This window comes from Delphinapterus leucas, chromosome 16, assembly GCF_059928025.1.
Source record: "Delphinapterus leucas isolate spDelLeu-1000000601 "Yukka" chromosome 16, BTC_Dleu_Yukka2, whole genome shotgun sequence".
Lineage (NCBI taxonomy): Eukaryota > Metazoa > Chordata > Mammalia > Artiodactyla > Monodontidae > Delphinapterus > Delphinapterus leucas.
Window position 1 is genome coordinate 66,711,629 of NC_143144.1, and position 72,089 is coordinate 66,783,717.

Sequence of the window (72,089 nt, forward strand, 5' to 3'; positions counted from 1 at the left end):
TCTGATGATTTTGGACACAAACACACACCCTGATACCATCACTACAATCAAGGTAATAGATACATCCACCACCTCCTAAAGTTTCCTTGTGTCCCTTTGTTTGTATTTGTTTACTTTTTTGGTAAGAACACTTCACATGATATCTATCCTCTTAACAAATTTTGAAGTGCACACCACCTGCGTTGTAACTATAGGGACTGTGTTGTAAGCAGCTCTCAAGGACTTATTCACTGAATGTAACTGAAACTTTAAATCCATTGAACAACAGCTCCCCTTTTCTCCCACCCACTCCAGACCCTGGTAACTACTATCACATTCTCTGCTTCTATGAATTTGACTACTTTAGATTTCTCATATAAGTAGAATCATGTAGTTTTTGGCCTTCCATAACTGGCTTATTTCACTTAGCATCATGTCCTCCAGGTTTATCCATGTTGTCTCAAATGTCAGGATTAAGACTGAACAATATTCCACTGCATGTCTTCTACAATTTCTTTGTGCCTTAATCTGACAATGGACACTTGAGTTCTTTCCATATCCTGACTATTGAGAATAATATTGCAATAAAGATGAAACCTAGATATCTCTTCAAAACCCTGATTTCAATTATTTTGGATATATACCCAGAAGTGGGACTTCTGGATCATATGGTAGTTATCACCTCACTTTTTATAATGGATACTATCAAAACAAGGACGGAGGGAGGATGGGAAGAAGGGAGGGGGAGAGAGAGAGAGAGAGAGAGAGAGAGAGAGAGAGAGAGAGAGAGAGGCAAGTGTTGGTGAAAATGTGGAGAAATTGGAACCCTTGTGCTCTGTTAATGCAAATGTAAAATGGTGCAGTGGCTATTGAAAACAGTACGGAGGTGTCAGAAAAAAAACCGAAAATGCTTAACTCATTGTTTTGTCATTGACTAAAACAGCCTCAATTGATATGCTGAGGTTGTTATGAATCAAAAGCATTTCCTATCTTGCTTTTTATCATTTATTTAAAAAATACCGCATATTTGAAATTTACATTCTGTATGTAATAGTTTGTTTCATTTTAGCTCAATGCTTTTTAAATTTCCCTTGAATCGTCCCCTTGACCATGGACTATAAACCAACAATTAAAACTTGAAGTTGCCACTTAAAGAGCCTCCCAGTTTAACTCCATTGTACATCAGATTTTTTTTTTTTTTTTTTTTGTGGTACACGGGCCTCTCACTGCTGTGGCCTCTCCCGTTGCGGAGCACAGGCTCTGGACGCGCAGGCTCAGCGGCCATGGCTCACAGGCCCAGCCGCTCCGTGGCATGTGGGGTCTTCCCAGACCGGGGCACGAACCTGTGTCCCCTGCATCGGCAGGCGGACTCTCAACCACTGCGCCACCAGGGAAGCCCATACATCAGATTTTTAAAAAATTGATAACCACTCACTAATGCCTCAGCTTCGTGACTCTGCTTTCTTACAAGAATTTCCTGTAAGACTTTTGCATTTCTGATCCTTGGATGCTGAATCTCTGGGTCACTCAGTCATCATTTTACCCTCTAAAATGAAATACATAGAACCCATTTCCTAAATCCTCAGTGCTACCTGAAAAATCATAACAATTATACTTCAGATTGATTTGTGTGATGTCCAGCTTTGTCAGATCAGGTTTTATAATGGTTAACCCAGTGACCAGAGCCAAAGGCTAGAATATGAAATGGGGATACAAATAAATGCTCACAGCAATAATATTCTTTTTTCCATCAGTGAAATGAGGTTACAACATGACAACATGAAGTAAACATCTATAATGTGTTAAGTCCAGAATGAAGAATAATTTCTCCAATTAAATGAGTAGCGAGGGTAGATTTAGAAGGCTTGAAATCTTTATCTGGCTCCTTACTAATATTATTATGGAGAAAAAGATGAAGAAAGAGTAGATTTTAAAAACAGACTCTTAGAGAGGAGACCTTCAAGATGGCAGAGGAGTAACACATGGAGATCACTGTCCTCCCCACAAATATATCAGCAATACATCTACATGTGGAACAACTCCTACAGAACACCTACTAAACACTGGCAGGAGACCTCAGACTTCCAAACAGGGTCTTGGTGCTCTGGCCGGGTGTCAGGCCTGAGCCTCTGAGGTGGGAGAGCCGAGTTCAGGACATTGGTCAGCCAGAGACCTCCCAGCCCCACATAATATCAAATGGCAAAAGCTCTCCCAGAGATCTCCATCTCAACACTAAGACCCAGCTTCACTCAACGACCAGCAAGCTACAGTGACGGACACCCTATGCCAAACAACTAGCAAGACAGGAACACAACAATACCCATTAGCAGAGAGGCTGCTTAAAATCATAAAAAGTTCACAGACACCCCAAAACACACTAGTTGACGTGGTCCTGCCCACTAGAAAAACAAGATCTAAACTCATCCACCAGAACACAGGCACCAGTCCCCTCCACCAGGAAGCCTACACAACCCACTGAACCAACCTTATCCACTGGGGGCAGACACCAAAACCAACATGAACTACGAACCTGCAGCCTATGAAAAGGAGACCCCAAATGCAGTAAATTAAGCAAAATGAGAAGACAGAGAAATACACAGCAGATGAAGGAGCAAAGTAAAAACCCACCAGACCAAACAAATGAAGAGGAAATATGCAGTCTATCTGAAAAAGAATTCAGAGTAATGATACTAAAGATGATCCAAAATCTTGGAAATAGAATGGAGAAAATACAAGAAATGTTTAACAAGGACCAAGAAAAACAAAAGAGAAAACAAACAATAATGAACAACACAATAAATGAAATTAAAAATTCTCTAGAAGGAATCAGTAGCAGAATAACTGAGGCAGAAGAACGGATAAGTGACCTGGAAGATAAAATAGTGGAAATAACTACCTCAGAGAAGAATAAAGAAGAAAGAAAGAAAACAATGGAAGACAACCTCAGAGACCTCTGGGACAATATTAAACTCACCAACATTTGAATTGTAGGGGTTGCAGAAGAAGAAGAGAAAAAAAAGGGACTGAGAAAATATTTGAAGAGATTATAGTTGAAAACTTCCCTAATATGGGAAAGGAAACAGTCAATCAAGTCCAGGAAGCACAGAGAGTCCCATACAGGATAAATCCAAGGAGAAACACGCCAAGACACATATTAATCAAACTATCAAAATTAAATACAAAGAAAAAATATTAAAAGCAGTAAGGGAAAAGCAACAAATAACATAAAAGAGAATCCCCATAAGGTTAATGGCTGATCTTTCAGCAGAAACTCTGCAAGCCACAAGGGAGTGGCAGGACATATTTAAAGTGATCAAAGGGGAAAACCTACAACCAAGATTACTCTACCCAGCAAGGATCTCATTCAGATTTGACAGAGAAATTAACACCATTACACAGAAGCAAAAGCTAAGAGAATTCAGCACCATCAAACCAGCTCTACAACAAATGCTAAAGGAACTTCTCTAGGCAGGAAACACAAGAGAAGGAAAAGACTTAAAATAACAAACCCAAAACAATTAAGAAAATGGTAATGGGAACATACATATCGATAACTATCTTAAATGTGAATGAATTAAATGCTCCAACCAAAAGATACACTGGCTGAATGGATACAAAAACAAGACCCATATATATGCTGTCTAAAAGAGACCCGCTTCAGATCGAGGGACACATACAGACTGAAAGTGAAGGGATGGGAAAACATATTCCATGCAAATGGAAATCAAAAGAAACCTGGAGTAGCAATTCTCATATCAGACAAAAGAGACTTTGAAACAAACACTATTAAAGTGACAAAGAAGGACACTACATAATGATCAAGGGATCAGTCCAAGAGGAAGATAGAAGAATTGTAAATATTTCTGCACCCAACATAGGAGCACCTCAAAACATAAGGCATATGCTAACAGACATAAAATGGGAAATCGATCGTAACACAATCATAGTAGGGGACTCTAACACCACACTTTCACCAATAGACAGATAATGCAAAATGAAAATAAATAAGGAAACACAAGCTTTAAAGGACACATCAAACAAGATGCACTTAATTGATATTTATAGGACATTCCATCCAAAAACAGCAGATAACACTTTCTTCTCAAGTGCACCTAGAACATTCTCCAGGAAAGATCATATCTTGGGTCACAAAACAACCATTGATAAATTTAAGAAAATTGAAATCATATCAAGTATCTTTTCCGACCACAATGCTATGAGACTAGATATCAATTACAGGAAAAATGTGTAAAAAATGCAAACACATGGAGGTTAAACAATACACTACTAAGTAATTAAGAGGTCACTGAAGAAATCAAAAAGGAAATCAAAAAATACCTAGAAACAAATGACAATGAAAACACAACAACGTATAACCTATGGGATGCAGCAAAAGCAGTTCTAAGAGGGAAGTTTATAGCAATACAATCCTACCCCAAGAAACAAGAAACATCTCAAATAAACAACCTAAACTTACACTTAAAGCAGTTAGAGAAAAAAGAACAACAAAACCCCAAAGTCAGCAGAAGGAAAGAAATCATAAAGATCAGATCAGAAATAAACGAAAAAGAAATGAAGGAAATGATAGCACACAACAATAAAACTAAAAGCTGGTTCTTTGAGAAGATAAACAAAACCATTAGCCAGATTCATCAAGAAAAAAAGGGAGAAGTCTCAAATCAATAGAATTAGAAATGAAATAGAAGTAACAACTGACACTGCAGAAATACAAAGGATCATGAGAGATTATTAGAAGCAACTATACAGCAATAAAATGGACAACCTGGAAGAAATAGACCAATTCTTAGAAAAGCACAACCATTCGAGGCTTAACCAGGAAGAAACAGAAAATATAAACAGACCAATCATAAGCACTGAAATTGCAACTGTGATTAAAAATCTTCCAACAAACAAAAGCCCGGGACCAGATGGCTTTACAGGCTAATTGTATCAAATATTTAGAGAATAGCTAACACCTATCCCTCTCAAACTCTTCCAAAACATAGCAGAGGGAGGAACACTCCCAAACTCATTCTACGAGGTCACCATCACCCTGATACCAAAACCAGACAAAGATGTCACAAAAGAAGAAAATTACAGGCCAATATCACTGATGAACATAGATGCAAAAATCCTCAACAAAATACTAGCAAATAGAATCCAACAGCACATTAAAAGGATCATACACCATGATCAAGTCGGGTTTATGCCAGGAACTCAAGGTTTCTTCAATATATGCAAATCAATCAATGTGATACACCATATTAACAAATTGAAGAATAAAAACCATATGATCATCTCAAAAGATGCAGAAAAAGCTTTTGACAAAAATCAACACCCATTTATGAGAAAAATCCTCCAGAAACTAGGCATAGAGGGAACTTACCTCAACATAATACAGGCCATATATGACAATCTCACAGCCAACATCGTTCTCAATGGTGAAAAACAGAGACCATTTCCACTAAGATCAGGAACAAGACAAGGATGCCCACTCTCACCACTATTATTCAACATAGTTTTGGAAGTTTTAGCCACAGCAATAGAGAAGAAAAAGAAATAAAAGGAATCCAAATCAGAAAAGAAGAAGTAAAACTGTCACTGTTTGCAGATGACATGATATTATACATAGAGAATCCTAAAGATGCTACAATAAAACTACTGGAGCTAATCAATGATTTTGGTAGAGTAGCTGGATACAAAATTAATGCACAGAAGTCTCTTGCATTCCTATACACTAATGATGAAAAATCTGAAAGAGAAATTAAGGAAAAACTTCCATTTACCATTGCAACAAAAAGAATTAAATACCTAGGAATAAACCTACCTAAGGAGACAAAAGACCTATATGCAGAAAACTATAACACACTGATGAAAGAAATTAAAGATGATACCAACAGATGGAGAGATATACCATGCTCTTGGATTGGAAGAATCAACATTGTGAAAATGACTTTACTACCCAAAGCAATCTACAGATTCAATGCAATCCCTATCAAACTACCAATGGCCTTTTTCGCAGAAGTAGAACAAAAAATTTCATAATTTGTATGGAAACACAAAAGACCCTGAATAGCCAAAGCAATCCTGAGAAAGAAAAGCGGAGCTGGAGGAATCAGGCCCCAGACTTCAGACTATACTACAAAGCTACAGTAATCAAGACAGTATGTTACTGGCACAAAGCACAGAAATATAGATCAATGGAACAGGATAGAAAGCCCAGAGATAAACCCACGCACATATGGTCACCTTATCTCTGATAAAGGAGGCAAGAATATACAATGGAGCAAAGATAGCCTCTTCAATAAGTGGTGCTGTGAAAACTGGGCAGCTACATGTAAAAGAATGAAATTAGAACACTTTCTAACACTATACACAAAAATAAACTCAAAATGGATTAGAGACCTAAATGTAACGCCAGACACTTTAAAACTCTTAGAGGAAAACATAGGCAGAACACTCTATGACAGAAATCGGAGCAAGATCCTTTTTGACCCACCTCCTAGAGAAACGGAAATAGAAACAAAAATAAACAAATGGGACCTAATGAACTTAAATGCTTTTGCACAGCAAAGGGAATCCTAAACAAGAAAAAAAGGCAACCCTCAGAATGGAAGAAAATATTTTCAAACGAAGCAACGGACAAAGGATTAATCTCCAAAATATACAAGACTCTCATGCAGCTCAATATCAAAAAAACAAACAACCCAACCCAAAATTGGTCAGAAGACCTAAACAGACATTTCTCCAAAGAGGATATACAGATTGCCAACAAACACATGAAAGGATGCTCAACATCACCAATCATTAGAGAAATGCACATCAGAACTGCAATGATGTATTACCTCACACCAGTCAGAATAGCCATTATCAAAAAATCTACAAACAATAAATGCTGGAGAGGGTGTGGAGAATAGGGAACCCTCTTGCACTGTTGGTGGGAATGTAAATTGATACAGCCCCTATGGAGAATAGTATGGAGGTTCCACAAAAAACTAAAAATAGAACTACCATATGACCCAGCAATCTCACTACTGGGCATATACCCTGAGAAAACCATAATTCAAAAAAAGGCATGTGCCACAATGTTCATTGCAGCTCTATTTACAATAGCCAGGACAGGGAAGTAACCTAAGTGTCCATCGACAGATGAATGGATAAAGAAGATGTGGCACATATATACAATGGAATATATTACTCAGCCATAAAAAGAAATGGAGTTATTTGTAGTGAGCTGGATGGACCTAGATACTGTCATAAATACTGAAGTAAGTTAGAAAGAGAAAAACAAATACCATATGCTAACACATATATATGGAATCTAAAAAAAAAAAAAAAGGTTCTGGAGAACGTAAGGGCAGGACAGGAATAAAGACACAGACATAGAGAATGGACTTGAGGACACAGCGAGGGGGAAGGGTAAGCTGGGACGAAGTGAGAGAGTGGCATGGACATATATACACTACCAAATGTAAAATAGATAGCTAGTGGGAAGCAGCCGCATAGCACAGGGAGATCAGCTCGGTGCTTTGTGTCTACCTAGAGAGGTGAGATAGGGAATGTAGGAGGGAGACGCAAGAGGGAGGAGATATTGGGATATATGAATATCTATAGCTGATTCACTTTGTTATACAGCAGAAACTAACACACCATTGTAAAGCAATTATACTCAAATAAAGGTGTTAAAAAATAAATAAATAAAAATAAAAACAGACTCTTAGAAAGCATAGTCCCACTGGAATAACTAGTCCAAAGTCCACACACAGTTTCCTCATCTGTAAAATGACAGAAAACTCATAGGATTTTTGTAAGGAATCAATGAGAAATGCTAGATCAAGTTTAAGACAGAGAGAGGCAACTAGAACAATTAATTCAGTGGCTTGAGAGTGAGACACTTCTGGGTTTGAAATTTATCTCACTTGGACAAACTACTTAAATTGAGCCTCAATTTCCATATCTATAAAATGGGTAAAATACTAGGCTTGGAGGACTCCTAAAGAAGATCCCTACCCTCTCCTTCTGCAGTGGCCCTCTGATGTACATGCCAGGGCTGAGGTTCCCGTTTTCAATTTATCCCATTTTGCTTTCCATTCGCTTAGGATTCTGCACAGCTACTCATCCATTGAAGGTTATCCTTCTATGTTCAAGAATACTTATGGATTTTCTGAATATCCTTTCTAGCATTTCAAAGGATTTGGAGTAAATAATGGAGACTGTATTTTATGCTTGGTTCTCTGTATTGAATCAATTCCAAACGTGTGCTTCAAATGGACATTTATCCTCAATTCATACCCTTCTAAGAATTGGGTTTCATTTCTTGTAAGGATTTTCCTCTAATTGCACATATCCATATCCTTTAAAAAATTTGTATTGTTATCTACAGCTGCCCCTTCCTTCTGCTGGAGAGAATCTCTCATCTATATCCTGATTAACCAGCTCCTTTAGAATGAGCTTCTTAAGGAATGTGAGTAAGATTTTCATCTAACTTCTGATATTTCCATAGTACAAGACAGGCTCATATTATCACATGTTCATGAATTATTGCTCCAAATTTAGCACCAGTAAGAGCTTCACTTAGCTAATAAAGTGAAAAACAAGATTAAATTAGGGTTGATATCCCTTAAAACAAGTGTCAACTTTGGTAGAGTCAAACCTCCCTTTCGTGTGAGATGATTAAATATTGACAACCACTCACCCATCAGCCAAAGCTGTCTCAGTCACTCTTCAGTAAAGCTGAGGTTTGCTACATCTGCTGCCAAGCATGACAAGCCCAAATCAGCTCAGGTGCAGGCTACTAAACATACAAACACACTAGCACCTAGATATAACAGCAGAAGAAACTCTTCAGAAACCTCTAGCTCAGTGATTCTTGAGACAACTTCTAGAGCAAAAATTCCAGAGCCACACTGCCACTTTTCCCACTTCACTTGTTATTTTAAAAGTGTGTATATAGGGAGCTTCCCTGGTGGCGCAGTGGTTGAGAGTCCGCCTGCCGATGCAGGAGACACGGGTTCGTGCCCCGGTGCGGGAGGATACCACATGCCGCGGAGCGGCTGGGCCTGTGAGCCATGGCCACTGGGCCTGCGTGTCCAGAGCCTGTGCTCCGCAACGGGAGAGGCCACACAGTGAGAGGCCCGCGTACTGCAAAAAAAAAAGTGTGTATATATATAACATAATTTTAAACATAAACATATATATGTTATGTATACATGTATGTCATATATACACACAAAATGTTATATACATAATATATATAACATTTTATTTAACTATATAGTATACTGTATATAAACATATATAGTATCAACTCAAAAATAAGCAAAAGCCTCAAGGTCTAATTATTGAAATTAGGAGGGTAGCTTGATTTAGAATCGAACCAAGAGTTCTCAGTCCATTACTCAAGTCTCTCATGTCATCATCGTCAGGATACAAAGTTAGTAATTCAGGCTCTGAGGATTTGTGCAGAGTCTCCAAACACAGAAGAAAGGTTAACATGTGTTGTTTGGTTCCATTAAAATTAAGCTCAAATTTATGTTACCTCTCAAAATTCTGCATCCTCACTTTCAGAATTTTTGTTATATGATTTTTAAGAACCTGTAGAGCTAGGGTTCCCTGCTAACGATTTGCGATTCTTAAGTAACAGGTATCAGTAAGGTTATCTAGCGTTTAAAGGGAATTTATTTTCAGTCTCCTGAGTCAAGTGCCAAATTTACATATCCTCAGTCTATGGCATCAAGGTAGCATTCAGGAGTTTTGTGGTTTAGGGGACAGCTATTCCAGCTGGGCGTGTGGGTATGTCCACTTTTAGTGGATCCACAGTACATAGGGCACTCATTCAATTATTCATTCATGTATACATCCATTTAAAAATTTTACTGGAGAATTTCCTGGCAGTCAAGTGGTTAGGATTCTGTGCTTTCACCGCCAAGGGCGCGGGTTCAATACCTCATTGGAGAAGTAAGATTCCACAAGCCTCGTGGTGCAGCCAAAACAAAAACAAAAAAAACTAAAAATAAAATTTTTACTAACATCTACAAAGTGTGAGTGTAGGAGGTACCTGGGCTAGCCCAAGTTGTTAGAAAAGACACTGGTTAAGTGGTAGGTGAAAAATAATTGAAGCCAGACAGCTTCTCTAATTAAAAATTACTTCCACTGTCCCTCCATAACCTCTTACTGAGAATTAAAATATATAAATAATAATTCCTCTGAAATATATATATAATGCACTAGACTATACAAATAAAAAGAGTTATTTGTATAACTATGGTGTACAAAATTACCCTTGGAAGAGGCAACATGATGACTTAACCATCCTTAGTTTGCTGGAGTGAATTTGTGTTTTATTATTTTTTTTTCCTTCAGCTATTTAAGGGTTAAGCATTTCTGAGACTTTTTTCTGAGACTGAAGTTTTGAGATAGAGAGGTTACTCTTCACTTCAATGAAGAATAAAAGAGCAATAAGAGGCTATGGAGAAGGAGTGGAACAGGAAGAGGGAATATCTTCTTTTTTCCTCTCTGTTTTTATTCACTTTTATTTTGAGGTATCTGGTGGATGTTAAGAAGGCTATAGCAGGCAAACAGAGACTCAGATGTTGGAGACTCAGGTATGGAAGTTCTCAGCATATAGATGAGAGCAGCACGGTGCGTTGTGACCACCTAGAGGGGTGGCATAGGGAGGGTGGAAGGGAGACGCAAGAGGGAGGAGATATGGGGATATATGTATATGTATAACTGATTCACTTTGTTATAAAGCAGAAACTAACACACCATTGTAAAGCAATCATATTCCAATAAAGATGTTAAAAAAAAAAAAGATGAGATCAGCAACCAACCACATGGATGCATTTGCTCAGGAAGGTTTTTAAAGTGAGAAGAGTTGCTCAGAAAAGTTCAATGAGGTAGACAGTGGGTCCCCATCAAAGAGGAAAATCAGTCCAGGGGTGTATTTAATTTTGTCTTCAACACATGGTCAATGATAAAGCCAAAATCTATTTTATTTTAAATCTTTTCACTAAGCCATGCTGTGCCTCAGGTCAACAAGTATTTGTTGAGTGTCTCCTATGTGCCCAACATGCATAAGCTACTTAAAGGAAGCAAAGTAAGGATAAGGCAAAGTCTTTCACCAGTCTGTAATGGTGTTGCACATATGCTAGTTGACTAGTTGCTAGTGGATATACTAATTCCCAGGCTTGGAAGTTCCTGGTCAATTTTTTTTAACTTTTTTATTTTATATTGGAGTATAGTTGATTAACAATGTTATGATAGCTTCAGGTGTACAGCAAATTGATTCAGTTATACATGTATCTATTCTCTTTCAAATTCTTTTCCCATTTAGGTTGTTACATAATATTGAGCAGAGTTCCCTGTGCTATGCAGTAGGTCCTTGTTGGTTATCTACTTTAAATACAGCAGTGTGTACACGTCAAACCCAAACTCCCTAACTATCCCTTCCCCCCGGTAACCGTAAGTTTGTTCTCTACATGAGTCTCTTTCTGTTTTGTAAGTAGTTTCATTTGTATCATTTCTTTTTAGATTCCGCTTATAAGAGATATCATACAACATTTCTCTTTCTCTGTTCATTCACTATGACAATCTCTAGGTCCGTCCATGTTGCTGCAAATGGCATTATTTCATTCTTTTTAATGGCTGAGTAATATTCCGTTGTATATATTGCCACATCTTCTTTATCCATTCCTCTGTCAATGGACATTTAGCTTGCTTCCATGTCTTGGCTATTGTAAACAGTGCCCTTATATGCCCTCATCATTTATATCAACTCTCTTAATCATTACTTCCACCAGGAAGCCTTCTCATAGCACCACTGGTGATAATTTTAAAGACAAATTTGACACATGCAATGTTAATTATCTTCTTATGTGTCCATATCTTAACTCAACTAAATAGAAGAGTCCTCAAATGTTCTCAACTGATCTTCTCCAATACAGGTGATTAGAGAAATATTTATTGGAAGAAAAAAAGAATAATAGGCAATTTAAGTGTTATAAGTGATAAAAGTAAATAATACAATAGAAGCACTGATTAATGACTTGGCTAAGGGTAGAAATTCTGGTGTGGACTCCAGAAATCATGAGTTCTACTTCACAAACTGATTGAATAACCAAATTATAACTACCAGGAACTCCAGTTTACACTATTCATAGGACGCAAATAAAGCTACCTTTCCTGAGCTTTGAGGGGATGAAGGAAGTTAAAATAATGCTAATAGACTCTAATAACACTGTACCTTCTTAATACTCCATTCTCTGTTAGACTCATTGAAATGTTTCTAGTTTAGACCTTTATCAATTCTGCACTATACCTGGGTGACTGTAGCTTAGAGAGGTCTCTAATTTTGGCAAATATTCATTAAAATGAAAGGTCACTGGAGCCCCTGGAGGAGGGTTCTGTTCAAAAAGCCAATTAGTTTAGTTTCAACCCATGACCCTATCTGCTCAGTACTATAAGGCTACTATCTTATTCTCTTTTATATTGTCTTGATTTGAAGTTAGTTTTTATTCAGTATAATATCCATTACCACAAAGATAATTCAGCTGTAATAATCAGTATTACCTGGTCAAGAATTAATTCTAGGGAAGGAAGGAGCTGAGTGTTTAGAGAACCTCAGGAAAAAAATATCCAACTATTTGGGACATGTCACTAACTTGAGGATAAAAGTGAACTGTCCCATGATGGTGTCATATAGAACTCCCTCCACTGTACCTATGAGATCCTGCTGAAAATAGTGATGGGATCCTGAGAGAAGTGATACTGATATGATGGGTTATGAAAAGCAATATGGTTCTGGTCATGGTTCTGAATGTACACAACATTTTCCTTACCTCCAAAGAATAGAGAAGGGCAGATCAGAGCGATATTTAAGGATATAGTAGACAGAACTGGTCTTTGAAAAATAGTAGTTAGGTCCAGTTTGAACTCTCAGTTTCTGCATAATGAGTCACCCTCAAACTCTACCTCACAAACACTTAGCAATGCTCCCTCCCCATCCCCCTACTTACTCTCCAACTCTCCATTTGCTTGAAAGTGTCTATGACTATGTCACTTCTCCCTAGAGTACATCCATCAATATTCATACTCATTTATTTTGTTTCCAATATTTGGTTATCATTCTGCTGGATTCTATGGGGCATGCAGCTCTCAAGGGCTAAGTAGGCTAGCAGGAGTAAGGTGAAAACAGTATTTGTGGTTCATTGACGATTCAGCAGTCTAGGCTATGAAATCCAGTGTTTTTTATTTAACATCTATCATGATAGATGGATCATGATACAAATACCATTGTCTATAAATTTTAAGATGCAAGAGCTGAGATTCAGAGAGGTTAAATGATTGTTTCAAGGTCACAGATTTGTTACTGGTAGAGCTTTGATTTAAAAATAACTTTAAAATCCATGCTCTTTCCACTGCATTATGTTTTTAGAAGTAATGGTAAGAAAGAGTTTAAAATAATAAACTAGGGCTTCCCTGGTGGCGCAGTGGTTGAGAGTCCACCTACCGATGCAGGGGACACGGGTTCGTACCCCAGTCTGGGAAGATCCCACATGCCGTGGAGCGGCTGGGCCCGTGAGCCATGGCCGCTGGGCCTGAGCGTCCGGAGCCTGTACTCCACAATGGGAGAGGCCACGACAGTGAGAGGCCCGCATATGCAAAAAAAATAATAATAATAAAATAAATATGAACTATTGTAGATGAAAGTGGGGTAGATCAGAGGAGATGTAACTCAGCTGGTTCTTTTCTTCAAAGTCATATCCCTTATGTCTGGCACAATGTCCAGACAGAATTGAGACTTGATAGGTACTTACTGAGTATATGTTCTGGCTAATAGTGGCAGGAAGGCAGAGTTTTCAAAGACGTGTGTGTCCATGTATGCATGAAGGACTTAGAGTTTGAGACTGATTTTAAAGAAAGGGAAGGATTTGGGTATGCATACATTAGGAATTAAGTGACAGAAAATGATTTCCTGGTATGTGGGGACAGAACAAGCAAAGATACTGAGGCAGGAAACACTAAAGCATTTTTGAAATTGTGAATAGTTAAGTCTGAATTAATCAAATTCTTGAGAGAAACAAAATTCTCATATTAGAATTTCAGATCATAGCCTACCTGTATATAAATAAGGAGAGTGATACTTTTAGGATAAGAGCCATCCTATTGTAACTAGAACCTCTTCATGCATGGAGTGTCAGAGATAAATCTATCTCTAAGGATTCCCCACACCAGTGGTTCTCACTAAAGTCCTCTTGGGAGACCTCAGGTAGCCACATGAATTGGCCAAATACAAATAAGACATCTCTTTGAAGTGTGCATTCATCTTAAAAGTGCCAATGATTTTGCATTTATTCATGTTTGATTTAGTATAAAAATGTTTCTCTCTGATCATTGAGCAAAATGATCAGCCCTGGGAAAATGAGCCATATCTCCCAGTGACTTCATGTCCTCTGTGACAAACTGCCTATACAACAATGAAGACCCAATCTGCTGGATGGAGTCTGGTTGCATAGGGATTCAACTTGCTTCCCTGAGAGACATACCTTTCACTCAGGAAAACAAAACAAAATAAAGTGTGTGACCTATATTTGTTATTCATATTTAGAAAAATTAAAATACATTTTAACAACATTATTGAGATGTCTTTCACATAAAAAACTATATATGTTTAAGGTATACAACCCGATGTTTTGATATATGTATATATTGTGAAAATATCATCATAATCAAGCTGAACAACTAATCTATCACCTCTACATAGTTACTCTTTTTGGGATTTCTCTGTGTGTGTGTGTGTGTGTGTGTGTGTGTGTTGTGAGAAGACTTAATTTAATATCTATCTATCCTCTTGGCAAATTTCAAGAACACAATACAGTATTGCTAACTTTTATCATCATGCTGTACATTAGGCCTCCAAAACTCATTCATCTGACACTTTGTACCTTTTGACTAACGTCTCTTCGTTTCCCCCTAGTATCCCATGGCGACTACCATCCTAGTCTCTGCTTTTATGAGTTTGACTATTTTAGATTCTTCACAAAAGTGGGAACTCACGGTTTTGGCCTTCCTGTGTCTGGCTTATTTCACTTAGCACGGAGTCCTCCAGATTCACCCGTGTTGCCGCAAATGGCAGGACTTCCTTCTTTCATAAGGCTGAATAATGCACATATACAACATATAATCACTTTTTCTTTATTCATTTAACAGCTGATGGACATTTAGGTTGTTTCCATACCTTGGCTATTGTGAATAAACAGTAATGAACATGGATGAACAGATATCCTTTCAAGACTTCACTTCCTTTGGATATAGACCCAGAAATGAGATTTCTGGATCATAGGGTACTTCTATCTTTAATTTTTTGAGGAACCTCTAGATTGTACCAGTTTACATCCCCACCAACAATGCATAAGAGTTCCCGTTTACCACATCCTCACCAATATTGTAATCTTCTATCTTTTTGATAATAGCACTTCTAACAGGTATGAGATAATCTCTTCCTGTGGTTTTGATTAGCATTTCCCTGATGATTAGTGATGCAGAACACCTCTTCATGTACTTGTTAACCATCTGTATGCCTTCATTTGAGAAATGTCTATTCAGGCCCTTTGCCCATTTTTTAAGTGGGCTATTTGTTTTTTAGCTGTTGAGTTATTTGGGTTCCCTATGTATTTTGCATATGAACTTCTCATAAGACACATGGCTTGCAAACAATTTTTCCTATTCCATAAGTTGCCTTTTCATTTTGATGCTTGATTCCTTCACTGTGCAGAAGCTTTTTAGTTTGATGCAACCTCACTTATCTATTTTTGCTTTTAATTCCTGTGATTTTGGTGCCATGACCAAAAAATCATTGCCAAGAACAGTGTCAAGAAGCTTTTTCCCTATATTTTCTTCTAGTAGTTTTACAGTTTGGGGTCCTACATTTAATTATTTTACATTTATTCATTCATTTTTGAGTTAATTTTTGTATATGGCTTTGAGAAAAGGGTACAGTTTCATTCTTCTGCATGTGGATATCCAGTTTTCCCAACGTCATTTATTAAAGAGACTATCCTTTCCCCATTGTGTGTTCTTGGCACCCTTTTTGAAGATCTGTTGACTGTAAATGTCTGTATCTACTTCCTGACTCTCTGTTTTGTTCCAATGATCTATGTATCTGTTTCTATTCCCATACCATACTGTTTTGGTTACTATGGCTTTGTAATATATTTTGAAATCAAGAAGTGTGATGCCTTCAGGTTTATTCTTATTTCTCAAAAATTTGGGGGCTATTTGGTGTCTTGTTTTGTTCCATATGAAATTTATGATTTTTCCCTATTTTTTAAAAGCATGCCATTGGGATTTGGATAGGGATTCATTGAGTCTGTAGATTTAGGAAGTAACTCTGGTCATATTGTGGGCTTACAGAAATTGGGTATTAAAATGTCAGGTTTAAGGAAAACTTTAGTCTTTTTGCTCAGAGGAATTGATTTTTAATATCTAAATTAAGTAGTGGTATGACCAAATTCTAAAGAAAACAAATAAGCAAGCAAGCAAACAAACAAATAAACAAAATGCTACTCTACAAAGAAAAGTATAGGAGGGAGCACAATGAGAGAAAATGTCCTCTCTCTCAGGTGCTTGTTCTCTTCAAGGCACACATGGATTTTTTTCTCTCACTAGTGGAATCCTCTCCAAATCCCTGCCAAAACCAGAAGCACAGAGAGAGGGTCTATGAAGGAGCCACATCACCTATAAAGCAGCTATACTTATTTATTTTTGTCCTATCTTTCCTCAACCTATCCAGACAACCATTTGGTGGACCCCACTGCTTTAGATCCTCACACATTTTCTAAGCAAAAAGGCAGGCAAAATACTCATAGGCTACTTACCCAGGGGAAGAGCAAACATAATAATAGTCATGAAAACAAAATGTTTCAGAGCTGAAGTCAGAAGTTCAGTTTATTTTTGCCAAATGTTATAACAATATCTGACACTTTCACAGCACTTTTAAGATGAACGAATGTATGGATTGTTGATTGAATCAACAAGTATATTCTCCTTACTTTCCTTTCTCCCTCCCTCCTTAAAGCCATTTTTGAGCACCTATTATATAACAAGAACTGCTAGGAATACAGTGAATAAGACACGTACCCTGTCATCAAGGACTGTAGAATCTAATAAAGCAAAGGAGACAACAGGGAAAAAGGTGACCGATGACATGAAAGAAATGGAAGAGGATGATCTGGGAGTAGGGTTTGTTTCAGGACAGGGAGAAATCACTCCATAAAATGCTCATGGTGTCATAAAAAAAAAACTGTCAGATTATAGAATTAGGATTCTTATATTTGTTTTTAGGTGAAGAAACAGGCTTAGAGAAGTTAATGAACTTGTCCTAGATCACACACCTAAAAGGTAGTAGATTCAAGACTAAAAGCAGCAGTCTACCTTCCTTTTTAGCACTTTACACAGTCTCAAGATAGAAAAGCATCTTTTAAAGAGGCTAATTTTAAGAGTATCAGAATATAACAACAAATTATACCTGCTCACATCTAATTAAAAGATCCAAAGTTGATTGAGTCCAATTTATAAATTTTTAATCATAAGAGTTTATTAATAGAGGTATAATGTTAGATTTCAACATCAAATATTAATATTCAATGTAAGCCTCCTTTCTCTTTTCCAGATTCTACATCATGCCATTTTACTGCCAGAAGAAACAGGCATTCCATGAATAGGTCAATATTTGCCCACACTGTAGAGGATGAGATCCAGCCCTGGTGCCCCATCTGCACTTTGGCACCAAACTTGTCTCAGAAGACAAGCTTTGGGCATCTTCCTAGTTCTCCATTTCAAAGATGAGAAAACAGTTTCAGCAATATTCATCAACATGCTTAATCTCAAACAGCTGAGAAGAAGTGGATACAGGATTTGAGTAGCTCTTTCTGAGTCTGAAGTTCTTGTTCCTTCCAATTCTATCATGGTCCATTATATCTTTATATTCTAGTATTTTTGCAGTTACATTTACAGCTAAAGGTTTTAGATGCTTTACATCTGTGTATCTAGACATCCCTCTCACCATCACTTCTTTTATATAAAACCTTCTTGATTCTAAAAGAAAAAGAAACCTGAAAATGATTCCATTTTCTGCCATCTGACACTTCATCCCTAAACCCCACTATCTTCTAGATGAAGTAACAGTACAGCTATAGCTGAGCAGACCCATGGGGGATAAAAGCAAAGTTTTTGCCTTTCCAAACAGGACTTATGTGAAGATGTGCAGAAGCAGCAGGCTGTTACTCATATTTTGGCTTTATTTCCAAGATATTCTGGTTATAATAATGTCTGAACTTGAAGATTTGTTTACATGACCTGAGCCTACTTATGTGAACTATTGACAGTTTGTGTATTAGTTTTCAAGGAATGGGTTGAAAGTGGACATATAATTTTACCATGAGTGTCATTATAAAGAAGGGAGTCTTGCAAAGCAAATTTTAATAAAAATAAATCACCTTGACCAAAATTCTGCAGATAATATTTCCTTGGTGGAGAAGAGAAGTGGCTGACAAAACAAGCCCCCCCCACTACTATTATTTTAATTTTCATGTACTATTTTTAGCTCTTAGACTATAAATAATGGCAGAAGATAAATGAGATTCATAATGAATTAGAAACACTAATGAGTTCCATAAAATATTTATCTGCAGTGAAGTGGGGTTTGATGATTTCTGAATGGAAAGAAATATAAACAGGGCATTCCACTGCACACAGATTTTTCTACAATATGACTATTTTTGCATTTTTATTTAAAGGTCTAAATCATAAGTAATGAAAAACAACCTGAAAAAAGTCTGTACCTTTTTTTTCTCCTGCTCTGTTTTCCAAAAGCTAAACTTCAAAATATGGTGATGACCGGTACTTAGTACTATATAGTAATTTTGTGTTTATGCATCTAATATTCAACATTCTGATAATTTACTAATGATTCCAAGGATTGACTTTTATGAATAATCACATTTCCCATGCAGGATTGTTGTGAAGAATAAAGAAGCCAGGATATGTACAGCACCTATCCAATGGCTCTGGTAAGGACTGAGAATAATAATAATAACCATCACCACATAGTAAGTGGTTAGTAAATGTTGAGCGTTATTCCTATGATCAAGATTTGCAGTGGTCTTTGAAAGTATGTCCCAAATGTGTTCCTCATGATTTAATGCCAATATGTGACAGTAGAACTCTCCTAGTCTCCAGGCTCTATGTCATCTGATTTCTATCATAGGTTTTAAAATCTTATGTGTTCCTTGATCTATATTTTTTTGTTTTTAAGGCTTTAATTTTTAGAGCAGTTTTACGTTTACAAAAAAATGGAGAGGGAGGTACAGAGATCTCCCATATAACCATAGCCCACACACATTCATAGCCTCACCCATTATCAACATAACTTACCAGAAGGGGACATTTCTTTTTACCAAGGATGAACCCACATTGACATGCCATAATCATCCTAATCCATAATTTAGTGTTCACTCTTGGTGTTGCAAGTTCTATGAGTTTGGACAAATGTATAATAACATATATCCACCTTATAATATCATAGAGAATATTTTCACTGCCTTAACAATCTTCTGTTCTCTGTCTGTTCTTCTCCCCACACACACACCCTTTGGTAACCACTAATCTTTTTTACTACCTCCATGGTTTTGCCTTTTTTAGAATGTCATATACTTGTAATCATACAGTATGTAGCCTTTCAGATTGGCTTCTTTCATTTAATAATATGCATTTAAAGTCCCACCATGTCTTTTCAGAGCTTGACAGTTCATTTCTTTTTAGTGCTGAATAACATTCCATTGTCTGGATGTACCACAGTTTACTTATCCATTTACCTACTAAAGGACATCTTGGTTGCTTCTAAGTTTTCGCCATTATAAATAAAGCTGCTATAAACATTTGTGTGCAGGTTTTTGTGTGGACATAAGCTTTCAACCGTTGGTGTATTTTTAAATATCTATTTGGGAAATTGTATGGCTTATATTCTGTGACTCTCCTCCCCTGTGTCCATGATGGTCAGCCGTAACCAAGCCAAGAAGTTTCTGAGTCTATACAAGGTCTCATGATCCTTTTTAACACATACTCTGAACAGCTACTTATTAAACAATTCCAGTCACTACATGAGATATAACCCAATTGCCATTCCTTTCCTGGAAACACAGCCTAATAACATCATTTTAAGCTGTAGTTTGAGAAGGGAGTTAAATTGTATGAGATGGCTAAAGTTTCAGGAAAAGGACAATGACTGATGTCCCTTTTCGCATCTGCTAAGCCCATTCCTTCTCCTGAACACTTACTCTTCATTATTCTAGTGTGGTGATTTACAGGAACATAAATCAGCACATTTCACAAATTTGTCAATATGAGACTGCAATAATAAAATATTCAGATTCATGTAGGTACTCCTGTAAGCATGACAACATCATTTATTTTCCAAAGGGAAGAATACAAAGAAAGACAGCTGACATTTTCTTTTAATGTGTGGAGAAATATTACTGCAACTCTGCTTTCACTTATGGGAAGGTCAATTAAGCTTAAATGTGGAAATTACAAGGAGAAAGAAAAATGGATCAGTGTAGAATTTTTGTTGAGGTAACTGAAAATTTTCATATGATCTCAGCGTCAGACCCCTTATTTGAAGATGAAGAGTAAGTTAAAGGGAACATTCTCTCAATGTGTTTCACTAAGAAAATACATTAAGAAATCAATTTTAAGTAACTAAGAAAACAAGTTAATTTGGAGTGTTAGACTCCAAGTTAAAACCAGAATGTTTTCAAGTGTGGAATGAAAGTATGAACGAGCTGTGGAAGGGTCTGTGTTATCCTGTCATCCTGAAAGGCAGAGGAAAACAGATCTAGATTATACCTTTCCTAGGACTCTACTCAGAGCAGCATTTACTCTCCAAGGTACAGCCACCTCTCCCCACGTGAACTGAACAAAGCTGAGAAATGAGGAGAGAGAGGGAGGAGAAGGTGGTGTTGCCACCTGTCTCCAAAGCCGACTCATGCGCTAGTAGGTAATTGCTAGCTCCCAACCACGTCCCTGGCTTTAAGGAGAATAGACAAATTTGTAGGGTATATTGACTCTCAGCTTCACTGCATTCCTGACCTCAGGCTGCAGGTTTCCACTTTGTAGCATAGCTTTCTCTCATTTTCTCCTTCATACTTGTTGATGTTTGCTGTATTTCACCTGGATACGTACCTGTTCTCTTATCTTTGCGATTCTAAGTGTAATCCTCAAACTAGCAGCACTGGCATCACCAGGGAACTTGATAGAAATACAGAATATCAGCCCCAAATCAGAACTCTTTTTTTTTTTTCCAAATAAGAACTCATAAATCAGAATCTAATGTTTACCACTATCCCCTCGTAATACAAGGGAGGTTGAGGTTTTCAGACAGTGCTCGAAGTCTTACTCCTACTTACATATTTCTGCTTATCAGACCTCTCTCTTGTTCATTAATCCTTGTTCTTTCTATTTCTCCTCTCCCTCTCTCTCTTTCTCTCCTTCTATGCAGCAGAGTCAGAAGCAGGAGGAGAAATGTACCTTTATCAAAAACATTCACCTCAAATCCTGGTGTCCGCAACGAAGAGAAATCTTGTGAGGACATTGCAGAACTTCTCATCCTGGCGGAAAAAGAAAATCTCTCTTTTCCAGATCTTGATAGATGAAGCTTCAATATCTGCCCTCTGCCACTCATTCTAAAGCCTTCGTATTCACTTGTCAGAAGGTTTTCCCAGCTGCTTAATCTAACTTGTTCCAGGTGCATGGCCAAGGCATCTGTTCTTGCCTCAACCTCAGCAGCTATCAAGGACAGTGGCCTACCAGTTTATCCTCTATAAACCCCTTACCTTGAGTCATCTCTTCATTTCTATTTCCTTCTAGACTAGAAACTGATCTGACTAACTCTACTGTCTACAGTTCCTCTTAGAGATGCAGTCTGCAGTGGCTCCTTCCAACATCTCTAAAATTGTGAGGACATGTGAGGGCAGATTTGCCCATCAACAGGAAACCCCTTTCCTACTCCTATCCTTCACTCAATCTCCTCCTCTAATCCCTATGGAGATCTCCAAACAGCTGCTTACAAGAACACCTGTGTGGTCATGTTGAGCACAGTCCCTGGCTTAGCCATTACAAGGAGCAGTTACCTTACTAGAAACCTTGTTTGTGTGTATGCATGTGTGTGTTTATGAGTCCTGAAGCCCTTATTTCATGAATGCCTACACAGAGTTCGAGCTCTGTCGGGAATGATAAAGGATCATTCTCATTATAAACCCCAATTTATCTCACTTTTACCCATTACCTCGAACTTTATTAAAGTTATGATCATTAGAAACCATAGGAAAAGAGAAAAGGCTACCTCTATTTAAGCAGGAAACCTACTGCTTTCTCTTTGAGTGTGGGATCAGGAATTGAGAATGTGGCATTCAGAAAATACATAAAACCTGCATCCTATTCCTTTAAGAAGATAATCGTAAGAGTCATCCATCACGGGGTCATTTACGCAAGTTCAAGGTTAGAAGTTTCTCTCTGAAGGTTTATCTCCTTGAGATGAAATATAAAAGGGGAGGAAAGGAAAAAGGGGAGCCAGAAAGACATACTGACATTGATGGACTAACTGATAAATGGGAAAAAAAGACATGAGAAAGGAGGAAGGCAACAGTTCTCTGGAAAGCAGCCAGTGCAAATAAAACAAACGATGTTTGGGTATGGAAAAGCACATCTCTTCCCAGCTTCTCCCACTTTAATATCTCTAAATCAGTCGAAGCAGAACAGCACTGGTCTTAGATGTTTCATAATAAGTATCAGTCTTCTCCTGCCTTACCTTGTGCTTAGCTTAGTTAGAAATTTGGAAGTTCCCCTTCATGAGGCAGGAAAAAAACTTCTCAGTTGTGTTGATTTGGTGATTGACTTGGTACAGAGATTCTTCTTACCAAATGAAGAGAAAAATAAGGTCACCCTGAATAATTTCCCCAGCCCCTCTGCTGGAGGGCTCCTGAACTATACCTCAGTCTAACTTTGTCCCTTCCATTTTTCCACACTAAAATCAGGATTGTCTTGATTTTGATGACAAAAATCTAAGTTAAACTGAGTCCTGAGGCTCCTAAGCAAACACAAGCAAACAAATCAACTGGGAAAATGCCTTCAGATAAGGCTGGATCAAGAAGTTCAACAAAATCATTAGGAATCTCCCTCTTTCTAACACTTGCTTCTATGTTCCCTACTTGGAGAGTGAAACATATATATATAATATATATATATATATATATATATATATATATATATATATATATACACATATAAATGGGAAACTTAAGGATTGTGTACATTTTGTATCTATAATGTACTCTGACCACATGCAAAATTAGGATAATAATACAAGCCACATAGAGTTTGTGTGGGAGGATTAGTTAAGATAAAGTCTCTAACATACATTAAACTTAAGGATATTATACATAAGAATGTATATTTTTCCACATTAACCCCTTGATTTCCAGTCCCATCTTCCCAATATCAATGTATGATAGACAGGTATAATCGGAAAATTCACAATGTGCATTGTTTTCTCTTCTTACCTTAATGTCTTTTCTTCTTTCTTCTGTCCTGTCCAAAAATGGTACTGTGCTTGCCCAATCCTACAATAAACATCTCCTTTCACTCATCCCCTTTTGTAACAGGGAACAGCCAAATCTGACTACATGTTGGATCTGTTTCTTTTATTTTAACCTTTGCTTTCCGCTGCTTTTGTTCACTAAAAGGATACTGTCTCTACATAATGGCCTGCCTCGGGGAACCCTGCCCCTCTGCCTGAATGTTAGACCAAAGTGCCTTTGTTCAGGGAAACATCCAGACCCTGTCCACCTGTGGATGGCTGCAAGAAAGAAGAAATTAACACATCCCCTCCCTGAGGCTGGCCATTCCAGGGGACATTTGCAAATCTTACGGGCTTTTTACTTTACTTCCTCATCTCCTCCCCCTCTCTGTTCTATAAAAGAAACTGGCATCCAAACCCCGATAAGATGGTTATTTTGAGACTTTAGTCTGCCATCTTCTCAGTCTGCCGGCTTTCCAAATAAAGTCGTCTTCCTTGCCTCAACACCTCGTCTCCGATTTATTGGCCTGTTGTGCGGCGAGCAGAGCGAGCTTGGACTCGGTAACAATTTTACCCTACTATTTCAGTCTAAATGATCCAGTTTATGAATAATAATAAGCTATCAATTTTTGTTGAACTTTCCTATGTTTCTTCCTGATTCCACAATTACTGTAGGGCAAATACTTAAAGAGAAGTATCTACTTCAATGCCCTGCCACCATCCTCTACTCAGCATCCACAGGCTATACCTATTAAATACTGGGGTTGGATACTGAGGATTGCATTCATTGTACCTACTATTTTGAATAGTCATCTGTAATATGGGGAAAATTAATCCAACCTCATAGGGCTAGTGTGAGGAAAATTTAAAGCCAAGTAAACTATATATATTTTTCCATAAGGTTAGAACCCAAATTTGTTATGTTGTTGTTTTAGTTCTCACCACCATGATCTTCTAAATGCCTGACAGGCTAACAGGCACTTAATAAGGGTATATGACTAATGGGCATATAATGTAATAACCTTCATTCAGGTTGTACTTCTTTTACCATTTTCCATATGATGGCCTGTTAAAACGACTGCCACCATAAATATTCACTCGCAAAATTTCCTTCCTCAAACTGAGTGTAAATGTTAAGGTTTTAATTTTTAAATGTACAACTCAAGGTCACAGGGAAATGTTTGGGATCACATTAAATAAACATACGCAAATAGCATAAGAAATGCAAATTTTCTCAGCAGTCCTCCCTCTACTTCTGGTCTCTGAAAATCCTTAAAATTTGACTCAAAGGACAGATTAGAGTGGGGAAAAAAAGAGTCAGGGCTGTAAGCCAAGATCCCTGGATAACTGTGAGAATCTGCCTTCTTTCTCTTTGAGTGGTGATGTGGAGAAATAAACTCATTATTTGGTAAAGACATAAAACTAAGAAATTAAAATAACCGCTTCTATTGTCAAAAGTTTGGCAGGAGGAAAAAAACAGCAAATTTTCCTTGGACATTAGCACAGAGATATCTCTATATTTTAGACTTTTAATTTGACTATTACTGCGAAAAATATTTCTAAATGGTAATGAGTCACTGGACTATTCAATCCTGGAAATACATGGGAATAATTGAACATAGAAATGAGGAAATGAAGTTTTAACCATAGAAACCAAAAAACAGAGCAACAAAGTCTCATAATAAAAGACACTTAAAACAAAGGAGCACCAAAGGAAAGCATTTTGAAGTCTGAAGCCCCAGCTTTGGGAACCTTATAATGGACAAATCTGGGGCCTGTTTTCATTGGATAGAGGTAAAATTTAAGGATGGGTATTAATGTATCCTGTGAGTATATAGAGTTATAGGGGACCAATACATAAAATGGAATAATGTGTCCTTGCTCTACTGCTTAATTTGATAATGGGCCTCATAAATAGTTCAATAATTTATCTCATTAACTGTGTCCATACAGGAGTGATAAAGTAGCGGTGAAGGACATACACTTCAAAGTCAGACCAAACTGACTTCAAGAACTGGGTTCCATCATTTCCTACTTTTGCATCCTTGGGAAAACTTCCTTTTCAATTTAATTTTTCTCATATGTGAAATAGGAATAATGCTAGTACCTCTTATTGTAAGGTCACATGTGAAAATACATGTAATACCTTTAGTATTATGCCTAGGACATAAAATACACTGAAGGAATGTTGGTGATAACGTAAATGTTGATGGCGATGGTAATAGTGATAATGATGACGATGACGATACTGAATTTTGCAACTACATTATAGGCCTATCACCTTAAAGAAAATTTTTAGAGACATCGAAAATTTTAGAGATGCTCTTTAATATTTTAACATAGTGGAGACTTTATAAAAAGTCCTCTGGAATCCATCAAATCATTCATAAAAAGTTGCAGACACACAGAATTCTAGAACCAACCAATGTCAGGAACAAAAGAAGTACTAGCTAACACTACAGTAGTAATCATATTGCAATATGAAAATGTACCAAATCAATATGCTGTAAACCTTAAGCTTTCACAATGTGATATATCAATTATATCTCAATTAAAAAATGTATAAATCTCTAGGGGAAAAAAAAGAGGTAAAGCCACACATCTTCGTTTTGTAGGCGTGGAAATTGAGGGTCACAATCTGGTTAGCAGCATCTATGATTCTAGACTCTTGGTCCAATACTCTTTGAACTATAATATACTGAAACCTGCTCAACAGCCTACCATACTTCCACTGTGACAAACTCTCTAAGAGATGAATTTAGTAGAGTTAGCACCGTAAGGACACAAGTAGAAATTGTACTGATAGAAATATGGTGGAAAATGACCACTAAGGGAATTGGCAAAAAGAATTCTAGTTTGTTCTCTGTCCTATCCAAACATGAGAAGCACTCAGCTGTACACATTTGCCACAGGCCTGTAGAGCACTTAGTTTTTCTTGGTTATTTATGAAACATGACAAATATTTCATGGGATGCTTATATCAATGACAATATAAATATTTCATAATGTACGGTTTTAAAATTGACCTTCCCAAGTCAATTCTCTGCTCTAAAGGAGAACAGCAGCTTTTAAGAATGGGAATAATTGTAGTATTAGAAAATTAATATTTTATAATCACCAATGTAATAGATAATTCAGGCAAGGATCATTTAAGGATAGTAAACGGAGCTGGTGAAAATTCGAAAGGGAAAAGAGGCATCCTTTGTACTGCATCACATACCCTTTCTTTAACAATGGACACTGTGATCAAGTGACAACAGTTACAAAGGTGACTGTTGAGGATCTGAGCTACAGCCTGGAGCTATCCAGGAATTTAAACTCACCCCTATGCTCTCAGAACTGTGCACCACCCATGAAAAACTGCATCTATAATAGCATCTTTGAGATGAATTTTGCCATTCCTAAAATATGTGTCTGGGCAGAAATGCCTGTACCAGTCAAAGACACCTGAGAATTTTTGTAAGGAACAGCTGGGAAGCTGTGAAATAGACACCAAATCCTGCCTTTTCCTGAGACCCCAGCTAAAGTGCTGGCAACGGTTTTTTGTCCTCAGATAAAAATATTCAAGGCTTCATGTTCCACCAGAGAGATAAAATGTAACAATCTAACATACACATGTCAACAACTTGTCCCTTCCTTCTCACCTGAGCATCTCCTCCATTACCCTACCCGTTCTGTCCTGTTAGCCCCATGATGAAAGGAGCAGCGTGCCTGTCTAAGCATGCTCCCTGTTTACCATGAAGTTTCCCTGGTACTTGACAAAACACATCAGTGAGATTCTGCTCAACTCAATAGGCCTCCCTTCTTGCTTGAATGCACACCCACAAATCCAAACAGTTTTAAAGGATACTGATGAAGTGGATGTCTCTCCAAGAATGATGGCCCAGGAGAAAAACAGAAATCACACACAGCAGGCAATCAGGAAACGTCGGCAGACCTTAGAGAAACCCTTTAAACACACCAGAGCACTCAGACAAACATCAAAACTAATGGAGTGTTTGTAAAGAGATGTGTGTTTGCCCAGAAAAGGGAGGTAGGAAGTACAGTGAGAAGTCAAGCAAAGGACTGTCTGTGTTATTTGGAAGCTGACAGCATGCGAGGGGTAGAATACAACCGACAAGCTGGCAGTCTGACAAATAATCTGGAAAGGAAGTTGAATATCAGGGATTGAAATATCATTTAGGAATGACCAATGAGAATGTCACATACCCCTGGCCACAGTGATTGATTTAGGGTTAGTCACATGACCCAAGCCAGAGCCATCTGAATCATTGAGATATAATTCTAGATTTTTATGGCAACTCCTGGGAAATAGAACATCTCTTTCTGCTTAACTTAAGTAAAGGTTCTCTTGGGAAGCGGAGGCCCAGATTAAATAAGACATGTAAAAAAAATTGTATTAAGAGAAATAACTGGGAGGGCTTCCCTGGTGGCGCAGTGGTTGAGAGTCCGCCTGCCGATGCAGGGGACACAGGTTCGTGCCCTGGTCCGGGAAGATCCCTCATAGCGCGGAGCGGCTGGGCCCGTGAGCCATGGCTGCTGAGCCTGCGCGACCGGAGCCTGTGCTCCGCAACGGGAGAGGCCACAACAGTGAGAGGCCCGCGTACCACAAAAAAAAAAAAAAGAGAAATAACTGGGAAATCTGAGTGACAGGTCTCTCTCTACATGGGTTGTGCCCGCTGCTGTGGAGTAATGCCCCTAGGAAACTTAGGAGCCCCTTGGTTTGAGAGGAGCTACCAGGGGAACAACTTAAACCTTTCGAAGATTTTAATCAAGTGTCTTTACAGCTATACCCTTGATGTACACTTTGGTCCAAGACTCATTTCACTTGAAAAATCGTTTAATTTCTGGAATAACTAAAGAAAAGAAATACTTTACCAATTAGGCAAGCCCTATCCTTTGTATAGCCCCTAAATGTTGCTTGAAACTAAACAGTTCCTTCTTTAGTTCATTTCTATGTCCTCCTAACTTTTCATAGGGAGTAAAACAAAGCCAACTGGAATTTGTAACACTGTGCATGAAAGTTATCTTTCCAAGCTCACAAATTCATCATGTAAATTTCTTAGCTTCCAGGTTACCACAGAATATAGTTTCCCTTACACAGTTTAAGGAGCTTTTTTTCTAGCTTGATACCACCTTTTCCTCATTGCTTTTTTGACTTTATAAAACCTTTTGTTCACCATTTTTGCAGACTTCACTAACATCTTCACCAGATTTAGTTCAAATCTAGATTTCATTACTGAACAAAATGGATCATGTTTCTAGCTTGGAAAATAGAGGCTAAAAGAGGGCAATGCCAGAGAAATAAAATTAATTTGCAACATATTAATCAAGTGGAGAAATCTTAATATTCCCCTAAAAATCTAATATTCTGACCCATATTTATGTTTTTCCAAAATTACTGTTTCCCACAAGGATCACATCAATAGTAATGAAGCAGAAAAATTATGCATGTTAAGAAATTAATGTACTTCATAATGGGTTATAAACTTGCACTTCTTCATTGCTCATGCACTTTTGATAAGCTCAACAAATTTTAGACCTCTTTAAGATAGAGCAGTTTTAGTTTTTTAACTTACAGTGGAAATAATTTCCCTATCTATCATCAGAATGGTTCAATACATTCATTAATCTACAAAATATCATTCAGAAAGTGATTTTTTTAATCTACTCCAATCACTCATTTAGTCTGTTTCAGAAAGGAAAGGGGCTATTTTCTGTGGACTCCAAATCCAGACTTAAGGCCAATACTTTCATAAGCCATCATAATTATAGGGGCAAGATTTAGAGATAGAGCTGCCATTATCACTTTGTCTTCCTTGGCATGAATAGGGCTATTGCCAAGGGAGAAACCACATACAGAGAAATCAGAAACACTGGGAACTGCAGTAGGATATGCAATGCTGCCTCTAGGGAACAAAGAAGCAGCGTTTGTTCATTTCTCATCAACTCAGTGGGGGTTTGTGGAATTGCTCATCTGCCTCTGTTCCTTCTCTCAGTGGCACCTTCAGTATTTGCCAAGCAAGTGGGACAAGCTTGAAAATATTCAAATGAAGAACCAGCAGAGGAAGTTGTACCCACTGTTTCTCATGTGTGCCTCCCATGGTCCTGTTTTGTTAAGTGATCATTCATTAAGACTGTTCTCTATTTCCCCGACAGGGCACTTGGATTTATATTCAAAATATACCAAAGGTAAGAGGCATTTGCAATGATATTGTATTAAATTTGTCAGTCCACAGGTTAATGGGGTCCAGTGGACACTCATCATGGATGATTTTCTAATAGTGGCATATTATACAGGAGACAGTAACATGGCACTGCCAGGCTGACAGACAGTCAAAATTCCAAACTGTCAGGCTCAGAAAACAGAGACACAGGGGGGGGACCTTGAAGATGGCGGAAGAGTAAGACGCGGAGATCGCCTTCCTCCCCACGGATACACCAGAAATACATCTACACGTGGAACAACTCCTACAGAACACCTACTGAAGGCTGGCAGAAGACCTCAGACCTCCCAAAAGGCAAGAAACTCCCCACGTACCTGGGTAGGGCAAAAGAAAAAAAAGAAAAAACAGAGACAAAAGAATAAGGACGGCACCTGCGCCAGTGGGAGGGAGCTGTGAAGGAGGAAAAGTTTCCACACACTAGGAAGCCCCTCCGCGGGCGGAGACTGCGGGAGGCGGAGGGGGGGGCTTCGGGACCGAGGAGTAGTGCACAGCGACGGGTGCGGAGGGCAAAGCGGGGAGATTCCCGCACAGAGGATCGGTGCCGACCGGCACTCACCAGCCCGAGAGGCTTGTCTGCTCACCCGCCCGGGCGGACGGGGCTGCGAGCTGAAGCTCGGGTTTCGGTTTTGGACGGAGCGCAGGGAGAGGACTGGGGTTGGCGGCTTGAACATAGCCTGAAGGGGTTAGTGCACCACGACTTAGCCGGGAGGGAGTTCGGGGAAAAGCCTGCACCTGCCGAAGAGGCAAGAGACTTTTTCTTCCCTCTTTGTTTCCTGGTGCGCGAGGAGAGGGGTTTAAGAGCGCTGCTTAAAGGAACTCCAGAGACGGGCGCGAGCCGCGGCTAAAAGCGCGAACCCCAGAGACGGGCGCGAGCCGCGGCAAAAAGCGCGAACCCCAGAGACGGGCGCGAGCCGTGGCTAAAAGCGCGGACCCCAGAGACGGGCGCGAGCCGCGGCAAAAAGCGCGAACCCCAGAGACGGGCGCGAGCCGCGGCTAAAAGCGCGGACCCCAGAGACGGGCGGGAGACGTTAAGGCTGCTGCTGCCGCCACCAAGGGGCCTGTGTGCGAGCACAGGTCACTCTCCACACCCCTCTTCTGCGGAGCCTGTGCAGCCCGCCACTGCCAGGTTCCCGGGAACCAGGGACAACTTCCCCGGGAGAACGCACGGCGGGCCTCAGGCTGGTGCAACGTCACGCCGGCCTCTGCCGCAACGTCACGCCGCCTCTGACGCCGCAGGCCCGCCCCGCACGCAGTGCCCCTCCTTCCCCCCCCTCACCCCCGGCCTGAGTGAGCCTGAGCCCCCGAATCAGCGGCTCCTTTAACCCCGTCCTGTCTGAGCAAAAAACAGACGCCCTCCAGCGACCTACACGCAGAGGCAGGGCCAAATCCAAAGCTGAGCTCCTGTGAGCTGTGAGAACAAAGAAGAGAAAGGGAAACCTTTCCCAGCAGCCTCAGAAGCAGAGGATTAAAGCTCCACAATCAACTTGATATACCCTGCATCTGTGGAATACCTGAATAGACAAGGAATGATCCCAAATTGAAGAGGTGGAATTTAGGAGCGAGATCTATGATTTTTTTCCCTTCTCCTCTTTTTGTGAATGTGTACGTGTATGCTTATGTGTGACATCTTGTCTGTATACTCTTGCTTCCACCATTTGTCCTAGGGCTCTATCCGTCCATGGTTTTTAAAAAAAAAAAATTTTTTTTCTCAATAATTAATTTTAATTGTAATAACTTTATTATACTTTACCGTCGTTCCTTCTTTCTATCTTTCTTTCTTTCCGTCCTTCCCTCCTTTAGACAACGAATCACCCCAAATTGAGGAGGTGGTCTCTGAGAGCAAGATTTATGATTTTTCCCCCTTTACCTCTTTTTGTGAAGGTGTATGTGTATGCTTCTGTATAAGATTTTCTCTGTATAGCTTTGCTTCCAACATTTGTCCTAAGGTTCTATCCGTCCCTCTTTTTTTTTTTTTTTCTAAATATTTTTTAATTCAATAACTATATTATACTTTATTTTATTTTTACTGTATCTTCTTTCTTTCTGTCTTTTTTCCTTCTTTCCCTCCTTCCTTCCTTCCTTCCTTCCTCCCTCCCTCCCTCCTTTCTTTCCTTCTTTGCTTCTTTCTTCCTTCCTTCCTTTCCTCCTTTCCTTCTTTCTTTCCTCATACTTCTACTAATTCTCTCTACTTTTTCTCCCTTTTATTCTGAGCCGTGTGGATGAAAGGCTCTTGGTGCTCCAGCCAGGAGTCAGGGCTCTGCCTCTGAGGTAGGAGAGCCAACTTCAGGACACTGGTCAACAAGAGACCTCCCAGCTCCACATAATATTAAACGGTGGAAATCTCCCAGTGACCTCCATCTTAACACCAGCACCCAGCTTCACTCAACGACCAGCAAGCCACAGTGCTAGACAACCTATGCCAAACAACTAGCAAAACAGGAACACAACCCCACCCATTAGCAGAGAGGCTGCCTAAAATCATAATAAGGCCACAGACACCCCAAAACACACCACCAGACGTGAACCTGCCCACTAGAGAGACAAGATCCAGCCTCATCCACCACAACACAGGCACTAGTCCCCTCCACCAGGAAGCGTACACAACCCACTGAAACAACCTTAGCCACTGGAGACAGACATCAAAAACAACGGGAACTACGAACGTGCAGCCTGCAAAAAGGAGACCCCAAACACAGTAAGATAAGCAAAATGAGAAGACAGAAAAACACACAGCAGATGAAGGAGCAAGATAAAAATGCACCAGACCTAACAAATGAAGAGGAAATAGGCAGTCTACCTGAAAAAGAATTCAGAATAATGATAGTAAGGATGATCCGAAATCTTGGAAGTAGAATGGACAAAATGCAAGAAGCAGTTAACAAGGACCTAGAAGAAATAAAGATGAAACAAGCAATGATGAACAATGCAATAAATGAAATTAAAAGTACTCTAGATGGGATCAATAACAGAATAACTGAGGCAGAAGAACGGATAAGTGACCTGGAAGATAAAATAGTGGAAATAACTACTGCAGAGCAGAATAAAGAAAAAAGAATGAAAAGAACTGAGGACAGTCTCAGAGACCTCTGGGACAACATTAAACGCACCAACATTCGAATTATAGGCGTTCCAGAAGAAGAAGAGAAAAAGAAAGGGACTGAGAAAATATTTGAAGAGATTATAGTTGAAAACTTCCCTAATATGGGAAAGGAAATAGTTAATCAAGTCCAGGAAGCACAGAGAGTCCCATACAGGATAAATACAAGGAGAAATACGCCAAGACACATATTAATCAAACTGTCAAAAATTAAATACAAAGAAAGCATATTAAAAGCAGCAAGGGAAAAACAGCAAATAACACACAAGGGAATCCCCATAAGGTTAACAGCTGATCTCTCAGCAGAAACCCTACAAGCCAGAAGGGAGTGGCAGGACATACTGAAAGTGATGAAGGAGAAAAACCTGCAACCAAGGCTACTCTACCCAGCAAGGATCTCATTCAGATTTGATGGAGAAATTAAAACCTTTACAGACAAGCAAAAGCTGAGAGAGTTTAGCACCACCAAACCAGCTTTACAGCAAATGCTAAAGGAACTTCTCTAGACAAGGAACACAAGAGAAGGAAAAGACCTATAATAACGAACCCAAAACAATATAGAAAATGGGAATAGGAACATACATATCGATAATTACCTTAAATGTAAATGGACTAAATGCTCCCACCAAAAGACACAGATTGGCTGAATGGATACAAAAACAAGACCCTTATATATGCTGTCTACAAGAGACCCACTTCAGACCTAGAGACACATACAGACTGAAAATAAGGGGATGGAAAAAGATATTCCATGCAAATGGAAACCAAAAGAAAGCTGGAGTAGCAATTCTCATATCAGACAAAATAGACTTTAAAATAAGGACTATTACAAGAGACAAAGAAGGACACTACATAATGATAAAGGGATCGATCCAAGAAGAAGATATAACAATTGTAAATATTTATGCACCCAACATAGGAGCACCTCAATACATAAGGCAAATACTAACAGCCATAAAAGGGGAGATTGACAGTAACACATTCATAGTAGGGGACTTTAACACCCCACTTTCACCCATGGACAGATCATCCAAAATGAAAATAAATAAGGAAACACAAGCTTTAAATGATACATTAAACAAGATGGACTTAATTGATATTTATAGGACACTCCATCCAAAAACAACAGAATACACATTTTTCTCAAGTGCTCATGGAACATTCTCCAGGATAGACCATATCTTGGGTCACAAATCAAGCCTTGGTAAATTTAAGAAAATTGAAATTGTATCAAGTATCTTTTCTGACCACAACGCCATGAGACTAGATATCAATTACAGGAAAAGATCTGTAAAAAATACAAACACATGGAGGCTAAACAATACACTACTTAATAATGAAGTGATCACTGAAGAAATCAAAGAGGAAATAAAAAAATACCTAGAAACAAATGACAATGGAGACACAACGACCCAAAACCTATGGGATGCAGCAAAAGCAGTTCTAAGGGGGAAGTTTATAGCAATACAAGCCCACCTTAAGAAGCAGGAAACATCTCGAATAAACAACCTAACCTTGCACCTCAAGCAATTAGAGAAAGAAGAACAAAAAAACCCCAAAGCTAGCAGAAGGAAAGAAATCATAAAAATCAGATCAGAAATAAATGAAAAAGAAATGAAGGAAACGATAGCAAAGATCAATAAAACTAAAAGCTGGTTCTTTGAGAAGATAAACAAAATAGATAAACCACTAGCCAGACTCATCAAGAAAAAAAGGGAGAAGACTCAAATCAATAGAATTAGAAATGAAAAAGGAGAAGTAACAACTGACACTGCAGAAATAAAAAAAATCATAAGAGATTACTACAAGCAACTCTATGCCAATAAAATGGACAATCTGGAAGAAATGGACAAATTCTTAGAAATGCACAACCTGCCAAGACTGAATCAGGAAGAAATAGAAAATATGAACAGACCAATCACAAGCACTGAAATTGAAACTGTCATTAAAAATCTTCCAACAAACAAAAGCCCAGGACCAGATGGCTTCACAGGTGAATTCTATCAAACGTTTAGAGAAGAGCTAACACCTATCCTTCTCAAACTCTTCCAAAATATAGCAGAGGGAGGAACACTCCCAAATTCCTTCTACGAGGCCACCATCACCTTGATACCAAAACCAGACAAGGATGTCACAAAGAAAGAAAACTACAGGCCAATATCACTGATGAACATAGATGCAAAAATCCTCAACAAAATACTAGCAAACAGAATCCAACAGCACATTAAAAGGATCATACACCATGATCAAGTGGGGTTTATTCCAGGAATGCAAGGATTCTTCAATATACGCAAATCTATCAATGTGATAAACCATATTAACAAATTGAAAGAGAAAAACCATATGATCATCTCAATAGATGCAGAGAAAGCTTTTGACAAAATTCAACACCCATTTATGCTAAAAACCCTGCAGAAAGTAGGCATAGAGGGAACTTTCCTCAACATAATAAAGGCCATATATGACAAGCCCACAGCAAACATCATCCTCAATGGTGAAAAACTGAAAGCATTTCCACTAAGATCAGGAACAAGACAAGGTTGCCCACTCTCACCACTCTTATTCAACATAGTTTTGGAAGTTTTAGCCACAGCAATCAGAGAAGAAAAGGAAATAAAAGGAATCCAAATCGGAAAAGAAGAAGTAAAGCTGTCACTGTTTGCAGATGACATGATACTATACATAGAGAATCCTAAAGATGCTACCAGAAAACTACTAGAGCTAATCAATGAATTTGGTAAAGTAGCAGGATACAAAGTTAATGCACAGAAATCTCTGGCATTCCTATATACTAATGATGAAAAATCTGAAAGTGAAATCAAGAAAACACTCCCATTTACCATTGCAACAAAAAGAATAAAATATCTAGGAATAAACCTACCTAAGGAGACGAAAGACCTGTATGCAGAAAATTATAAGACACTGATGAAAGAAATTAAAGATGATACAAATAGATGGAGAGATATACCATGTTCTTGGATGGGAAGAATCAACATTGTGAAAATGACTCTACTACCCAAAGCAATCTACAGATTCAATGCAATCCCTATCAAACTACCACTGGCATTTTTCACAGAACTAGAACAAAAAATTTCACAATTTGTATGGAAACACAAAAGACCCCGAATAGCCAAAGCAGTCTTGAGAACGAAAAAAGGAGCTGGAGGAATCAGGCTCCCTGACTTCAGACTATACTACAAAGCTACAGTAATCAAGACAGTATGGTACTGGCACAAAAACAGAAATATAGATCAATGGAACAGGATAGAAAGCCCAGCGATAAACCCACGCACATATGGACACCTTATCTTTGATAAAGGTGGCAGGAATGTACAGTGGAGAAAGGACAGCCTCTTCAATAAATGGTGCTGGGAAAACTGGACAGGTACATGTAAAAGTATGAGACTAGATCACTCCCTAACACCATACACAAAAATAAGCTCAAAATGGATTAAAGACCTAAATGTAAGGCCAGAAACTATCAAACTCTTAGAGGAAAACATAGGCAGAACACTCTATGACATAAATCACAGCAAGATCCTTTCTGACCCACCTCCTAGAGTAATGGAAATAAAAACAAAAATAAACAAATGGGACCTAATGAAACTTCAAAGCTTTTGCACAGCAAAGGAAACCATAATCAAGACCAAAAGACAACCCTCAGAATGGGAGAAAATATTTGCAAATGAAGCAACTGACAAAGGTTTAATCTCCAAAATTTACAAGCAGCTCATGCAGCTCAATAACAAAAAAACAAACAACCCAATCCAAAAATGGGCAGAAGACCTAAATAGACATTTCTCCAAAGAAGATATACAGAATGCCAACAAACACATGAAAGAATGCTCAACATCATTAATCATTAGAGAAATGCAAATCAAAACTACAATGAGATATCATCTCACACCAGTCAGAATGGCCATCATCAAAAAATCTAGAAACAATAAATGCTGGAGAGGGTGTGGAGAAAAGGGAACACTCTTGCACTGCTGGTGGGAATGTGAATTGGTTCAGCCACTATGGAGAACAGTATGGAGGTTCCTTAAAAAACTACAAATAGAATTACCATATGACCCAGCAATCCCACTACTGGGCATATACCCTGAGGAAACCAAAACTCAAAAAGAGTCATGTACCAAAATGTTCATTGCAGCTCTATTTACAATAGCCCGGAGATGGAAACAACCTAAGCGCCCATCATCGGATGAATGGATAAAGAAGATGTGGCACATATATACAATGGAATATTACTCAGCCATAAAAAGAAACGAAATTGAGCTATTTGTAATGAGGTGGATAGACCTAGAGTCTGTCATACAGAGTGAAGTAAGTCAGAAAGAAAAAGACAAATACCGTATGCTAACGCATATATATGGAATTTAAGGGGAAAAAAAAATGTCATGAAGAACCTAGGGGTAAGACAGGAATAAAGACGCAGACCTACTGGAGAACGGACTTGAGGATATGGGGAGGGGGAAGGGTGAGCTTTGACAGGGTGAGAGAGAGTCATGGACATATACACACTAACAAACGTAGTAAGGTAGATAGCTAGTAGGAAGCAGCCGCAAGGCACAGGGATATTAGCTCGGTGCTTTGTGACAGCCTGGAGGGGTGGGATAGGGAGAGTGGGAGGGAGGGAGACGCAAGAGGGAAGACATATGGGAACATATGTATATGTATAACTGATTCACTTTGTTATAAAGCAGAAACTAACACACAATTGTAAAGCAATTATACCCCAATAAAGATGTTTAAAAAAAAAAAAAAAAGAAAACAGAGACACAAACTGTACCAACAGAAAGCCTGAGCATTCAGCCCCCATCCTCACCTTGCAATTTTGAGAACAATGGGTCCCAACTGTCCTAAGAAATGCTGTGAATTTCAGCATTATGGAACCAGAATTGTGAATGTGGGAAGGAGGAAAAGGCAGGGGAAAGAATCAAAGAAATGAAGGTAACTATGATAGCGCTGGAAAATGCACATCAATCTTATCTTCTACCCATAGCAGACATCATTAATTGTAACAATTATGGATTGACTGCTATATAACGAACCACCACAAAACTCTGTGGCTTGAAGCATTTACTAGCCCATAAGTGTGCAGGTGAGCTGGACAGTTCTGCTAGTCTGGGCTGGGCTCGTATGTTCCCATTCGTTTTTACTCAGGCGTTTGCAGTCAGCACTGGAGTTAGCTCAGGGATGAATGTACGAAGATGGCTCAGTTGGGAGAGCTGGTCTTTGCACATACATGCTCTCATTCTACAGAGCGATAGCATGGATCCATTCAAATTATGGTAGTGGTGAAAGTTCTAGAATCAAAAGCTGAAAGGTACAAAGCCCCTTGGCTTCTAGGCTCCGAACTCATAACAAAATTGCTTTCCCCACATTCTAATGGGCAAATCAAGTCTCAAAGCATCCCATATTTAAGGATGGGAGAATTAGACTGCACCTCTGAAAGTGAAGAGGTACAAAAAACGTAGTCACTTACAAACTAATTTAGCAACAAACCCCTCTCTGTTAAGGAATGAGGAAGCTTCAAAACCGTTATGACCCCAGCCTTCCAAGAAGTCACTCCCAAATTTTCAACAAGAAACACATTTGCCATCCATAGTCTTTGACAATATCTAGTATTAGACTATTCATTTCTGACTAGGATAATCATACAATATGACATAACCTGATAAAATGATATGTCTTCATATGATTTGTCTTAATCATTTGGTAATTTTGGAGTGAATAGAAATTGATTTTTGGATAAAATACTTAGAATCTCTTTTTTTTTTTTTTTGCAGTATGCGGGCCTCTCACTGTTGTGGCCTCTCCCGCTGCGGAGCACAGGCTCCGGACGCACAGGCTCAGCGGCCATGGCTCACGGGCCCAGCCGCTCCGCGGCATGTGGGATCTTCCCGGACCGGGGCACGAACCCGTGTCCCCTGCATCGGCAGGCGGACTCTCAACCACTGCGCCACCAGGGAAGCCCACTTAGAATCTCTTATTCGTCTCTTCCAGAACACATGTTGTTTAAACCATCTATTTACCACTTTACCATGTACTACCATAAGTGCTTCTCTTTTGATGTAGCAAAACTAATAGGTGTGGGTATAATGTAATATTTTATAAATTATAGTTTTATATAAGCCAACTGATCTATGATGTAGACAAAGCAGGAATTATCATTATCATTTTAAGATTAAAAGATATGAAGATAAGATACATTTAATAACCTTCGAATTACACATATTTAGTAAATGGAGGGCTTATTGGAGTAAAAATTTAAATCCTTACCCAGCCAATTTAGCTTTGTACACTTTATACATTGGCAAATGTTCCCTAGAATTTCCTTAATTAGCTGATAAAATAGTTTGAAAATTGGGAAAATAAATTATATATAAGGATATTTACAAGTCTAGAACTTAAATGTTCTGTGCCTGTGGGGAGAGTGTGTTTTCCCAGTTTTTCTGCAGCCTTAGGTGTGACAGTTTGGAATTAAAAGCCACCTTGCCAAATCCAGAACCTCTGCCCCCCAACTTAATAATATCTCAAAATTCTAAGATTAGAACAACCAGGAAATAACACAATAATGTACCATGGGAGAGGAAATTACTTTCTGGTCTTCTAGGCACTTGTTTTGAGCACTGATGCAGCAACATTTGAATATTCTCTTAGCTGTCTTATGTAGAATGGCTACAGATATTATGAGGCACTAGGAAATTACATGACCTCATTAAAGCTATAGGAACGATTATCCAAAAAATCACATCCTGTAATCATGTACTTTGTATCATTGAAATGAGCCATACCATCAGTGGTCACACTTCCAGGTCATGGTCTCAGGAATAACCAAGGTCAAAATTAATGATTTGTACCTTACCCCACAGCCAGTAGATTAGAATGTGAGCTAATATCTAGTCTCAAAAATAAGAAAGGAGAATTTATAAGCTCTGAGCAGAAAACCACTACATTTTCGGTAAAATTAAAAAATGAAATACAAGTCTATGGTGGAGGTGCTCAAATTTGAGAGGTATTTGAAGAAAAGGCCTAGAGTCTTCATTGGTCTAAGCTTATAAAGAAATGTCTTTTTTCAATTTTTATTTTTTATTGAAGGATATTTAACATATTAGTTTCAGATGTACCAGATAGTGATTTGACATTTATATACATTATGAATTGATCAATATTGTAAGTCTAATAACCATTTGTCACCATACAAAATTATTACAATATCATTGACTATAAATTATATCCCCTTGACATATTTATTTTATAACTGGAAGTTTGTACTTCTTAATCTCCTTTAGCTATTTCAACCAATGAGCCACCCCCTCCCCTCTGGTAACCACCAGTTTGTTCTCTGAATCTATGAGTCTGTTTCTGTTTTGTTTGTTTATTTGTTTTTTAGATTCCACATGTGAATGTGATTATCTGGTATTTGTCTTCCTTCATCTGACTTATTTCACTTAGCATAACACCATCAAGGTCTATCCATGTTGTTGTAAATGACAGGATTTCATTTCTCTTTATGGATAAATAGTATTCCATCGCTTATATATACCACTTCTTTATCCATTAATTTATCAATGTACATTTAGGTTGCTTCCATATATTGGCAGTTGTAAATAATGTTGTGGAGAACATAGGACTACATATATACATTTGAATTAGGTTTTCTGTTTGTTTTTCTTGGACAAATACCAAGAAGTGGAAGTTCTGGATTGTGTGGTAGTCCTATTTTTAATTTTTTGAGGAAGCTTCATAATGTTTTCCATAGTGGCTACAACAATTTACATTCCCACCAACAGTGCATGAGAGTTCCCTTTTCTCCACCTCTTTGCCAACACTTGTTATTTATTGTCTTTTGATAATAGCCATTCTGACAAATGTGAGGTGATATCTCATTGTGGTTTTGACTTGCACTTCCCTGATGATTTGTGATGCTGAGCATCTTTTCATACTGGCCATCTGTATGTCTTTCTTGGAAAAAAATGTTTATTCAGTTCCTCTATCCATTTTTATTCAGATTTTCTTATCTTATTTGAGTGACTTCTTTGTAAATTTTGGATATTAACCCCTAATCAGGTATATCATTTGTAAGTATCTTCTCCCAGTCACTAGGCTGCTTTTTTATTTTGTTGATGATTTCCTACACCAGGCAAAAGCTTTTTAGCTTGGTGTAGTCCCATTTGTTTATTTTTGCTTTTGTTGCCCTTGCCTGAGGAGGCAGTTCCAAAAAAAATATTTCTAAGACTGATGTCAAAGAGCATACCATCTATGTTTTTGCTATGAGTTCTATGGTTTCAATTCTTAATTTAAGTATTTAACTCATTTTGTGTTTATTTTTGCAAATGGTGTAAAAAATTGGCCTACTTACATTCTTTTGCATGTAGGTCTCCTGCTTTCCCAACAACATTTATCAAAAAGGCTGTCTTTTCCCCACTGTATATTCCTGGCTACTTTGTCATAAATCGATTGACCATATGTGTGTGGGTTTATTTCTGGGCTTTCTATTCTATTCCATTGATCTATGTGCCTGCCTTTGTGCCAGTACCATACAGTCTACATTACTGTAGCTTTGTAGTATAGTTTGAAATCAGGGAGTGTGATACTTCTAGCGTTTTTCTGCTTTCTTATGGTTCCTTTGGCTTTATGGGATCTTTTCTGGATCCATACAAATTTTAGAATTATTTGTTCCAGTTCTGTGAAAAATGCCATTGGTATTTTGGTAGGGATTGAACTGAATCTATAAATTGCTTTCAGTAATTCTTCCAATCCATGAGCATGATATAGCTTTCCATTTATTTGTGTCTTCTTCAATTTCTTTCATCAAGGTATTATAGTTTTCAGAGTACAGGTCTTTCACCTCCTTGATTAAATTATTTCCAGGTATTTTTATATTCTTTCTGATGCAATTGTAAATGGGATTGTTTTCTTTCTGGTAGTTCATTACTATTGTACAGAAATGCAAAATTTCTGTATATTAATCTTATATCCTTTAACTCTACTGAATTAATTTTTTACTTCTAATAGTTTTTTGGTGGAGTCTTTGGGGTTTTCTATATACAGTATCATGTCATCAGCAAATAGTGACAATTTTAGGAAATTCTTCCATTCCTATTTGGATGTCTTCTATTTTATTTTCTTGTCTGATTGCTGTGGCTAGTTCTTTCAATATTATGTTGAATAAAAATGGCAATAGTGGGCATCCTTGTATTGTTTCTTATCTTAGAGGAAAAGCTTCCAGCTTGAGTATTTTGTCAGCAGTGGGTTTGTTATATATGGGTTTTATTATGTTGAGGTACATTCCCTCTATACCCAGTTTGTTGAGAGTTTTTATAGTAAGTGGATGTTAAATTTTGTCAAATGCTTTTCCTGTATCTATGGAGATAATCACACAATTTTTATCTTGATTTTGTTAATGTGGTGTATCATGTAGATTGATTTGCAAATACTGAACCATCCTTGAACACCTGGAATAAATCTCACTTGATTATTGTGTATGATTCTTTTAATGTATTGTTGGATTTTGTTTGATAATACAGTTAACCATTGAGTAACACAGGTTTGAACTGCACAGGTCCACTGATATGTGGATTTTTTTTCAATAAATACTACTATAATACTACATGACACACAATTGGTTGAATCCACAGATGTGGAACTGTGGATATGCAGGGCTGACTGTGAAGGTATGTGTGGATTTTCAATTACACAAGGGGTTGTCTAACCCTAACTCCCTCATTGCTGAGGGAGTCTATTGTATTTTGTTGAGGATTTTGTATTTTGTATTTTGTTGAGTCTATTGTATTTTGTTGAGTCTATTGTATTTTGTTGAGGATTTTCGCATCTATGTTCTTCAAGGATATTGGCTTGTTAGTGTCTTTCCTTGTGTTGTCTTTGTCTGGTTTTGGTATCACAGTAATGCTGGCCTCACAAAATTAGTTTGAAAGTATTCTATCACCTTTAATTTTTTGAAATAGTTTGAGAAGGATAAGTATTAACTTTGTTAAAAAATACTTAATAGAATTCACCTGTGAAGCCATCCGCCATCTAGTCCTAGACTTTTGTTTGCTGAGAGTTATTTTTTAATTTATTTTATTAAAGTATAGTTGATTTACAATGTTGTGTTCATTTTTAGTGTACAACAAAGAGATTCAGTTACACACACACACACACATATTCTTTTCCATATTCTTTTCCATTATGGTTTATCACAGGATATTGAATACAGTTCCCTGTGCTCTACAGTAGGATGTTGTTTTTCCATTCAATATACAGTAGTTTGCATCTGCTAATCACAAACTCTCAATCCATCTCTCCCCCATACCCCTCATTCTCCTTGGCAACCACAAGGTTGTTCTCTATGTCTGTGAGACTGTTTGTTGGGAGTTTTTTGATTAATGACTCAATTTCATTACTAATGATCAAACTGTTCAGATTTTCTCCTCTAGTACTATCAGTTAGAAGAACATGCTCTAGATAGCTCAGACCAACTCAGGAACACTCAGCTCATACTGGTTATCACATTTTAAAGAAAAGGGTACACAGACAGACTAGAATAAACTAGAGTACAAAACAAAAAACAAACAAACTGGGGAAGAGCTTTGTAAACCCTGTTACAGGAAAAAAAGTGATAGCAAAATAAAATAAAGTGACTTTTAGAAGTTGAATGAGTGTGTCTAGAGAATTTACAGAGAATATATTTAGCAGCTATTAAATGGACATAAATCTATCAGTCATATGGCCTTAGTCTATATTTTACTAGGATGCAGAGGGAGGGCCAATGGGTGGTTGTCACAGGAAAGTGAATTTTACATCACTCTAAGGGATATAGATATAGATATAGATATCCTTGTAAATCATGGGATTTCCTATCAATAAGAATGTTCAAACTGAAGCAAGAAGACCAAATACCAATATCAGGAATGACTTGGGGAAGTCTTGTGGGTAGCTTTATGCATTATACTTTGGATCATTCATAAATGAATTTCTTCCTTAAAGACTAGTCAGGGAAGTGGGCTGGGTCACTTAGCCTGGCCTCACTTCACTATGTACACAGAAAATCTTCTAAAATGTGGACATTTTAAAATAATCAAATTCAAGCATTTCCCCTATTTTGAATCATATTGTTAACCTGTAGTGGGCAATTCCAGAAGAGACACTTTCAAAACATGCACACTACTATATGTAAAATAAATAATCAACAAAGACCTACTGTACAGCACAGAGAAATATACTCAATACTCTGTAATAACCTATATAGGAAAAGAAAGAATCTGAAAAAGAACAGATATATGAATATGTATAACTAAATCATTTTGCTGTACACCTGAAACTAACAAAACATTGTGAATCAACTATACTCCAATATAAAACAAAATAAAATAAAACACCAACAGAGATTGAACTTGGAGTCAGAGCTACATCCTGGATACGTTCACTGTTATACCTTAGGATCCCTCAAATATAATATGGCCCCAAGATAAAGTATTATCCTCTCTCTCAGATCCACATCTCCATTAATTTATTTTTTCTTTTTGTCTCAGTGTTGATCACAGGCAAACCAGTCTTCGTAGTTAGAAATCTTGGAGTTGCCCTTAAACCCCTGCTCCTCTTTTACTCCTCACAAAAAATCAATCATTAAATGAAGTTGGTTGTAGCTCATAATGTCTCTGAATTTGGGTGTTTCTTGCTAAGATATTGCAACAACACTGAAGCTAGCCCTGATCTCTTATACTTCCCCAACAGTCCTCTTTCTAATCTCTCCATTTCCAGGGACTCTCTCTCTGTTCTAATTCATCTAACTAGTAAGGTGAAATCCCCTAAAGAAACAGCTTCTTAAAAGTAAAAACTAGTCCTCACAGTCCTCTGTATTGAAATTATCTTAGTTTCCCAGTGCCTGAATAATTAAGTCCAGATATTTTAATCTGTCACTCAAGGCTATACACATCTTCCCTGTGCCCTCCTCTCCAGCTACTTACACAGGGAGGATTCTTTGATGGACTAGCTGAGAAGTTTACAGAATACCAATCTATAAGAGACACAAAAATATATTTTAAATTAAGAAAAAGGAGTACCACATGGGTTCAAAAGAGCATTTTGCTAAGCTGTTTGGGGTGGTAACACTTCCAAAGGGCAAGCTGAGTTATAAAACATGGTAGCTAAACTTCCTTCTAAGGATTTGCTGTGCTGAGATAGAAATGCACAATTAAGTTTCAAACAAACTGTGAATAATAATAGAGATCAAAGATTCCCACAACAGTCCTCTTTCTCAGCCATTCTCTTAAAAGATTATCACTGAATCTCTTTAAATAAATAAATAAAATTTATATTGGTTGAAAGGAACACCAAAGTGTTTACCTTTCCTGACATACTTTTGTCCTGTCTGGCCCTGGTGCAATGCACTGAAAATTTCACTTGATGTTGGAAGAGGTCATCAAGAGAACATGACTAGTGGTTGACCTTAGAGCTGGATCCAGGCAATTGGAGGCTCCTTGCCTCCTCCCATGTTTTGGGAATGTACACTCTGTCCACCATTTCCACAGTGAGAGCCATTTTAAAGAATGCAGCCTTGAGGGAGCAATATGTTGTTGATACCATCTCGATGGTATACGTGACCTAGATAAGACCTGTATATAAAATTTTAAGATTCTAGTGGGCACAAGCAGAGATCCACTCGTCTCGTGGTCACCCAAGACAAGCCTCATATGTAAGTCGCCTTGCTTATTAAACTTGCCACCTACCAATGTGGCTTGCCCCTTTCTTCAGTCTCTCCTTGCCCTCTGTGTAAGAGGACCAGTTTACAAACCAACACTTGCCCTAAACAAGCTGAGTCTTTTATAATGAATGCTATGCCTCTGCTATGCTGTTCCTCTTTCCTGGAAGCATTTCAACTTTCGCTCTCCCTAACCCCCACCTTACTGGCACCCAAATCTAAATTACCTTTCTCATGCTCATAACTGAACTTGAGAAGAAAGCAAAAAACTTTTTCTTCTGATCCTTGGCAAGTTTTACTCCTTCCTCTGCAACCTGCACTCAGTTCATACCTTTGTAATATCACTTACTATGTTGATTTTAATGTACTTGTTTACAAGTCTATTTCCTGTAATAATCTGAGTTCCTTGAGGGCAAGTAGAATTTCTTATTCATCTTTGAATTCCCAGTTCTTAGCTCACTACCCACCACTGGGGATTGGCTCAGTAAACTTTTGTTGATCTAATTGAATGAGTTCTTTGAGAGAGAATCTGGATTGTATTCTCTCTCCAATTTTATGAACTGGGTTCCAGTCCCAACTGAGTCACTAGGCAGGTGTTTAACCTTGGGCAATCATTCTACTTCTGAGTCCTAGTAGTTTTTGAAAAATTAAGAATTATGTCAAGTGGTCTATCTAGTTCAAATGGTTATTTCAAGAATAAAATAGGATTATGTGTGGGAAAATGTAAAAAATTGAAAATCCCTCTACATACTAAATTCTTCTTCTCTGGTATTTAACATCATGCCAACATACCATTAAGTACTTGTTAAAGTGAATGATGTGAATCCATCACTGATCAAGGTCTATGCTAGGGCAGAAGACATTAACTCAAAGCCCAAGGCTCTGTCTCCCATCCAAGAAGAAGAACAACATGCAAACACCACATTCTGGAACCTAGATGCACCCAAAAGAACTGCCAAAGTGTATCTATTTTCAGTGAGCACCATAGTTTAGTTCATGAGCAAGTTCTGAGAAACTCTATAAAGTGAAAATGAATTTAAAAGGAAAGGCTAAAATTGGGCAACACCAGCAGAGGGAGAAGAGAAACATAAACCAATAGGTGTTGGGATACTTTGTTATGCAGAATAGATCACTGAAACAAAAATTTTATCTTTCTGTCTACACACATTCAACGAAGTGAGACAATGAGGCATACTAAACCCAGTTATCTGAAAACGATTCATCACTTTGCATACTCTAAGACTGTCTCATAATCATTTATTCCCTCATTCATGCTGTCCATCCTACAGTTCATTCCTTCAACACATAATATTAAGCACCTATCTGGAGGAAGGTCAGTGTATTAGAGATAAATCAGTGGCGTAAGGCAATCTTTGCCCTTAAAGATCTTAGAGTCTAAGAAGAGAGAATGAGGAGTAAGTGAACAATAACCCCAGAGTGTGGAAAGTATTCTAATAAGTTAAGTGTGCCTTTTTGTGAGGTTAATATGTGGGCCACCTAAGCAGTCTTGGTGTCAGGAAGTGTATCTAATAAAATAATTTTTCCAAATTGTACCAGAACCCCCTGGATTGCTCATTAAAAATGCCAATTTCAGGGCTCTAAACTAGACTTTTAAAATCAGAACTTCTGAAGTCAGGGCTCCAAATTATGCATTTTTAACAAGAGCCCGAGGTAATCTTACTGTTAAGGAAGTTTGAGAAATACTATTCTTGATAACTGACATCTATGCTGAGCCCTTCACAAAAAGCAGGAGTTAATTCACCTCATTTTCTTCTTCATTATAGATATAATAACTAGAACTATGTATCAGAATGCAGGTCAATAGATGTGATATATAGAGTTAGCTTTGAATTAAATATACATCACTGACTTAACTTTCAGGACTATAATTAGTAGCAATTTACCTGTAACTCAGCAGATAGAAGGTTAATAGCGCAAACTCTGCCATCAGACCCTCTACGTTCAAACCTCAAATTTGCAGCTTTCCATATGTGTAGCTTTGAGAAAGTCACATAACACCTCTGTGCACCAGTTTCCTCACTTGTAAAATGGGTATCGGCATACTTCATTTTATTGTGCTTTGCTTTATTGCTCTCACAGATATTGTATTTTTTTTGCAAATTAAAGTTTTGTGGCAACCCTGTGTCATCAAGTCTGTCAGCACCATTTTTCCAACAGCATTTGCTCACTTTGTGTCTCTGTGTCACATTTTGGTAATTCTCACAATATTTCAAACTTTTTTCATGATTTTATTTGTTATGGTGATCTGTGATCAGTAATCTTTGATATCACTACCACAACCCACTGAAGGTTCAGAAGATGGTTAGCATTTTCTAGCAAAAAAGTATTTCCTAATTAAGGTACGTGCTTTGTTTTTAGACATAATGCTATTGCACACTTAATAGACTGCAGTATAGTGTAAACATAACCTTTATATACACCAGAAAACAAAAGGTTCTTGTGACTCATTTTATTGTGATATTTGCTTTATTGAGGAGGTCTGAAACCAAACCTACAATATATCTGAGGTATGCCTGTATAATAAAATAGGTCCTATCTATACTACAGGTAGGTTGAAATAAATGAGATACGTAACTGAGAACATCATCTAGCACATAAGTGCTGTATAAGTGTTAGGTGTCATGACTAATCGCACTAGTAAAATTAAATTGCGTATTTGGCTTGCATTAGATTTCTGTGGGGCAGCACTCATCTGGAACTGCTTGCTTCCGTGCATACAACAGAGACAAATATGAAATACTAACCTTTAGGAATTCAGGAAAAAAAGAGAGAGATAAGGATAGTGACAGAATAGTAAGAAGCCCTCCTAAGGACATGAGGCTTGAGTTGGGCCATGTTGACTAGTAGTATTTGGATCAGAAGAGAAAACATGGGACAGGACTGAGCCAAGACGTCAAGATGGCAGTGGTTTAACATCAGGTGATGACTAATTGGTTTCCATTTACGCTGATGCCAAAAAGTATCTGCAAATGATCAAGCAAGCAAGAGTGGGTTTGAATAATTTTATTTTTCAAATGGACATATGGAATGAAAAATGGAATGAAAATTTCTAATTTAAAATGATAATGATCAACCAACACTAATCAGAGAATTTCTCTGAACTGCCCAACTTCTGTTCACAGTTTGTTTGGGGGTTTTGGTTATTTATTTATTTAGGTAAGAACACTTAGCACGAGATTTACCTTGTTAACAGATTTCTAAGTGTCCGACACAGTATTATTATCTATAGGCACAATGTTGTGTATCACACCTCCAGAACTAACTCATCTTTTTGCATAACTGAAATTTTATACACGCTGATTAGCAACTCCTCACTTCTGCCTTCCCTTAGCCCCTGGCAACCACTATTCTATTCTTTGTTTCTATGAGTTTGACTATTTTAGATACTTCATACAAGTGGAATCATACAGCTTTTATACTTCTGTGACTACCTTATTTCACTTAGCATAATGTCCTGCAGGTTCATCTGTGTGGTCATATATTTCAGAATTCCCCTTTTTATTCAATTATGAATAATATTCCATTGTATGTATATGGCACATTTTCTTTATCCATTCCTCTGTCGATGAAAATTTAGGTTGTTTCCACATCTTGGCTCTTATGAATAGCCTTGCAATAAACATGGGAGTGGTAATGGTAACATCTCTTTGAGATACAGATTTCAATTTTTTTGGCTAGATACCCAGAAGTGAGCTCGTTAGTTATTCTACTTAACATTTTTTGAGGAAGCTCCATATTGTTTTCCATATTAGGTGCACTTTCTGTTCCTACCAACAATGTTTAAGAGTTCCAATTTCTCCACATCCTCACCAACACTTGTCTTTTGTCTTTTTGCTAATAGCAATTCTAACAAGTTTGATGTAAAATCTCATTGTGGTTTTGATTTGCATTTTGCTGATAATTAGTGATGTTGACATTTTTAACATACCTCTTGGTCATTTAAAAAAGTCTTTTCTTGGAGAAATGTCTGTACAAGTCTTTAGCCTATTGTTTTTTTTAACACCTTTACTGGAGTGTAATTGCTTTACAATAGTGTGTTAGTTTCTGCTGTATAACAAAGTGAATCAGCTATACATATACATATATCCCCATATCTCTCCCCTCTTGCTTCTCCCTCCCACCCTCCCTATCCCACCCCTCTAGGTGGACACAATGCACCGAGCTGATCTCCCTGTGCTATGTGGCTGCTTCCCATCAGCTATCTATTTTACAATTGGTAGTATATATATATGTCCATGCCACTCTCTCACTTCGTCCCAGCTTACCCTTCCCACTTGCCGTGTCCTCAAGTCCATTCTCTACGTCTGTGTCTTTATTCCTGTCCTGCCCCTAGGTTCTTCAGAACAATTTTTTTTTTAGATTCCATATATATGTATTAGCATTCGGTATTTGTTTTTCTCTTTCTGACTTACTTCATTCTGTATGACAGTCTCTAGGTCCATCTATCTCACTACAAATAACTCAGTTTCGTACCTTTTATGGCTGAGTAATATTCCATTGTATATATATGCCACAACTTCTTTATCCATTCATCTGTCGATGGACACTTAGATTGCTTCCATATCCTGGATATTGTAAATACTGCTGCAATGAACACTGTAGTACATAACTCCTTTTGAATTATGGTTTTCTCAGAGTATATGCCCAGTAGTGGGATTGCTGGGTCATATGGTAGTATTTTTAGTTTTTTAAGGAACCTCCATACTGTTCTCCATGGTGGCTGTATCAACTTACATTCCCACCAACAGTGCAAGAGGGTTCCCTTTTCTCCACACCCTCTCCAGCATTTATTGTTTGTAGATATTTTGATGATGACAATTCTGACCAGTGTGAAGTGGTACTCATTGCAGTTTTGATTTGCATTTCTCTAATGATTAGTGATGTTGAGCATCCTTTCATGTGTTTGTTGGCAATCTGTATATCTTCTTTGGAGAAATGTCTATTTAGGTCTTCTGCCCATTTTTGGATTGGGTTGTTTGTTTTTTTGATATTGAGCTGCATGAGCTGCTTCTAGATTTTGGAGATTAATCCTTTGTCAGTTGCTTTGTTTGCAAATATTTTCTCCCATTCTGAGGGTTGTCTTTTCATCTTGTTTATGGTTTCCTTTGCTATGCAAAAGCTTTGAAGTTTCATTAGGTCCCATTTGTTTATTTTTGTTTTTATTTCCATTTCTCTAGGAGGTGGGTCAAAAAGGGATTTTGCTGTGATTTATGTCATAGAGTGTTCTGCCTATGTTTTCCTCTAAGAGTTTGATAGTGTCTGGCCTTACATTTAGGTCTTTAATTCATTTTGAGTTCATTTTTGTGTATGGTGTTAGGGAGTGTTCTAATTTCATTCTTTTACATGTAGCTGTCCATTTTTCCCAGCACCACTTATTGAAGAGGCTGTCTTTTCTCCATTGTATATTCTTGCTTCCTTTATCAAAGATAAGCTGACCATGTTCTTGGATTGAAAGAATCAACATTGTGAAAATGACTATACTACCCAAAGCAATCTACAGATTCAATGCAATCCCTATCAAACTACCAATGGGATTTTTCACAGAACTAGAACAAAAAATTTCACAATTTGTATGGAAACATAGAAGACCCCAAATAGCCAAAGCAATCTTGAGAAAGAAAACCCGAGCTGGAGGAATCAGTCTCCCTAACTTCATACTATACTACAAAGCTACAGTAATCAGGACAGTATGGTACTGGCACAAAAACAGAAATATAGATCAATGGAATAGCATAGAAAGCTCAGAGATAAACCCATGCACATATGGTCTCCTTATATTTAGCCTATTTTTAAATAACTAGACTTTTGCTGTTGAGTTGTAGGAGTTCCTTATATATTTTGGAAATAATCCCCTTATCAGAAATATGATATGAAAATGCCTTCTCCCGTTCCATAGGTTACCTTTTCACTCTGTTGTCTTCTTTGCTGTGCAGAAGCTTTTTAGTCTGATGTAGTCACACTTGCCTAAATTTGTTTTTGTGCTTTTGATGTCATAGACAGGAAATCATTGCCAAGATTGATGTCAAGGAGCTTTTTCACTAGGTTTTCATCTAGGAGTGTTATGATTCGAGATCTTACATTTAAGTCCTTAATCCATTTCAAGTTAATTTTTGTGAGGGGTGTGAGATAAAGATCCAATTTCATTCTTTTTTTTTTTTTTTCGTGGCCTCTCCCATTGTGGAGCACAGGCTCCAGACGTGCAGGCTCAGCGGCCATGGCTCACGGGCCTAGCCGCTCTGCGGCATGTGGGATCCCCCCAGACCAGGGCATGAACCCATGTCCCCTGCATCAGCAGGCAGACTCTCAACCACTACGCCACCAGGGAAGCCCTCAATTTCATTCTTTTACATGTGAATATCCAGTTTTCTGAACACCACTTATTGAAGAGACTACCTTTCCCCATTGACTGTTCTTGCTTCTATTTCCAAATATTAGTTGACCACATGTGTGTCTGTTTTTTAAAATTTTTTTTTCTGGGTTCTCAGTTCTGTTCTATTGGTCTATGTGTCTTTTTTAAATGCCAGCACCATACTGTTTATATTACTATAGTTTTGTCATATATCATTTCACTCAAAGAATGAATTCCAAACCTTCTCATACTCTTCCAAAAATCAAAGTATAGGGATCACTTCCAAATACATTTTATGAGGTCAGAATTACTCTGATATCAAAGCCAGGCAAAGACACCACAAGAAAAGAAAATTATAGACCAATATCTCTGATGAAAATACATGCAAAAATCCTCAACAAAATACTAGCAAACAAAATTCAACAGCACATTCATAGGAACATACACCATGACCAAGTGGGATTTATTCCTGGGATGCAGGAATAATTCAACATATGAAAATCAATTCATGTGATACACCACATCAACACAATGAAAGACAAAACCCACCTCTTTCCAGTTTGAAAGAGTCCACCAAGTGCTTAGCTTAATAAATTGAATGAAAAAACCAATGTTCATCTTTGTGCAATTTCAGAACCTCAGAATAATGAGAAATCCTAAAAATTTTCAGAGAGGCTGAAAGAGTAGGAACTCAACGTGATATCAGCCTTTTTCAATCACAGTATTAAAGCCAGAGATAGGCTTTCAATCAACTGCTGAGTAGCAAACCTCACTAAAATTTAGTGGTGTAAAGAAATGATTTGGAACACCTACAAATTTATGGCAGGGCACAGTGGTGATAGTCCTTCTTTTCCCCAAGAGGCCTCAGCCAGGGGACTCAAACAACTAAAAATAGCTGGGATAGGTTGACTGGGATCATAAGTCTAGGGCCTCAGTTTTTGTTTTGGGATGGATTATTTTGTTTTATTTCTCCAGTAGTCTCTACTGGGTTTGAAATCTCCAAAATGACTTCTCCACTTAGTATCTGGGATCTGGGCTGGGATGGTTGGACCATCTGAGGGCTGCATGAGCATCTCTCTTTTCAGGCAGCCTCTTCACATGGTTACCTTGGGCTTCTTCATGACATGGCAATCTCAGGGTACAGCTTCCCTAGAACAAGTTTTTCAAGATGACTGGGTGGAAGCCACAAGGGTTTTAATGACCTAGCTCCACAATTCCCAAAATATTTTTTTCCACACTCTATTTGTCAGGTGAGTCATTAAGGCCAGCCCAGATTCAAGCAGAGTGTAATTAGACTGAACCTCCCAATAGAAGGGTTAGAAAAGAACTCACAGTTGTATTTACCATGCCATTTGCAAGAAAATTATTTTTACCTTAGAATTATATATTCAGCTTAGCTTTCAATCAAGTGTGAAAATAGACATTTCATACATTCAATAACTTGGTGTTTTGTTCTAAGATATTTCTCAGGAATCTACTGAAGAATTTTACCCACCAAAATAAAGCTTGTAAACAAAGAGGAAGATACAGAATGTAGGGAACAACAACTGTAAAACAAACCTAAAAACCAGCCAGTTCTGATTGCAACAGGTGAATTGAGGTTCCTAGAGAGAGAGCTCCAGGGAAATTTTTTTAAAAAATGGTTAGATATTAGACATGTTTGAATGTTTCAGGAAAAATTTTGATCAAGCAGCATTTGATATATGCAATGAAACATTAAAGTAGGCATACTGAAACTTATGAAACTGACCAAAATAGCAGATATAAATTAAGAAAAAATAAAAATGTTCCATAAAGAAAGAATATAATTCTGTATCTGCAATGACTAGTATAATAGTCATAATAACGTACACAGTGAATGTTTATCCCAAGAGTATTTGGGATAAATCTATTGGCAGAATGGGAAAAACTAACTGGGGATGAGGTGCTGTATAAGAATGATATAGCTTTATTTCTACAGTATATCAATGGATACTGCACATTACTGACAGTGATACTGACAAAACAAGACAGTTTTAAAGAATCGTTACAAATAAATTATTTAAAAATACGAGCATAAAAACTTAAATAAAGAATTAAAATAAATGAAAAAGAGATTACTTCTGCGGAGGGGAACAGGGTAGTAAAAAGTAGTGTAGAAGGATTTCCTATATTTTGTTATAAACATTTTTATTTTAAATACACTCACAAACACACACACAAATGGGAAAATGAGAGACACACTGAATCTATGATCTGCTTTTCTGTTTTAGGGTTTAAACATTTTTTAACATAGTTGAAATGAACTAGAAAGTGAAAAACAGAAGGTTTTGCTAGAAACTGTCTCATAAATGATTTAATATGTCACTTAACCCAAAGAATGCTGGTAGATTTCTATACATAATGATCCTCTGACAGAAGGTAGACTCATAAAATAACAACTTTTAAAAAAAATCCAGACTTAGTAAAATTTGTATATGGAATTACAGACATGGAGAGTTATATTTTGTAGCAAGAATCCAGTCTTAAGGAATATCTCTGATAACTTCAATGTCCTGTTTGAAAAGACCAATGAATGATGAGTCCAGGGGGTTGGTAAGTGAGAAGAGAAGGTCGCACTTAGAAAATCAGGCTCCACAAGACATTTGTGGGTGCTGCATGCTTCTGACTGAAATAGGACTGAAAAACAACTAAGTCACTGAGAACCCTTTTCAAATATGTTAGAAAGAAAAGGGGAAAGAAGAGAAGACAGAAGAAAGGTATTACAGGTAAGCCGTGGGCTATGTGTGTTCATTATTTGATTAGTTTTATGCTGAATAATATTGCTAATGGCTTGATGTCATATAATTAATGCCAAATACAGTAATTATAAAGTGATTATAATTAAACCCAACAATTAAATTTATGAGAAAAAATGAGGTAAAGGAAATAACTTGCATACTTCATCAATGAAAATATTACTTAATGAATAAGTAATCACACACTTCAAAAGTGAAGGCATTTGTAGAAAGTCCTCACACTGTTAAATTTCACAGCAAGAATAAGGATGAGTCGCCAGAATGCATTTACCAAACAACTAGTTTCCCCACTCAGTGCAGAGAAATCTTTATGTGGAGCACGTACACACAGAAGTGAAAATCACACCTGTCTGGCTAACCCCATTATTTCTGCAAAACATCTAAATCATGAGTTGCCTGTTCATAGTTTGGATATTTTATAACAATCGCTACCATTTTGTCAGGATGTACTAGATACTTTGTACACATTTTCCTAAATCATGAGATCCTTTTAGAAATTCTGCAGGAGATATTATTTCTTCCATATGCTTTCTTGAAAGATATGAGGAACTGATACTCAGAGAGTTTAGGTCACGTGCCCATGGCCTCAGCAGGCGGTAGTGGAGTCTGGATTTGACCCTTGATCACACTGATGCCAAAGCCACCTCCTGCTGCCTCCCTTATAGCCCTAGCTTCAATGCTGTTTACAGTGCTTCTCTAACCCACCTTACGCCTGGAGGGGTGGGATAGGGAGGGTGGGAGGGAGGGAGACACAAGAGGGAAGAGATGTGGGAACATATGTATAACTGATTCACTTTGTTATAAAGCAGAAACTAACACACCATTGTAAAGCAATTATACTCCAAAAAAAAGTCTCAGAGATATACTTGGACTTCCTGTGGCTTTAAGTAAACAGTTGACTGTCGACCACACCCTGAAGATAGGGCTTCTTAACACCTGGCCTCTCTGGATCTGGAGCTGTGGAAGAGGAGAACAGGGGGGTGTGGTGCTGGGGTGGGAAGTGGGTGATGGAACAGTCTGTGGGTGGGATGGGAACAGCGCTGTCTGCCTGCACCTTGGCTAACCGATCCATCTCTTCTGTCCTCGTGGGTACAATGTGCACACACCTCTACGGGTAATGGCCTCCTGACCTGGCTCTTAAAAACTGATTCAGGTCTTCCATAAGAGAAGCTTCCTTCTCCAAAATTGCATTTGTTCACCATTTTGGCTGTTTTAATTCACACAAAAGGCATTCCTGGGCCTTTCTCAGGCTCTGGGTTGTTTTTGGTTTTGGGAGAGATTTTTTTTCGTAGTCCCCAAGTTCGTTGTTAAATTTGAGAATAAGTTTTCTCATTGTATCTTGGACACAGAGAGGCTGAAAGCCCAAGGAGCCAAACCAATGAAAGAAACCCCACTGCTGCTGTCTTCTCCATGCCCTCTGATAATCAATGAAATTCAAATTCAAGAGACAAGAGAGCAACAGGTGTGATCCACTCAGTCAAAGCCCAGTCACACAGCAGACAACACAGAGGCTCTGGAAGGAGAATGAGGCAGAGTAGGAGGTAGCCATGGAATTAAATATACATGCACACAGGGAGGAGGAGGAGATTTCAGCTAATTCAAGGGATGGATTCATTCCTGACTCTGCACCACAGTTAAGGTTTAGCTGTCAACTATAATATCACACATCTTCACTGATGAGAGACAGCTATCCCAGGAAGCAAATTTAGTGGACAAGGGGGAGTTCCCTTCTAAATAATCCAGACATCTGAGTCAGTCTCAAGTCAATAATTGTTTTGCTACCCAAGGTGTGACACTGAGAACTTAGAAATGCTCAAGTGAGAACTACAGACAAAGATGGAAAAAGTCCATCGGAGAAACAAAGAGCACAAAACAGCAAAAGGGTCATTGTCATAACTTTCACCAAATTGACTGAATTGGCCTTTGGATGAAGAATCACAAAAATAAACCATATAGAAAGGAAACAAGAACAGTGACAATATAAGATCTTTGGAATTTTTTTTACATGGGTGATTTTATAAGTACATATTTGCAGAGGCATTGACAACTGAGTACACTTTTGAAAGGATCTGAGATTCTTAATAAATATTCTCCCCAAACTTTTATAAGGAAACTTATTAAAGAGGAAAAAAGCCCCAAATTGTACAGAACTCATCAAAGCACTCAGGGCTGACTTATGTTACCAACATGCCAAAAGTGAGCTGAGGAGCAGTCACACATCTCTCCCTCTGGCAGACACTTTGGGTGGCTGGTCCACCATTCAATTTTTCTGTTCACTACCTTAAAACAGAAGCTATAAAAAATTTTAAAATGCACATTTCTAGCCATCTTAATAGACTGGGAACAGGAGGCGATGTGACGCAGTTCTGGCCGATGGGACATAAATAAGCTTATGGTTTCTGCCTCTTCCTCGTACTCCCTCTTCCTGCTGGAATGTGTATGTGAAGACTGGAGGTACAACAGCCATTGGGAACCATGAGGTAACAACCATAAAGATAAAAAAAACATACACTAAGAATGACGGAGTACAGAGTGAGAAAGCTCCTTGATGGTATCATTAAGAAGCTGCACCAGCTCTGTACTGCTGACACCTGGAATACTTTTTATTTGAGAAATAGAATATTTTAAGTGTTTAAGCCACTTCAGGAACAATGAAGATTTCTCTTCCTTGAACCCAAAGGGATTCCTAACCAATATAACCTTTAAGGTATTATAACTTACTCTCTGACATTAAGGTGATTTTTCTCTTATGCAAAGAGAGCTGTTAATTGGTTTAAAATTTTTTAAAAATCTGTTTACTCCAGAAAAAGATACACTTCCTTTTTATGTTATTTTTTTGTGGGTTGGCTTCTTAGTGCTGTACTGTTCCCATCTCTAAAAGTATAAGCTTAAAAGTACAAGGACTCTGCCACATCTTATAATAAAATCAAACTCCAACCTTAGAGGCTGGTCAGGGAGGAGAGTCCTCACCTGGTGAGCAGGGATGAAAGGAGGAAGATTCGTCAAGGATGAGGACGATCTTCTGTGGGGTGTTCATGAATCAGTTTAGTTTTCATTCTATCACCCCTCTGAGTAGAGATCCTCCCCCGTCACGAGGCCTTCCGGATCCAACTTTAATTTGATAAAGAATGTAAAAGAGCTTTTTTACACAAGCCTGTAAGGAACTCAGAAGTAAAAATCCAAACTCCTGATTACTTGGGGGAGATCCCAAGATAACTACATAAACTTCTAGGATTATAAAACTAAATACTCAAGAACAAGAAACAGAGTCGAGAATGCTGGTAAGATTTTCAAACTGGGGACTGAGCACAGCCCAGGATCTGCTGCAGAAGACAAGCTCCAGTTTTCTAGAGCAGAGAGCAGGGGACTGGTCCTGCCAGAAAGGAAGAATAAACCCCACTTTGTAAGGCTCTGCCACCACTAGGTAGAAGCCCCTTGAGAACAGGGTTTCCATCTCTTTCCAATCCCTCGCCCATGCTTTTCTTAAACATGGCTTATTCTCAGGAAACAGTTGTTATTAAAGATGATGCAAAAGGAATAAAACAGTAGCTTATTTAAAATAATTTGATTCACCCCAAAAGGAAAACTGATAGCTTGATAATTATAAAGATAAAGGAAAGAATGTTGGTTTTTTAAAACCTTTATTTTTTTGTATTTCGTATTTTGAAAACACTATCAGTCTTAAAATATAAATCTTTTGTGTGTATGACCAGCAAATGCAAATAACTGAAATCTGCAGCAAGGTAATTTTACTCTTCAACCACACTGCTGAATAGAGAAGTCACAAATATTAACCTTTCTGTAATAAATAACAATTTCATAAAGAGACATTAGATTAATCTTTTATCAAAAATAAGCTGGATATTTCCTTTCACTATTTTTTTCACCTAGCTAGAAAAGTCGTCTGACTTAAGAATCAGTTTAAAGCAGGTACTTCATTATATACTTCCTGTTTTTTCAAAATACAACTAATTTTATTTATTTATATAAGCTAGTGAGTAGTTGCCACAGATGTTGATTTTGAATTTCTCTCAAGGAATCTCCTTTTTTATTTTATGAGTATTAATAAAACCATGGTGCCTAGGACAATTCAATTTCAGACTGTTTTCCACTTGGAGAGCTTTAGAATTCTTCTAATTTGGAACATAAGCATTGGACAGGTTTATTTTTCTTTTCTTACTGTAGTTTCATAAAATAAATATTCTCAAAAGAGACTTAAGGACAGGGAAGCATTACAGTGCCTCCACGCAAATCATTTTTGAGGAAAAGAAAGTAATGACCTTTCTTAAAAATTTTCATGGTGAGTTTTGTTTGCGAATCACATCAAAAGTGGAATGTGTCTTTGGGAATAATTTTAATCCCTGCTGGAAATCAGAAAACACAAGATCATTTCTTCCTCTCTGTACTCATCAGATTGACCCATCTCTATAATCTACATTTTTAATATTATCTCTAAGTACTGACATACTCTTTTCGTACAGTATTAATAAATGATTTCCATTGCCACAAATAAAAGCTTCCTGCAACGCCGCTGCATTCATTCAATCTTTTGCCAAATGTTTATTAAGCATCTGCTGTGTTCCAGGCGATGTGGCATATACACTATTTACCTCTCCAAACGCAATTATTCACAGCTTTCATCACAAAGAGTCACAAAATAAATAACTTAAAATGGGTCCAACCCCACAATCTTCTTGTACTGTTTGTGTGTCGGTGTGTGTGTGTGTGTGTGTGTGTGCATTGTATCTGGAGAATTATACAGTAATTGGCTTGTCTGTGTGGAATAAGAAAAATTCCACTGATGGCAAGTTACTTAATTTCTCGGGACTTCATTTTCACCTCTGTGAACTGGGTAGAAACAGTTAAAGTAATTGTAATGGTTAGAGATAATTTACTTTAAATTCTTGTCACCTAGTCGTTAGGTTCTCATAAAATGTTAGCTGTTTTAATCCCTTTGTGAGAAATGTTCTCTGACTTCAGTTCTGTTGCTGATCTATCGAGTTGGGTGTGGGGAAGGTTCATTCCTATTGAATATTCCTTGAATTGAATGTTTTGGATCAAGTTCCTGTGTAAGAAACCCTTCAGTAATCTCAAGCTCAGAAATGAGTCCAATTATTCAATTACTCATGAAAAGTATAAATATGTCTCCATCCGAGACTGATCCTTTTAGGAATACACGCAATTAAAATGTCTTATACTGACATTTTGCCTTTCATAAATCTTTCTGGGGAGGACATTGAAATTGCCAAGTAATTTTAGCACCTGGTCATGATTTTCCACAATCTCTTAATGAGAAAATGAGCATATATTATTTTGAAAAAAAAATTGTTTTATTTCTGCATCAGAGAGAAAAGTAGTAAAACCAGTTGCATGTCTTAAATACTTACAAAGACACACACTTATTCCATGATTTTAAACATTGTTGGTACCAAAATATTTAAGATAAAGATTCTCTAGTTTTTATTTGTCATAAGATTTAAAGCAAATTAATTCCACATTAGTTATGGATCATGGAGGAAGACACTCTGAAACAAGTTGTTTATTTTTCAACAGGAGTGTGATGTGCCAATGAAAGCAATTAAACAAGAGCTGCCACCAAAATCAGCAGCCCAGCCACTGGAACATAATAGCAAATAGTCCACTGACCAAGTTTCTATTCTGTTTCTTAAGCCCATGTTCTTATAAAAAAGAACAACAACAACTATGTATGTACATATATACATATATATATATATATATGTGTGTGTCTATATACACACATATATATATACCATATTTCACTAAAATAAATCATCAATTGGGTTCAAAAAGTTATCATTCTATTAATATACAACAGTGTGTCTGAAAAGATTAACTGCAACTATAGAGAATTCACAGATGGCCCAGAGGGTGATGGGTGTGTAAGGCAAATTCTGAATATAAATACATAGATATTATCCCATGCACACACACACACACACACACAAAGTCTTCTGATAATAAGTGACATTTGATGTACCATTTACAGATATCCGATGCCACAAACAACAGCTGATACCATATATAAATGTATTTGTAGGGAGCTATATTTTACAGAGCAGCGTTTTATTGATGACTCTAGTAAGGTAAACTCACATGCAAATTACTGTCAAGAATGAAAACAACCGCAATCCTTAAGATTATCTCTTAGACCTAAAAACAAGTTATCCAAAGGATGATATTTGGGCAAAATGTAAACATGTGGCTAATATTTCTTAAATATTTTTCCTTTGAGAAAGTATAATGCTTTTCAGATTGAGACATATGTACCTTACACGTGGCACTCCTGCATTAGCAACTGTGCCACAGACATAGTAAGTAGCCTGCCTGACATAAACAGCAGGGGATAAATGAGGTTTGTAAGTCTCTACTCTTTCTCTGTACACAGTCTTCTGAGATAGGGCATTCTCTGTTCTCTAAAAATGGATAGGGTATTAAGAGTTTCCTGTCCAATAACTCCCAGTGCTCAACTATTTCTCTTGACTTTATTTCTACTTAATTAAAAGAATACTTTTTACAGAGTTACAGAATAAATAAAACTCTGATGTATTTTTCACATTAAGTTGAGCATTTTGTGTATTTTTGACAGTTCAATCTTAAATTCAAATTCCCTTCCCCCACCATAAATTAAGGAGCATATATTGCCATCTAGTGTCCTTCTGAAATAACACTTCTACCAGAATCTTGAAATAAAGTCTGTTAAATTAGACAAAGAGGATGGAAAAATTTTTCAAGTAGGCAATTTGGATTTGCATAATGTATCAAAAAGCTCTTAGCTAAAACTCATAGAATGATCAAAGTGTCTTAAGATCAGTGCTTTCATCATTTCAACTAAAACATCCAGAGTGTTCTAGATTTGGTTAATTAGGAAACATAGTGATATCATCTATGACACAGGTGCTTCCATCTTACCACTCAGTATCTTCAGCATGTTGGCCTTAATGCTCATGCATACACCCTCGTGATCACAAAATGGCTGCCACCATTCCATGCATCATATATTTGCCTCACCATGTATGCAGGAAGAAAGTGTAAAATCTCCAACTGTATATCTTTTCCAGAGACCCCCCCCCCAACAACCCCCATCATTATATACTTTCCCTCAGGACCCATTGCATGGAATAGATCACATGTACTGTCTGGTATTTTCAGCCTTTACATCATAGACTTTTTGCAAAGAAGAGAATTAGGTATAAATCAACTCTGTTGGAAACACATAATAATTAGAAAAGAGAGAGAAAAAAAGTTTAAGGAACTGGTTTGGTTTAAATGGTGCAAGGAGTGGAATGAGCTCTATTTTCAGATTCCAACAATCTGTAGAAGGAGTCCTAGACACATGAACAGGGTATATATATTGGGGAAGTGAGGGTATTAAGGAAGAGAGAGAGAGGGATTCTAAATGAGTAGACCTAGAAAGATCCCAGTGAAAGCTTTTCTATGATTACAGTAGAAACTGTAATATTACATTTAGCTAGGAATTGGAAATGACCCTGAAGGATTCAGAGGACATGAGTTAGTGGGATCCTGCAAAATGCAGAGGGAACAACAACAAGATAGTCCACTCACTCTCCATTTCTCATTGATTTGCCCTGATTAAAGGGATAGGAAACTCAGCATTGAAGGATGTCTTAAAATACAGATCAGGATTTGCATGGCGGCTTGGCACCAGAGAGTTCCGTATCCCTGTGGTCTTCTACTGTGTGTGTCACATGTGGGACATACAAAGAAAGAGTCTTTGAGCACTAGCATTCAGGTAGCCAGAGTATGGATGTCAAAAATAAGGCCTGAAGAAATCAACATGATTTCTATTAAAGATTGGCGTTATTTTTTCAAAGTAGGTGTTCTATTTTTAAGATTTTAGAGTTTTATCCCAATGACTGAAAGTAGCGTTTATCTAAATTTCTTTTCTTTATTTACATTAAGCTCTGGGGACTGAGCTATATCTTGGAATAATTTAGAATTTGGAAATGTACTCGTACATATTTTGACATTAAAAAAAATCACAGAATCATACAATATCATTTTGAATGGAAAGAACAGTAATTAAGCCAAATCCTCTCATTTGATATAGGAGGAAACTTAGGCCCAGAGAAAAGCAATGACTTACCCAGTGCCTCCTAATGATACAACAGAAGAGCGGCATCTAAAATTTAGGAACCTTAATTCCAATCCAATGCTCTTCCCATTATTTTTTTTTTTCTGAAATTGTATAGGATATTTGTTAAGATTTTGGATTTGGGAAATAGACTTGCACATGAATACCAGTCCAGCCACTTAGGTGGTTTGATCTAGAAAGAAAAACTTAATGTCTCTAAGCCTTGGGCCCATCATGTGTCAAATGAGAATATAAGTAGGAACTATCTTGCAGGAAATTTGGGAAAATAAAAGGTAGACTCTGTAGTATGGTTTTGGAAGCCCACACGTAGAGTGCTTCCAAACGTTAATCATTAGCTGTGTCAGGACCCTATTTTCAGAGATGTGTGTGGCCTCTGGGGATCCTGTGGGGATTTAGGGCCTGTAGAATTTAATATAAAACCATTTTATTGAAACAATGTGGCTCAGTGTAAGAATCTGTCTCTGTCGCCAGATCACCTGAGTTCCAACACCAGTGCTTCCATTTTTATTTTCACAGTCCGTAACTTTGAGCACTCATTTAACTTCTCTTTGTCCTCAGGTTCTGCAGTTATATATTATAAAAGCATCTAGTTCACAGGGTAGTTGTGGGAATTAAATGAGTTAATATATGTGAAGAGCTTAGAACAATGCTTGGAAACTAGTGGGTCCTATATAAGTTTATGTGGTTAATATTATAATTAACTGTGAAAACATCTCATTCTAGGAGCCTCCAATTCCCACAACAATACATATTCTGTGACAACGGAATGTCACTTAGCATGATCTGTCCTGGGAAATCCCCCTCTCAGCAACCTTTGACCTTCTGCCCAAAAGCACTGTAAGTCCTCCTTGTATCACACAAATTGCTACCTAGGTTCCTCCTCCATAACCAGCAGCTTTAGATTGGAAAAAGTGCCCAGACTCCCAAAACTCCTAGATGATCAGCTGGGGAACTGCGCACACCATCCTAAGACAAAAAGAGGCAGGTAATGATCAGATGGTATAAATAAATATACAAGAACGTATCAGAGAAAGGCTTGTAGAAAGGTTTAACCTTGAAGAAACTAGGTACTTTAATCTCTACCATTTCAGAAGCAGCTAAATATATAGCCCTCTCTTTTTTAAAAAGCCACACTACCAGTACTTCATGACCCACGTGCTTCTTTCTCCTACTTTAAAACAATGCTTAAAATCCATTGTAAGCTAATCACTCTTCTACATTAGAGAGCAAAGCACCACTACAGTGCTTTTCCATGCTCTTCTCTGCCTGAAGGTCAATGCTTTCAGGACCTATATTGGATGGTGGACCTCATATGACAAGAGTCACAGCTGCAAGATGAGATAAACACGCTTCCATCTATGGCAACTGACATTTCCCCATCACACTGTAGAATTTCTATATCCAGGTTATTGTAAAATAAAAGTTGATTTCCTCCTGTGTTTTCAGTATTTTAAAACTAAAAATACTAGAGGGATTCTTTCTTTCATGATTTTAGTGACAAACAAATATGGCCCACTACTTGTTTTTTGTAAATAAACATAACCCTTATTTGTTTCTGACTGCTTTTGTGCTATAGTGACAAAGCTGAGAAGTTTTGACAATGACTATATGGCATGAAAAACCTAAAATATCTTGTCTCCTTAGAGAAAAAATTTGCTAACCCCAATTTTAAATAGACTGGTATGTCTTTCATTCTAGGTTTGTATCTTAAGGGAATAAATGAACAAGTGAACAAATAAAGATGCAGACACAGGGATGTCCATTGTAATGCTGTACACAATAGCAAGAAGTTAAAAACAATCTAAAGTACATGAAAGATAACTTATAAATGTATATATAATAAAATACATATAGATGCAAAAGGTATGTCAAAATATTGAATATTAAAAATGGTTGAAAAGGGTAAGATAGATCTATTCAATGTGACACAGAAATACTTGAACAACAATAATAATGATCATGCAACACCTAACTTTTATTGAGTAATTAACATGGACCAGATACTGTGCTATTCCCTTTTCATCTGTTATTATCCTCTATTTATAGGTTACAGTATTGAGGTTTGGAAAGATTACATATATTCAAGTCACACAACTTGAAAGTGGCAGAGCTGAACAGAGATCTGCCTGTTTTCCCAACTCCAAAGAGAGAGAGAGATAGACAGACAGACAGAGACAGAGAAAGAATGTTCTTAATAGACTACAGCTTACAAAAGAGCCACCGGCCGCTTCAAAATACTCTCTATAGCCATAAAAATGACTACAAGAGAACTTTTTTTCCCCCTGACCCACTTGAGAGTGAGTTGCTGACCTCAGGTCCCCACAGCACTTTCATGTTATTTCATCAAACAAGGATATTCTCCCACATAACTACCCTCGTGGGTTTGTCTGCTGTTACCTCATGATTAGATTACGTGCACATTTTTGTTCTGTTTTCTTCTTTTGTCATCTTAATGATTTAAATTTTTCCTATTGCTGATAATGTTCACTTTATTATTACAAATGATGATGTTAAATGGTGCTTCTCCACTGCAAAGTTAACTCTTTTTTTTCCACTATTTTTTTGTGAAGATTTACTTTGAAACTATGCAAAGTTTATTTTGTTCTTCAAGTTTATTCATTCATTTATTCATATATGGTTAGATACATGGTTTCCTACGTTATGCAATGATTAATAATCTGTTACAGGCATTATTTATTTTGATGCTCAAATCATGCTTCATTTGGCACAGAGAGCCCCCTCCTAACTGGCTTTTGTGTTGTTTTGACATGCCCTCATGACTCTGAGCATTTTCTTACTTTCTGGCACAGAAAGCTATCTCTAGCTCCTATTAGTGGATAATATATTCAGAAAACAAGATATGGGCATAAGGTGTGCTCATTTTTATTGGTATCTCACTGCTCCCAGGCCCTCTCAATGGACAAAGGAATGAATGAAATTAAACAACACACACACACACACACACACACACACACACACACACACACATACTTCCATGAAGTCATACTGATACTTCAAATTCCAATCCACCAAACTGAAAGTGTTCCTTTCAGTTTTCTCCCTTTTGATATTTGATATTCTCCCTTCTCTGACAGTGAGCAATAAGGCTCCCATTATCCTTAATCTACTTTTCTTATTTTCCATTAATTCCCCTGTACATAACCAATCTTTCACCTCTTCCAATCCCCACCTTACCCAACTTGGGCTCCAACAATTTATGTGAGGCCACCCCCAGAAGGGAAGCCTTTATTCCTTATCCATTTGCTATCCAACACTCCAAGCTAGGCTTCTCCCACCACCCAACGCATGCATGCATACCCTTCTGCCCTGCTTCACCTCTGACGCCCTGCACTGGGGTCACTGTGGCTTCCCTACTTTCCAGCACAGGTACTTCTTCCATGCTGCCCAATATAACGGTTTCAGAACTTAATTCTTCATGAAAAGAAGAGTAGGGAAAGCAAAGGAAAATATTGGGAAGAATCAATCAATCAATCACAAAATTTAATACCACACAGTATAATGCAAAGTGGGGAATAGAGAGTGGACCAATATGTTCATAGAATAGAAGATTCCATAGAACATGTCCAAGGGCTGAGAAAATGAGAACTACTTGGAACAATTAATCAAGAAAGAAAATAATGTGGCAATGTTGTTGGCTAATATTCACTAACAGTGAAGAGATGGTTGGGAAGAATAGTTTCTGGACTTGGGAGAAACAAAAATTTGTCTTCCACAAAGTAGGTCATCAATATCTTTGAATACAGAGAGAAGTATCTGCTTTATTAATGCTCTGCATTATAGATATTATGGCTATGCATCTTGGATTTCCTAAGACTGTCACAATTGTAGATAATTTTATTCACCTCAATTAGTCCCGTTCAATAAAAGTACAACTAAATCCACTGTTAAGTGTTGGTAAGCCTCTGTGTATGTGTGTGTATTTATATATCAGCAAAAAATCTTTGGTCAACTCATATGATCCTATTTTGGGAAAAGATACGATCATTATAACCGCATAATTTTGATTTGACAATTGACTTTTTGAAAAGATTACACAAACATGGGGAAATTCTAATGATCCAAGGTCTTCTAAATTACTTAGCATCTACATCTAAATCTCACCTACTGCTCTGTATTCACCTCATGACAGAAACACAAAGAACCCATGCTACTTGTATAGCAATTATTATTGGTATTATAAGATAATGATAGTTTATCTTCATATTAGACTTTGTGCTAAAGTATTTTGCGTATGATGGGGTCAAGCAGTATACAGCTGTAGAATACAGATTCATCACCACTTAAAAAATAAACTGAGGGCTTCCCTGGTGGCGCAGTGGTTGAGAGTCCGCCTGCCGATGCAGGGGACACGGGATCGTGCCCCAGTCCGGGAAGATCCCACATGCCGCGGAGAGGCTAGACCCGTGAGCCATGGCCGCTGAGCCTGCGCGTCCGGAGCCTGTGCTCCGCAACGGGAGAGGCCACAACAGTGAGAGGCCCGCGTACCGCAAAAAAATAAATAAATAAAAAATAAAAATAAACTGATTTAGTCATTCATGTAGCATTTTTTTTAAGAGCACAGCTTTCAGACACAGAGCAAGAATTCTTACTCTGGTCCTTTTGACTTCAGAACCCCTGTTAACCACCAAAGAGCACTACTTCACCAAGCTGCCAAAAGAAGAAGATATGGAATTTATAAACATCTCATGCCATTAGAAGCACGCACTAGAGGAAGGAAAACAAGCCCTCCACATGAAGACTTCTATGGTGTTCGTTTTTATTTATTTATTATTTAAAAATATTTTAACATCTTTATTGGAGTATAATTGCTTTACAATGGTGTGTTAATTTCTGCTTTAAAAAAAAGTGAATCAGCTATACATATACATATATCCCCATATCTCCTCCCTCTTGCGTCTCCCTTCCACCCTCCTTTTCCCACCCATCTAGGTGATCACAAAGCACCAAGCTGATCTCCCTGTGCTATGTGGTTGCTTCCCACTAGCTATCTATTTTACATTTGGTGGTGTATATATGTCCATGCCACTCTCTCACTTCATCCCAGCTTACCCTTCCCCCTCTCCGTGGCCTCAAGTCCATTCTCTACTTCTGTGTCTTTATTCCTGTCCTGCCCCTAGGTTCTTCAGAACCATATATATATGTATATATTTTTTAGATTCCACATATATGTGTTAGCATATGGTGTTTTTATTTTGAAAAAGAAAACAGGATCTGGAGACCTGGAATCACAACTTGGTATAGTGGTTAGAACGTGACCCCAACCATGAATGGCCAGGCTGAAAGCCCAGCTTGGCAACTTACTTAGGGCCTAGAGCAAATTATTTAACTTCCCTGTGCCTCATTTTTTCATCCATAAATTGAAATGGTAAAAGATATGTTTCCTTAGGACTAAATGAATTAATGCATAAAGTACTAAGTGCAGTACCTGGCACATGGTAAACATAATTCATTCTTATTGTTATTATTACAGTTGATGATGGTGGTGTTACTTCCGAGTCCCCCAGCCATGCTTTACATCTGCTGCTTTTTTCCTGAGCTTAATTACATCAGGGTTAAAGGTTGAAACTTGAGGAATGACAATCCTTGACAAGAATACCCCATCCTTAATTATGACAATTTATAAAGTCCGTGCATAGAATCAAGCAGGTCAGCTAATGTGCAAACATTTCGTAAGCACCTCCTATATGCCAGATGCTATGCTAGGCATTAAAGATCCTATAGGAAAAGACAAATGGGTTCCTCGCCCTCACTGAACTTTCCATCTTGGTTGTTCTTAAGTGTGCTTCATGCCCAGAGTAAAAAAAAAAGGCTGGGATACGGTGCCTATTCTCTGGCATACATTCTAGCTAGAGACATAAGAGTCACACAAGGCATGACTAAAGAGTTATTTAATGATAAAGCACATAATTTTGAGCAATGGTCCAAAGATAGATCAACCCAAAGCTGAGAGAGTGTCTGCCTCTGTGTAGGCTCCTTGAAAGAGAAGCACAAATAGGAAATATTAAATAAAACAGGGTTCAGTCTGAAAACTGGAGGCTTTGAGAGGGCTCTCTTTGCTAGCATTACATTTTTGTTTGTTATCACGTAATAGTTCAGGTACAATGGGAGTAGTGACACACACAATGAACACCTGTATATATACCTTACAGGTGAAGAAATAAATACCTATAATTGAAGCCTTCTGTGAATTCCTTCTCACTATCTATGAATATCACAGATGTATACATCTGATCAGCTGCCCACAGGCTATACCTTAACTTTTTCTGCATCATCATGGATAAGATTTTTTAAGTACTTCAAGGGTATGAATAGCCAAACACTTACAAAAATGCTTTCTATTAAAGTAAATGCCTTTAAATGAGTTAAAAACGTGGCTCGTTGTCTGCTTTTGGGATGATTCTAAAGTTCAGAGTCAAGCAAAGGTCACCTTCCTGATACCAGGCAATGTGCCAGGCACACTCACTAACTTTGGTTTATTTAATTTTCATCAAGGTCTTATAATGATCTCCATTTAACAGACAAGGAAACCGAACCTCAAGGGGATCACTCTTGAGCACACGAGTAAGACACCCACTGTTTAAACTCAATCCTCCCAACTGCAAGTGCCTGCTTCCTCTCCATTCATCACCAGCCTGTCTATGGATGTGTTAAAAGCTTAATGGAGCCCCAGGACTGGCTTTAGCCCACACTAACTTTAAGCCTTGCTTTCCATATCTGCAAAATAGAGGCAATAATAATATCCATGATTAAAATATTAAATAAAATAATTCATCTATGGTGCACAGCACAGTGTCTCACGCAGAGTAGATGCTCAACTAATAGTAATTGTTATTGTTCTTTCTCATGAGAAAGACCCCAGAAGACCATTCATGACATTCAGGCATCATGGCTTCTCTCCTCATTTTAGTGCCATAGCCCAACTTGTCCTCACCCTTCCTCCACAGGGAAAACTAGATTTGGCTTGGAAATAACCTCAACTGGAACACTGGTGAAAGCTCTGACCCTGTGGGGAAGTCTGAGTGAAGTGATTGGCATGGCTTTATCAGTGGCTTCATTAATGGCCTCGTCTCCAGGCTGCAGACTAAGTTGACAGGTCAGTGCTTTCTCTACTTCTTGTCAAAGAAGCAACACACCTTACACAGTTAAGATGAATAAATTTGAGTTCTTGCTATTTTCTCAACGAACCCCTTTAAATCTCCCATTCATGGAAGTTTTTTCAAAAGTGAACTATTTTAGGGGTGCAGGTTGGTGATGCCCCTGTCACACTAAAACAAAAATCATTACAATATAAAACCTATAAAACAATTTGAAACTGGTATTTTTAAAGTAAAAAAGAAAAAAAAGAAGAAAGAAAGAGAAAAAGAAGAGAAATAAATGGATATTTCCTGGCAGGCTAGGGCACTTTTAGTTGTCTCAGGCTGTAAAATAATGTGTTTGCAAAGAGCCCTGGGAGGAAAGTTCTCTAGATTCAGATCTGAGGGTTTTGGTTGTTTTTTTTTTTTTTTTTTGTCTGGTACGTGGGCCTCTCACTGCTGTGGCCTCTCCCGTTGCGGAGCAACAGGCTCCGGACGCGCAGGCTCAGCGGCCATGGCTCACGGGCCCAGCCGCTCCACAGCATGCGGGATCCCCCCGGACAGGGGCACGAACCCGTGTCCCCTGCATCGGCAGGCGGACTCTCAACCACTGCGCCACCAGGGAAGCCCAGATCTGAGGGTTTTATTCGTTCTTCCCTGGAGGGAGCCTGGTATATTCTAAAGAATCAACTTTTACAGAGTCTTTTGCAGACTCACTGGTTCGGGTGCCAATAAAAATATTTTTGAATCAACCCACTGACATTTTTATAAGGAGCATGAAAAATTCTATATTGAAAGAGCCAACTTCCACAAACCTCACAGGCCTTTCCTTCAGCCAAGAACAATACTGAAGTGAACAGGAGCGTTTGACAGGACAGGATTTGAAGTGTTCTTTCATGTGGGAAGTGCGGGAAGATTTACTAGCACATCCCTGACCTTTTCCTCAGACACATTTTGATTTAATCTGTTTCATATTCTGACTTCATAAGAGACTTCTTTGAACTCTCCATCAGGATGGGTACATGGTAACTTGGTGGTCGATGAAATTGGCTGGGACCACAGGCCACTGAACTCTGAGTTTCCTCAAGAGAAAGCAATTTTACTCCTGCACCTCAAGATGAAGGTTAGATGAGCTTCTGCACCCCGTGGCACTGAGGAAACCTCTCAGCATAGGCATCAAGGTCCATCTCTGCACAATAATCCTGTCTGCCAATCCACCTGTAACCTCGCTGCCCTGTGCGTGGTACAGCTACACTGGTCTTCTTTCTGGTACTTGAGTGTATCAAGTTCATTGCACCCTGGGTCCTCTGCTTTTGTCTTTCCTGAATGCTCTTTCTCTCACTTTCCTCATTTCATTACCAAGCCCTCCCCTACTTTTATTAAACTGGCTCTTCCTAAGCCTCCAGCCAAAATTCACTACTTCAATGAGGATATCCTTATATGTCAATATATTTTTATATATGTTATTCTCTTTTGTTGTAGCCTGTAAAATTTCCAACAAATCTTTGTTAGTTCCTCTATAAATACTTCTAGTGGCACGTAACTCATTACTACAAATTAAGTCTATTTTATTTTGACCAGATTTTATCATCAGAAAGTAATTCCTGATTTTTTTTTTTTAAAAAGCCTCTCTGAAGAGGTGATGTTTAAGCTGAGTGTAGGATAAATTAGCTAATTGAAAGAGTCTGTGTGTTAAATTAGCTAGTTGAAAGGAGCATATGCAAAGGTCCTGAGATCAGAGAGACCTCATCACACTGGAAGAATTTGGAGAAGATTTATATTCTTGGAATAGAGGACAGGAGGCTGGAAAAATTGGCAGGTATTTATTTTCCATGTTGAATTTTTTTACTTAATTCTACAAAAAGAGACTGAAGGAAAATGATGTGATTCTTTTGATGGTGGCTGGATTGGAAAAGGGCAAGAGTTTGTCAACCTTAGAAACATCCCTCAGATTCCATCCTTCTCTCCAAACCCATTGATTCTGCCTTAGTTCAAGCCCTATAACATCTTTACTAGTCTAGTACTTGTATAATCTCCCTCTTTCATAACTGGTCTCCTAGCTTCCAATAT